Source organism: Bos indicus x Bos taurus, chromosome X (assembly GCF_003369695.1).
Source record: "Bos indicus x Bos taurus breed Angus x Brahman F1 hybrid chromosome X, Bos_hybrid_MaternalHap_v2.0, whole genome shotgun sequence".
Lineage (NCBI taxonomy): Eukaryota > Metazoa > Chordata > Mammalia > Artiodactyla > Bovidae > Bos > Bos indicus x Bos taurus.
In genome coordinates this window covers 114208885-114266985 of record NC_040105.1, presented here as the reverse complement: position 1 = coordinate 114266985, position 58101 = coordinate 114208885, and the positions used below count along the sequence as shown (strand labels likewise).

Here is a 58101-nt window from a genome sequence, read left to right as displayed (position 1 = left end):
TGGGTACTGGGTTTCCTTCCAGGATGGTAAAAGTGTTCTAGAACTAGACAGAGGCAGTGGTTATACAACAGTTGTGAATGCACTAGACTGTTTACTTTAAAATGGTTAATTTCACATTATATGAATTTATCTCAATTTTTAAAAAGTAAAAACAAACAAAACAGGAGGGGACCTACAATGGCTTAAAAATTTCACCAAGTTTCTAAAAGCTGCCACAATGGAGACTAATTAAGCCACAGCCTAGAATACCTACAAAGGGATTTCAACAAATGAGGAACAAACTTAGCCTAGTCAGTCTCCCGACTCCAAGAGAGCAGGTATGATACTGGGCAAGGTAAGACACGGGACATAAACCAGAGATTAATTGAAGGTTTCTATATGGATGGTAACCTCCCTCAGAAAGCCCCCAGATCAGTCTTTAACCCAAGCATAAAAAAAGAAGGGCTCTTCTCTAAAGAAATTTAATAAATTGTCTGGGGCAAAGCTAGGAAAGCTGGAATGAGTGTTGAAACCACCACCACAAAAAAAATCTCTCCATAATATGACATTTTGAGGACACAACAAAAAGTTTGAATTGTTCTACATTCAGCACACTGCCTCTTCATGTTAAAACAAAGCCTGCAAATGAATAGTTCCCACGCTGTACACAGAGTTTCCAGCCATCCTCATTCTTCATTGTAATCAAGTGACAAAGAGAGGTCAAACATTTGAGGATGGAATACAAGGTGACAGAGAAATACCAAGAACAAACGACAAAGCTGGCCCTAAAAGACTAAGACACAGAAAATAATTTATTTGTTTTTTGTTTATTTATTTGTTTGTTTTTTATTTTTTTAATTTATTTGTTTTTTGGCCATGCCGTGCAGCATGTAGGATCTTAGTTTTCTGACCAGGGATTGAACTCAAGCCCCTGCAGTGAAAGTGTGATGTCTTAACCACTGGACCACCAGGAAAGTCCCTCCAAGTATAATTTTGAAAGGACAAACAAAAATACCTTTTATAAACATCATCAGAAAGATTTAAGAAGCAATTGAATATATGGAACAAGAATACATTGCTATGGAAAAATTCCAACAGAACATGAAAGAACACTTGGAAATTAAAACTATAGTTGCAAAATTCAACATTCAATAAAAGAATTGAAAAGTCAAGTTGAGAAAAACTTTTACAATGTTGAGCAGAAATACAGTAAAGGACACCATCAAGGGCTGGCAAGAACGTAGAGCAGTTCAAACTTTCACATTGATTGTAAGAGTGTTCATTGATACAGCCATTTTGGAAAACTCTGTGGCAGAATTTACCAAAAGCTAAAGTTAAACGTATGCCTATCTCATGAACTGGCAACTCTACTCCAAAGCGTATGCCCAACAGATGTGAGACTTCTGGCCACCAAAAGACACAGAGAAAAATGTTCAAAGTATTATTCAGAACAGCCTTCAACTGGAAGCAACCCAGAGGTCCTTTGATTGTAGCCAATAATTTGGGTAGACAAACCGATATCATCACAAAATGAAATACAATGCAGTAATAAAAAGAAAAAAAAAAAACTACTGATACATGCAAAACATAATTAAATTCCAAAAACATAACATTGATTGCAAGAAACCAGACATCAAAGAGTATATAGTGTTCAATGACATTTATAGGAAGTTCTGGAACAGCAAAACAGATCTGTGGTGATAAGGTCAGAATAGTGGTTATCTTTGGAGGAAGGTCGAAGAAGGCAATGGCACCCCACTCCAGTACTCTTGCCTGGAAAATCCCAGGGATGGAGGAGCCTGGTAGGCTGCAGTCCATGGGGTCGCTAGGAGTCGGACACGACTGAGCAACTTCACTTTCACTTTTCACTTTCATGCATTGGAGAAGGAAATGGCAACCCACTCCAGTGTTCATGCCTGGAGAATCCCAGGGACAGGGGAGCCTGGTGGGCTGCCATCTCTGGGGTCGCACAGAGTCGGACACGACTGAAGCAACTTAGCAGCAGCAGCAGCAGTTGGAGGAAGGTATGGAACAGGAGTGGGCCATGAGGAAGTCTTCACGAGTGATGGAAATGTTCTAGTATATTATCTGATTAGTGATTATATGGGTGAGTACATATGAAAAAAATTAAGCTCTACACCTAAGATTTGTGCACTTTACTGTATGTAAGTTATGCCTCAATAACATAGGCAAACAAAATCTAGGGAGTGTGCAATAAAATATGAGATATTTAAGAAGAGCAAGATCTTACTAAGTTATAGAAATGGAAAAAAAAAAAAACTAAGGGGGAGGAAATTAAAGGCATATTAGAAAAATAACTTTTGGTTCAGTTCAGTTCAGTCACTCAGTTGTGTCCGACTCTTTGCAACCCCATGAATTGCAGCACGCCAGGCCTCCCTCTCCATCACCAACTCCCAGAGTTCACTCAGACTCATGTCCATCGAGTTGGTGATGCCATCCAGCCATCTCATCCTCTGTTGTCCCCTTCTTCTCCTGCCCCCAATCCCTCCCAGCATCAGGGTCTTTTCCAATGAGTCAACTCTTTGCATGAGGTGGCCAAAGTATTGGAGTTTCAGCTTCAGCATCAGTCCTTCCAATGAACACCCAGGACTGATCTCCTTTAGGATGAACTGGTTGGATCTCCTTGCAATCCAAGGGACTCTCAAGAGTCTTCTCCAACACCACAGTTCAAAAGCATCAATTCTTCGGTGCTCAGTCTTCTTCACAGTCCAACTCTCACATCCATATATGACCACTGGAAAAACCATAGCCTTGACTAGACGGACCTTTTTTGGCAAAGTAATGTCTCTGCTTTTGAGTATGCTATCTAGGTTGGTCATAACTTTCCTTCCAAGGAGTAAGCGTCTTTTAATTTCATAGCTGCAGTCACCATCTGCAGTGATTTTGGAGCCCAAAAAAATAAAGGTTTTCACTGTTTCCATTGTTTCCCATGTATTTGCCATGAAGTGATGGGACCGAATACCATGATCTTAGTTTTCTGAATGTGGAGTTTTAAACCAACATTTTCAGTCTCCTCTTTCACTTTCATCAAGAGGCTTTTTAGTTCTTCTTCACTTTCTGCCATAAGGGTGGTGTCATCTGCATATCTGAGGTTATTGATATTTCTCCCGGCAATCTTGACTTTAGAGCTAAAGAAAAACCAGTTCATACTGAAAAGGTTTATTAAGTATCTAGCACAATGAATGAACACACACCCAAGTTTATGCATAGTTTGTGAAAGTTCAGAACACCAAGGATAGGAAAAGATTCTAAAAGCTTGTACAGATTTAAAAAAAAAAAAAAAGTGTACAAAGTTTCAGCGTGAAGTTTTATATACAGCCAAACTGTCAAGTACGAGAATTGAATAAAGTTTTTCAGACATACAAGAATTCAAAAAATTATCTCCTGCTTGATCCTTTAGTAAGAGGTTACTTAAGGGTGCCTTCTAGCAACCAAAGGCAGTATGGAGGAACTTGGTCAACATCCCCAAATATCCTGCCACAGCAGAAGGATGAGGATTCAGGGAGAATTTAAGGCTTGTTTCAAACAGATCTGGGGTCCTCAGATGGGTACTCCTCAAAGTCAGCCTCTGCCCCTTACACTCACTGCTGTATGCACAGTGAGTGTATACACACTGTGTATGTGCACAGGGTATGCACATGGCTGGCACAATTTGTTGGATTTCAAGGAATCACTGGGATGAGCAGCACAATCAGAAGTACTTGAGTGAGAAGGCAGAGCAGCCAAGATTGTGCTCAGCGCGCTGCCAGTGAGGGCTCTCACCCTGCACAGAGCAGCAGGCAGCACCCTTGTCTCTGGGCATGTGAACTGAATCTGAGGAGCCCGATGTGGACTGCAATTGCTACCACAAGTGCTGGGCACCAAGGGCCCCGTTCCAGGCAGTGACTGTCTCAGGATGTGCTAGACGAGTCTCTAACTGCCTGGGGAGTGGCTGGTGCACGGATCTGGATCTGGGCTGCCAGGAGGTGGATGATACAGCAGGACTAGCCTGGTTTCTGCAGCTTCCCAGGTGGCACTAGTGGTGAAGAACCCGCCTGCCAACGCAGGAGACATGAGAGACGCAGGTTTGATCCCTGGGTCAGGAAGATCCCCCATCATAGGAAACGGCAACTCACTCCAGTGTTCTTGCCTGGGGAATCCCATGGACAGCGGAACCTGGTGGGCTATATAGTCCATGGGGTCGAAAACAGTAGGCAGGACTGTAGTGGCTTAGCATGCACGCAGCCTGGTTTCTAGCTGCAGACTCCTGGAGGGAGTGAAAATGAATTGAATTACAACCAGAACCTGATACTGCTGAAGTAAAACCCAGTGGAACATGAGGGCACAGAAGAAGGACTGGGCACCACTGCAGCCTTGACATTTGCTGAGCTCCAGGCTTCCCTGGTAGTGCAGCTGGTAAGGAATCCGCCTGCAGTGTGGGAGACCTGGGTTCGATCCCTGGATTGGGAAGAACCCCTGGAGAAGGGAATGGCTACCCACTCCAGTATTCTGGCCTGGAAAATTCCATGGACTGTATACTGTATAGTTCACAGGGTCGCAAAGAGTCGGACATGACTGAGCGACTTTCATTGCCCTAAGTCACATGCTCCACCAAGGCCTATATAAGGGGAGATGATCAGCTCATCACGGAACAAGTTGGTCCCAGTCCCGTTTGTCTCTGAACACCTTGCATCATCCTGAACGAATTTTCTCTTCCCTTCCATTCTCTCCCCTTCCTCTCCTCTCTTCTTCCTTCCTTTCTGCTCAAGCCCAGACCTTTTAATGCTGCCATTCATTGATTTGGCCAGCTCAGTTCTGGATGCGCAGACAGGCTTGGAGCAGGCCACCCTAGTACTGTCAGTCAGGAAGTGGAGAATTTTTAAAAGCCTCCACCAGGGGCTGCCCAAGCGCTGGCTTCAATGGTGATTCACTTCCGTACAACAACATAAAGACCAGGGGTCCCCAACCTTGGGATCTAATGCCTGATGATCTGAGGTGGAGCTGATGTAATAGTAATAATAGAAATAAAGTGCACAGTACATGTAATGTGCTTGAATCATCCTGAAATCATCACTTCCCCCACCTCCCACTCCACACCCCCCACCATCGGTGGAAAAACTGTCTCCCACAAAACCGGTCCCTGGTGCCAAAAAATTTGGGGACTGCTGATTACAGATGAAGGCACACACTTCAGACAAAACAGAAAAGCCTAATCACGTATTGCACGGAGTGAGGTATGACTGCTTTTCCCCCACATTTGCCCTGCATGCATGGGAACATGGAGGTTCTATTTGGTCACCCCCTTCCTCCTGGTTTTCCTCATTCCTCTTCCATCTAGGGAGGATTTCTACATATTCCCTCAGATAGAGCTTTACAAAGAGCCTCAGGGAAGGGAAATAAGGAGGCCTCAAGGAGGGAGGATTCTCACAGTTGGGGGTGGGGGGCTTCCTGCTTGAAGGGAAGGGCTGTAAGGCAGCCCCAGGACAGTCTAGGGGCATTGCACGCCTGCACTGTCAGCCGCTGACATTTGGGTGTTTCTTGCAAAGGGGATCCCACAGCAGGATGGCCATGGCAACCCCCACTCCTTCTGCACCTCTCCAATAAAAGTGGAACTGGGAAGCAGCATGAGGCCTGAGTTGACATTCCTTTGGGGCCCCTCTCATAGGTGTGCCACGCAACACACCTCAGGTGCAAATGGGTCCATCCACAGAAGGAACAGCTAAAGACAGCTTGAAATGGGGCACTTTTCAGGGGAAAAACTGAAGTGTGGAAGAACTCTTCAGCCATACAGCAAATTATCATGTGTCTCGTCAACCGGGTGTCCTCCTGTGGTTAGTAGTTTATGCCAGAAAGGTAGCAAGGGGAACAACTGGCTTGGTGAGAAAAAGAAAGCCCTCATTTTCTATGGCAGTACAAATACTAAAAATATCAAGAATTTAAATTGTCTTCACCAGGACATAATTTCCTTGTATACTGTATGCTGTTATCTGCATTTTACTTGAAGAAATGGGACACTGGGGAAGCAGCCGACATTATCCCCTGTGTAAGCGGTGCAACATGACATTTCTGCAACATCATTTAAAAGTCTATCAATACTGGAAACTTCTCTAAGAATCTCTAAGGGACCAAAAAACAAAGACACAAAAAAAGCACTTGGGTGGAAGGCATACCAGAGAGGATTCTCACTAAAGGGCATGTGTGTTCACAGGCAAAATGCAGCTTGCAAAAGTTCTCAAAGCTGACATTTCTCTCTGTTGAATTTTGGAGGCCAAGTGTTGCCTTTGAACCCCAGACAGGAGCAAAAAGTTGAAATTCCCAGTCCTAGCCTTGACCTTTTGCCCTGGGCAGAAACCACCCACTGATAAATGTGACTGTCCCTGATTGCCTGTTTGCCTCCAGCTGGTTGCCTGTACCCCACCTCTCTGATTGATGGCACATGGGGTGGGCACTGATGGGGCAATGATTGTGGGCTCTGCCTTCAAACAGATGTGATTTCAATCTTAGTTCCCCAGGGTGATCCTGACCCACTGCTAAACTTCCCTTGCTGCATCAGGAAATGTGAATTCCCACAAAGAGATGACCTAAGGGTCTGCTCCCAGCATCCAACAGGTAATCAATAAGCAGGGACTGTGGGGAGCAGGCTCTGTTCATCTGAGCAGACTCTAGCCAGTGGAGTTCCAGACTCTGACCAACCCGAGCTCCAGCCTCCCTGGGGCACAGCTGCAGCGATGGTGCCAGCTGGGCCAGTGAAATGTTTCTGGTTCTGAAGCCACAGCCTGTACCATGGGGAGCATCTGACTATGAGCAGAGGAACTCTGGTTTCCCATTTCCAATGTCACTTGTCTTCTATGCTGGTCAGTTCAGCTGCTCAGTCATGTCCAACTCTTTGCGACCCCATGGACTGCAGCACATCAGGCTTCCCTGTCCATCACCAACTCCTGGAGCTTGCTCAAACTCATGTCCGTTGAGTCGATGCCACCCAACCATCTCATCCTCTGTCACCCACTTCTCCTCCTGCCTTCAATCTTTCACAGCATGAGGGTCTTTTCCAATGAGTCAGTTCTTCGCGTCAGGTGGCCAAAGTATTGGAGTTTCAACTTCTGCATCAGTCCTTCCAGTGAATATTCAGACTGATTTCCTTTAGGATTGACTGGTTTGATCTCCTTGCAGTCCAGGGGACTCTAAAGAATCTTCTCCAACATCACAGTTCGAAAGCATCAATTCTTTGGTGCTCAGCTTTCTTTATGGTCCGACTCTCACATCCATACATGACTACTGGAAAAACCATAGCTTTGACTAGACAGACCTTTTTCAGCAAAGTAATGTCTGCTTTTTAATATGCTGTCTAGGTTGGTCATAGCTTTTCTTCCAATGAGCAAGTGTCTTTTAATTTCTTGGCTGCAGTCACCATCTGCAGTGATTTTGGAGCCCCGCCCCAAGATAAAATCTGTCACTGTTTCCATTGTTTACCCATTTATTTGCCATGAAATGATGGGACCAGATGCCATGATCTCAGTTTTTTGAATGTTGACTTTTAAGCCAGCTTTTTCACTCTTCTCTTTCACTTTCATCAAGAGGCTCCACAGTTCCTCTTCACTTTCTGCCAGAAGGGTGGTGTCATCTGCATATCTGAGGTTACTGTTATTTCTCCTGGCAATGTTGCTATGTAAACAGCAAGCTCCTTAAAAACAGTCCCCAGAACTCCAGAGGGACAGGATAGCAGGCTGGATGCAAGGTGGCATGGAACACTTTTTTTTGCCCTTGTCAGCCAGTAGTAGGTACCGAAAGCAGATGAAAGACCCTGGCATAATTTTTCTGTTTCTCTTCCCCATAACATCTTTGCACACCAAGTTTATCCCAGCCTTTCAACTCATAGAACCCTCCCTGTTGTCCTAGCAACTGTGCACTGTTACTATACCGAGCATAGAGATGTGAAAACTGAGGCTGGAAAACAGTCATCACTGGCTCAAGATCTTAAACCCTGGCCTCTGAGCCATAACCCCACAATGCCAAGGACAAACCCAGGCAAGGACACTGATCTGGGCTGCTCAGCCCTGCGCTGTGAGGCTGATGGCCATACACCCTCACTGGTAACCGGGGTACCTGAAGGGTGACCAGGGCACAGAAGCCAGGCTGGTTGAGCAAGAGACAGCTTCCAGATCATGGGCTGACGGAAAACCACAATTTTGCTCAGGGAAAACATGGTCTTTGCAATTTTGGGTCCAGGTTAATCCTAAGAATATTATTAGCTACCAAGCATGTTGCAAGTGAGGCCCGGGTGCCACTCCCTGAAGGCAACTTTCCATCCTGTCCAAAGTTAATGCACAGGCTTTTCTGAGACAGAGGGGGCTGCCCAGCAGGGCAAGCAGCACAAGCAGCAGCACAATGCCATTTACGCCATCTCTACCTGCACTTCCTATCAGCACTTGAGGAGTGTGCTATGAAAGCAAGTCAACGAGGTGAGCTTAATGCTGCTGAGCTTCTGGTGTCATTGCCTGTATCTCAAAACCAGAGACTCCTGAATCACGTTAACACCCCAGAATTGTGTGGGTGGACCCAGGTTTTGTGGAGCTGTAGTGGGAGACCTCACATGGCTCCAGATGTCCTGAAACAAGACAGTGGACAGGTTCCAGAATTACAAACTAGTGAATACACGTGCTTGCCAAGGGTCCCTCCTCTTTCAGCTCTCGGTTCCTCCCATTCCTACCACAGAAGACCACAGTTGGCACCAAAAGATTTCATATCCTGAGGCAGTTTGGCAGATGGTAGGGTGTGTAGTCACTCAGGTTGACCTGGGGCTGGCCCTCAGTCCTGCCTGTCCCAGGAAGGGCATCCCTGCAGGCTGAAGCCTGGAGGAAGGTAACACATGCAGTAGCCCTGGGCCTCTGTCAGTCCTCTGAAAGTGTTGGCTCTTACTGTGGCTAGGATCACTTGTACCTAATGCTTTGTCCAAAAGCCTTGGGGGCCACAAGAGTTGACGGATTTAGAAATCATTAATAGGGACACAGAGATCATCAACACCCAGGCAGGGGCTGGCAAACACACTGACATGGCTGCAGTGAACCATGAGACTGTTAATACCAAGTGGGATACATGGAGAAAATTCAGGATACTATAAATGGCTTCTTGGTATCATCCATTTTTGGTTTTACTACCAAAAGGGTTTTGGTCAAGCTGGTGAAAACACTTGGCTGCTGAAGTGTTCTGGGTGATGGAATGGTGGACAGCAGATCATGGACCTGAAGCAGCAGGCAGATGTTGACTCCTGCACAGTTCAAGGAAGAGGCTTCCAGCTTTATGGATTCCTGGTCCTCCTACAACCCCTAGTTCACAAAGCCTGTCAGTTTGACTCAGCTCATACTGCCTTCTGACCCCAGGGGCCACTATATACATCTTTACTCAAAATCCACCAATGGCCCTCAAGTCCCAACCACATCCTATAGGACCTTTGGGACTGGGGGCTGATGGTGGCCATGTTCTCCTCCTTTCTGAGTTGGAGGCTCTTCACTGTCTGCCTGTCTCCCAGCTGCAGGTTTCAAGGCACAAGCCTGCATTCCCACTCATTCTGGGGAAAGTTCTCTTGGGAAAAGAGATGCCTCTTCAACCGCTATTCGTAGTAGGTGCTTTCTGGTTTATAGATTGCTTTCATGTGCTTTCATCTTGTGACCTCCTCTCTCCTATCAGATGCACCGACAAATAGGATTACTCCTAATGGGGACATTTCACACTGTGCTCATCCTTCAGATAAAGAAAGGGAGACTCAGAGAGGGAGTGATTTGCTGAGACTCACACTCCAGCAGTGGTGGTGCTGGGGACAAATCCAGGTTTGAGATGGCAGAACGGAGTGTCTGCTTCCTCCCACACTGCCTCTGTGGAGGACCAGAGCCTGCCCAGCCTACCTGGCTAGTGCTGCACATACCAGCACGCAGCCTTGCCTCTGCAGGCAATGGATGCAATTTCACAGCACATCAGAGTCTCTAGAAATCCTTTGCCAAAAATCCCTTGCGGGACCTAAACTGATGGTGTCAGGCTGGGGGCCCTCCACAAACTCGCCTGCTCCAGCCACACACCTGGGCTCAATTCCGTCCATGGGTCTGACACTTCTGGGGGCCCTTCTTCATTTCCCAGCCAACGAGACCCTCTTCACTAAAAGACCCAGATCAGATGGTCCTCCCATCTAAAAAGTCCACCATGGTCCTCTGATATGAGTCAGTGGTTGGTTCCCACTTTTCATCCTCCCCAAACTCTGGCCTTCACAGGTCTGCCTGGAAGATGTGCTCCAGGCTCCCCACCCCCTAGGCCTGAGTGATGCAGGGGTGAGTGGACACCTGATGCCCTGCACAGTGGAGGAGCCTCTTGCAGGACGGGTGTCCTTGGACTTGAATGCACTTTGCCTTGTAAGGTCTGGCACCCAGACCTGCCCTCTCCCATCACGCTGTGCTTACACCAGAGCTAGCAGATGGCTGGATGGCCAGTGCACTGGAAAGAGTTCTCTTCCCCAACCCAGCAGTTGTCTGCTGCAAAAGATGCCAAGAGCCCCTCCCACCAGGCTGCGTGCAGGGCAGAGCGTGGCGCCACCCAGGCAAAGCACTTAGCGTCCTGTGTGTACACACAGCCACCGCTCAGGCACCAATTCCTTTTGTCAGTTCTCCTGCTCGGTCAGTAGTGATCATGAGGCCTCAGGCACTGTGAGGGCCCGACCACCGGGGCCCACTGTGGACACTTCCAATACCTGTCTGTGCTCTGCACCTCCTGACGGGCTGGCAGGAACAGTCAGGTCACCATCACAGGTAAAGGGATGCCCTGCCCAACCCTGCCTGCTCCCTGTCCCCTTGGTGGTGAGTCCCCAGCCAGCCTCCAGCACCAACTCCCCCCCACCCCACCCCCGGGAATAGCCTCATGAAGGACCCATCCCCAGAAGGCTGGTCCTGGAGTGGTCTGAGGAGACGTGGCGAGATGGGGCCTTGGTACCGGGTTGACATCCCCTGCCCCACTGATTATGAGGACCCATCCTGTGCCCTCAGCCCTGGGCTCAAGGCCACAGCCCAGCTGCTAGAACCTGTGCTGGGCTGGCAGGGGGAGAGGAATTCCCTGGCAGGTGAGAAGATCCAGGTGTGTGGAACATGGGGGCAATAGAGGGAAGTGACTTCTTTGCTTTGCTGCCCGCAGGAGGATGAGCAGCTCAGGGTGAAGAACAGTGAGAACAAAGGTGGGGCCCAGGGTCTCCCCGGTAGCTGACAAAACCTCGGGCGGTGGACAAACATCGGCCCAGGATTCAACAGGAGTGGCTGAACCTCAAAGACACTGAACGTTCCGCCAAATATGGCCTGACCCGCTGGCATCAGAGGTCCTCTTGGGAAAACTTGAATCCCTGACACGAGGGCCAGGGAGACTGGGAGGCAGGCCCTTGAAGACTGGGACTCCCCGGCCGTCTCTGAACTTCTAAGCCTAAGGCAGCAGCCCATCCCCCCACCCCCATAAAGAGCTGGTGACCCCCCACCTCCACCCCCAAGGGAGCAAATGGCACTGGAGCCCTCCCTCAAAGGTGCCCTCTGTCCCAGGAAGCAGGGGATCTAGCCACCCCTGATCTGCTGTGGGATGCACAGCACTACCAGCAGGAGAGCCCAGGAACCATGGGGAGAGCTGGTCACCTACTGCCTGGCTACCAAGGAGAGCAAAGTCACCACACAACACAGGCTGGGATCACTGGGCCTGGTGATCAAGGAGATAGACAACACCCCTCCCTCCATCTCTGCTGCCCAGGAACTGCAGCAGAGATCGCGGGCTTGCACTGAGCGGCCAGGAGCCAGGGGCCATGATGAGCGCTGCCACCGCCCAGGAGGCCAAACCCACAGAGTGGGGCAGGTGGTCAGTACAACATGGCCTCCTGGGGGTTCAATGGATGTGCAACAGACCAAGGCACAGTCCAAAATGACAGTGAGACCAAGGGCAACCACCCCAGTAAATGGGTCAAGGTCCCTCTCCCAGGTTCAGCCCCCAAGCCAGTTCTCAGACCTGGAACTGAGGAACAGGGGTGGGCTGGGTCCCCAGGGGAAGGACAGTGCCACACCACAGCAGACAGACACAGAAATGACCCCAGTCCCTCCCAAAGGGACCTCGGGCTCTGCATTGGTGATCCCACATGGGGGAGGTGGGACCACCAGAGGGGTAGAGGTTGCTAAACACAGGGTCAACTTGACGCTGATGTGAGAGACCCAGTTAAATCTGACTCTGCAGCCACTTTGGGAAGACCCCCTGGGCTGGGGTTTCTGACCAGAGGGGATCAAGGGGCAAGGGACACAGGGCTAGTCCTGAGGATTTGTGAGTCGATCTTAACCTGGGAGAGCCTGGAATGCAGTATCTCCCAGAGCCAGTTGCAGGGCTTAGTGAGACGTCTGTCGAGGACTCCTTCAGAATCTGTGGGCACATGTGATGTGAGGGAAAGACAGTAAGGCCAAACAGAAACCCTGTGTGAACTCCAGTGAGTAAAAGAGAAAAAGAGAAAATAGAGGGGATCCACGTCCCACTCATGAACTGCAGAACCTTCTCACCTCTGGTGGCGCCTCATGGGCATCCTCTGCTTCTGACTCCTCACACCCTCTCTGTACTTGGCCAAGTCACCACGGTGGGCATGCAAGTACTCAAAGGGTAGCTGGACAGGCTCCCGCCCAGAACATAAGTCCACTCACTGAAGTCCTCTCACCTTGGGTATGGGATGGCAATGCACACTCCAGATCGCCCTCCTTTCTCCTCAATCTCGCAAATTAAACAGTTGGACCTGTTCAGTGGGCCGCAGCCTGCTGTCCGGAAGCCCCCTCCAGTGCTGGGGGGCCTGGCACCCGGGTCGTGGCCAACCTGCACAGACAGAAGACAGTAAAGAGCACATAGACCCCAGAGCTCGGGAGTGATGGAGATGCACAAACCAGCATCTCCAGCTCCCGGGTCAGATGTGATATAAAGGCCTGTGATATGAATGCAAGTGGGGCAGTACCAGAGGCTCACAGAAGCTCCCGAGGTCCCTCTGGGCGGGACCCCATCCCCTGGGCAGTCAGCACCTGAGCAGCGGCAGCAGAGTGGCCACCCATGTCTGCAGGTCCCATATGTGCCATGTCCTCTCAAAGAACTGCAGTAGAACTAAGATGAAATCAGATGAAATTAGAAACACATCCAGTTCTCAGTCTGGCCCCTCCATCTGGGCCATATGGAGAGGGGTGCGGTCAACGGGAGCTGCCCTGGGGAGAGGGGAAGTAAGTCTGGCTGACTTCCCAGAGCTACACGGCCACCCCTGGGCTTGTCCAGTGTGCAGGAGTCCAAGGCCCAGAACTAAAGCTAGGCAGGGACCGAGGGACTGACACGGACATGAAGGAGCCCTCTCGTGGACACCAAGGAAGTGTCTCCTTGAGGACTGCTCAGCCCAGGTGCCAAGCCTGGGGGTGAATGGCAGCCCCCAGCGGGAGGGTCTGAGGGACACGCACCGACCTCTGGGGCACTTACAGCTCCAAGAGACCAGGCTAATACTGAGTCTGTCTCTAGCCTGCAAACAGAAGAGGACGAATCTGAAACAAAACCAACCAGGGCAGGATGAGCACAGACCCAAAAGAAGTGCCCACAACTCAGCACACAGAGGACACACAGCTCAGTGGAGAGATGGGCAACAGGCATTTCAGAGACCACATTGGCCAAGGAGGACATGCGGGAACCCGAGAATCTGGGTCGAGCCTGTTCCAGGTCAGTGCTGCCCTCAGACACACAGCAGGAGCAACGTGGAACCCTCACCAAGCCTCAGAGACCCAGGTGGGGTGGGAGGCAGCACTCCCTGTGGCTCAGTCCCCACATCTGGGCACGTGAGGAGAGCTGGGGCCAGCAGCAGGGAAGGGATGGGTGCAGAGAAACACCATGGAGCAGGTCCTCACAGCTGCTCCCATCAGCAGCCACACATCATAGGTCTCCAGTTCACTGGGCAAGGTCTCGTTCAAAACCAGGATTTGGAGGAACAGCAGCAGCCCACAATCTGTTCACAGGACCCTCCCTCATGATCTGAAACCACTACCAGGAGGTTCTGGGGTTTCTGAAGGCAGCTAGTAACCACTCTTCAGGTGAGGAGTGGGATACCAGCACGAGGGAGTTGGGTGTGGTGATCGCTCAGGTCCCCGCAGTGCTGAGGCCTCAAATCCAGGAGGCAGCCTCTTCCCCTCAACTCATGTCCGGAAGGCTTTTGCAAGGAGAGAGCAGGCTGCATGCTGGAAGAGAAAGCACTGCTCCGACTCAACATTCCCATGGCAACAGCTGTGTGAGTACCCGGCTAACAGGAAACAGTGAGACACCAACCTTGCCTTCATGATACTTGGTGACCCTTGGGGGTCCAGACTTGCATACAGCAGCCACAGCCTTGGAGGAAGAAGGGGAGAAAGGAGACAGCAGGAAGATGCAGGGTGCCCCAGAGCTCCCAGATGAAAGCACCTAATACTCGGGCAGACGGAGAAAGGGATATTACAGTCGTGCCTGGAAGGAGAACAGTAGGTTGTCAGGGAAAAAGGAGCCAGTGGTCTAGGGGCAGAACTGCTCTGCCCTGGGCTGTGACCTCACACAAGCCCCACCTGCCCCCTGCGAGCCACCCCCACCAGGCCCTGACCTTGCAGGGTTTGGCTGCTTGTTCGTGGTTCCCCTCCCGGTGGGGCCCAACCACAAGTTCATGGAGAGCAACTGACTGACTGTGGTGGTCCCTGGATCCTTCCAGAGTGGCAGTGTGAGGGGAGGAGTCATTTTTTCTTGTTCCCTGTGGTGTCTCCTGGGCTGTAAATCACTATCACCCCTGGGGGATGGGTTTCTGTGCTGTGCGCTGAGGCATCATGGAGTCCCTGTCCCAGCCCCGTGAGGACAGGCCAGCTGCTGTGATGACCAGAACCCACCCTGAGGGAACCTGCATGTGTGTTTCACATCAGTTGGGCCCTCCTGGATCCCTGTGGTCTCAGGTGCCTGCCTAGGAGAAGACTGTGGTGACTTGGTGTCCAAAACATTGGAAGCAGGACACAGGTGCTTTTGTCCCTGTTCCTCTCCTCCTTGTGCAGGTTAAGACACCCAGACAAGCAGGAAGAAGAGTGTTTTCTCCTCTGGCCACCAAGCAGGCACTCTCTGCTTTGGTAGGTAGGAATGCTTGCAGCCCCTTCTTGCTCAGGGATCCCACCCACACAGCTGAGACTCAGTGGCACCCAGGAGGAAGGGGTTGGGTTGGCTGAGAAACCGAATGGCAGAAATTGGGATCCAGTCACATACCCCAGTAGAAGACATAGTAGTGGCCAAGCCCCAGGGGTACCAGGCTCCCTGGTAACAGACCCAGACCCAGTGAATAAGGTGACCCTTTGTCACCCAGCAGGTGGGGAAAGGTTCAGTGGGATGATGATGCTCTCGGCCAGCCAGTGCGTGAGGACATGGAACCCTTGCCTGTGGTTGGGGGAGTGGACACGGGGAAGCCTTTGCAGAAGGCCGTTTGCTGGCATGTGTTAGCACCTCGGGTGTGTGCCCTGTGCCCCAGGCCTCCTCCTTCATGGCCCTTCAGTCAGTGAGTGTGTGGTCACATCGAGTAGTTGTATTGGCAGAATTTTTCCCTTCCCTTCTATCAGGAGGGAAGTATAAGTAACTTGTGGGACCCCCGACACTGGGAGGTATAAACAGCCACCGTGTAAGGTTGAAAACAGACACATGAAGTTGTGCAGACGTGGAGGAGTGTGCCCGAGGTGCTGGGAGTGTAAAAGTCATCCCCCCACTCCCTTCTTTGCACTGCCGACAGATGTCTGGACAGAGCTGACCCTCTGTCTTCATTTTCCGGCAGTTGTGTCAGGATCGCACAGGCCAGGTGGCTCAAACTATGAACCATGTTGGTTCAGGAGACCGGCAGCTGAAGCTGAGGTGTCAACTGACATTGGCTCTCGTGAGGGCTGTGGTGAGAGTCTGTCCCATCTCTCCCCCATCACTTCCGGGAGCATTGCTGGCCAAGGTGGGTGTGTCTGGGCTGGAAGAGCTCCACCTTCCTCTTCACCCCAGTTCTCCTGTGTGCCTGTCTGTCTCTAAATGTGTCCTTTGTATGGGGACAGCCATCTTGTTAGAGGAGGGTCCATCCTAATGAGATCACTTGACCTCCATCAGCTCTGTGAAGACCTTTCCTTTGTCTATAAGGTCACACCGAAGTACTTGGGATTGAGACTCCAGCACCTGAATCTGAGGGGATGCAATGTTTTCCTCACACCCTACAAAGGCTCTGAAGTAGGAACACACTGGAATGTTCCAAGGATGGAAGGATGGCCTTTATAGCTACTGGGGATGAATCCAGGGGCGAGGAGAGCAGGCCGCCAGGGCAGGAGCCAGATCACATGGGGCTTCGTGGGCCTGTGAGAACTGTGGCTCTGCTGTGCTTGGGGAAGGGAAGGCCCAGGAGGCTCTAGGCTGGGTTCCTCTGGGACTTTCCCCCGTCCTCACAGCCACATGGAAATGGAGGCTCCCTGCGAAGTGATGAAACCCTGCTGAGGTTCAGGCCTGTGGCTCTGCTCCTCTGCCTGCCCCTTGTCCAGTAAACAGTGACCCTCCTCTAGGTACAGGGATAGAAGTGAGGATGGAGGTGCATGTGGTCAGATCCCCTGCATTCACAGGCTATCTCTCTGTCCCTTGGGCCTCCTCAGCCATTGAACAAGGTGACTGTAACCTAGCAGGTTATTTGAGGTTTGAATTCTGTGACCCCTGCATGGCACTGTCCCAGGCCCTGGCAAGGACATGGAGCGTGCCTGTCCCATTAGTTCCTGCTCTCCTTCATTCTTTCTCTAGCTCTGGGCAGGGGCCGGGGCATCTGCTGACAGTGGAGGCCATGGTGTGGGAAAGGCTGGGAGGAAGATGGCTCCCAGAGGTGTGGGGAAGACACGTGGCAGGGCCATCTGAGGTCCAGGGCGGACCCAGGGCCAAGGCCAGACTGGTTAACATGGATCTGTGTTCAGTAGCCCTGGGCTGAGTGGGATATCTGCAGTGCGTGGGCAGGGTTGGGGGCTGGGGAGCTGAGGGGTGAGGTGGGGGCTGGGAGTGAGGGAAGCCAAGCTCAGGACTGTGCCTCTCTGTGCTGGAAGAGGACCAGAGCCTGGCCACTGGGCTGTGAAGCCAGGGGACCCACCCTCCCTCCTCAGTGCTCCCAGGGTTTTGAGTCCCTCTGTCTTGGAACTCACCTTGTGCCTCTCTCCCACTGTCCTGCCCTCCTTTCTGACCTCCCAACAGACTGCATGTGATGGATGGGTCCTCTGGGTCACCACCCACTGTCAGCAGACCATGTGGAGATGGATCGAAGGAGCCAGCCCTCTGTGACCCTCTCCTCTGTGTCAGCAGGCTTGGAGGATGCTCGGACACATGAGGCTGATGTCTGGCCCAGGGCTCTGAGCTTGGAGGCCTGTGTGTCAGGCTCCTGGCCTTTGTGGTTCTATGTTTCCACAGCCACATGAGGCTGTGGGAGCCTGGGGAGATGAAGTTCAGCTGTCTGTCCTTCCGACAGCCTTCCGCAGGTTTCGTCTTAAACAGTGTCAAGATCCTGGAGATGTGTTGGCAGCCCACGCTATGCGGCCACCGACACTGTACCCTGGCAGTCCACATCGCACACCGGGACTGGGAGGATGCATCCTGGCGGGAGCTGCTGGAGCAGAGGCTGGGGATGAGCCCCACCCAGATCCAGGCCTTGCTGCTGGATGGGGACAAGTTTGGCCATGGAGTGATCACGGGCAACTGATTCCCTGTCCCGTGCTGCCTGCATGGCCCCTGGTGCTGCCCTGGATCTCAGCTGGGTTGTGCTTGTTTGTTTTCTGTTGAACCGTTTGGTGGGGGGGTGGGGGGGTGGAGAGGTGGGGGATGGGGCTGGGGTTTCTTCAGAGGGGCAGCAAGGGTTCCTGGGCTGGGAAATAGTGGCCCCAGGTGCCTGACCACCACTCTGGTCCTCAATCTCCATTTGTGCTCTGAGAGGCAGAGGTGGGTCCAGGTCTGCACATGGCACTCATCTCTGTGAATATACGTATGTCTGTGTGTGTTCCCATGTGTATCTGTGTGCCCAGCAGAGACCATAAGAGGCACCATAGCACCCAGCCTGGGTTCCCCAACCCCACTGCCTGCAGCCAGGCCTGAGCAGGTCCCCTGACTCCCCAGGGGTGAGGCCGCACAGCAACACCTGTCTGTTGGTGAATCGCTTGGGGACCTGATGTCCACAGGCTCCCCACTGGGGCCCTTCTGCTCTGTCCCTGCAGCCTGCAGTGGGCAGACTGAGAGTTGCCCATGTCCTGGTGGGTTCGTGGAGCACTCTCCATTTCATTTGGCTGTCTCTCTCACTTGGCCTCACCCCAAATTCCCTTTGCTGAGCTGATCCCATCTGAAATGCTTAGCCAGAGGACCCAGTTCACCCTGGTTCCTCTCTGTGATATGGTCTTACTCTCTAGCAGGCATGACTTTGAATCACCTTGTTGTCTTTCTGTGTCCTGTCTTTGCACACAGTTCTGGTGGACATTAGGGACACTTTGCTGTGCCCAGAAAACATAGGTCATGACGAGGTGAAGGAGCTGGAGAATCAAGCCCTGCTACCAGCCCTGGGACAGAAGTACCTGACTGTGCTCACCAACCCCCACTGGCTGCTGCAGCCCATCCCGGGGTGGGCCGGAAAGGACATCTTCCAGGTGTACATCCCCAAGCACCTGATCCCCTTTGGTCAGGAGGCCTGTCCAGACTGGGCTCTTGAGAGGAAGGAGACCAGCTCATGGTGACACCATCCAGTCGCCACCAGGCCCTGGACGTGCCCATCTGGTTCAGTCTGAATCAGCCCCACCCTGGGTTGCACTGCCCACTTGGTGTGGGGTCTGGGGCCAGGACTTCCCTCATGCTGTGCTGCTCTGGACTCAGTGAGAGCCTCCAGGGCTTTGAGCTTTACGAAAAGATGACGTTGCCACTCGTTTTGGCCCTGCTGGGTCTGGGCATTTGAGAGAAATGTGTTGTTAGGAAACCGGTTAGTGTTTTTCCCTGTCTGTTTTGTTTCAAACAGTGTCCAGGGGTGATGGGGGAAGGCTGGGGGCTGGGCTGAGCATCAACAGCTGGCGAGGCCTCTGTCAGGCAGAGAGGCCCACAGGCCCAGAAACAAGCCGTAGTTTGTCCTTGCAGGTGACCCTTGCCCTGCTGTAAAGTGTCCCTTGGCTAACAAAGTGTATGTGTTGAACACAGTGCCTGGCCGCTCTGTGTCCAAAGATAGGCTCCTAAATACACCTGTGAGGGCAGAGCGATAAGGGCTGGTGTTCACCTTGGGGAAACCTTGTACTTGTCTTTGGGGTCATGTGTTTGCAAGGCCCTTGGCAGGTGAGGTGACCCTGCTTTCCAGTGAGCCACCCTTGGATCGGGAGCTGGAGATGCTCAGCTGCTGATCAGAAACTTGTGGCATCATCAGGGAACCCAGGAGGAGCCCCTTCTTCTTCAGGTGCATGACTCATAGAAGGTGACACCCCCAAGGTCAGGAGCCTGGTTGAGCCCCCTGCTGAGGGGCACCCAAGGCCCAAGGACAAGCCTGAGCTGGGCTGGCCTCATCGCTCATGAGCTGCATGCACCCTTGGCTGTGTGTGAAATGCTGCTGCTCCAGATGAAAAGGGACCACATGGACTGGACCAAAGCCTGCCTGGGGAGTGGGCTTCCAGCCTCATCTGGCTCATCCAGTGCCGTGTGGAATAGCATGGACAAACTGAAAGAACACAGCCTTGCAGCTCTCTTTCAATTCTTTATTTACTCCCGTGAAGTTTTGCTGTACCTTATTAGAGCCAGAAATAGATTTTTTATTACGAGAGTGCTTTTGTGTGTCCCTAGGGACCTGGCAGCTCAGGGATTGGGATTGTCCTTGAACTGCTCACAGACGGCACACTTGTAATCTGAGGACTCTTCCTGCTTCTCCGCCACCTCAAGGGCCTCATTTGGGGCCATGACTAAAAGGGCCGCCATCAGGATGGGGTAACAGGTGTTGTACAGAGTCATCACCGAACCATAACCTGGATACTCTGGGGAGCTCTTGGGCAGTTCCCCTATGCTGTCCCTTCCAGCAGTAGCCAGGAGTACAGACGTGCCATTGCTGGATGTACCCTCTCCACTGGGGCCGCCCTGTTCACTGGGGAGATGGTTTGCCTCAGCCCACCCGGCTACACTGCCCATAGACCAAAGGCCAGAGAACACATGTGAGTGCTGGCTGGGGCTTCCATGAGCAGTTGGGGTTCCATTCTGAACTTTCTTATCAGCCTCTTGTGTGGACTCATTGTGATGGAATGGAGGGGAGCGTCTGGTCACCATCGCTCACTTCTTTCTCTTTGGGGTGGTTGTTGCTCCATTGGCGGGCTGAGCAGTTGTTCTGGGGTCGACTTTCTTCTGGATGTTCTACAGGAGGAGAGGCTTGTCTCTTTGAAAGTTGGGGTTGCAATGAATCTGAAAGGAAAGATTTTAGCCATCGTGTGGGAGAAGAGCCCTTCCCCGCCGCCCTCCACTCTACCTCCATCCCAGCCTTGCCTAACCATAGAGACAAAGTCTCTTCATTCCTGGCAGGTTATGAGGCCCTAGCATGTGTGCTCTCCACAGCTTCCTTGGGGCTGGCCTCGCTTGAGGTGTTACTGGCCCTCCCTGACATCAAGTGGCCCCTCGGGACCTGGTGTCACACCTGTGGATCCTGTCTAAGTGGATAATGGAATAAGACAGGCCCTGCTTTCTCCTCTTTGTTTAACCACCCTCTCACTAGAAAAACCTTCTCCTGGGAAGTGAAACCCATCCAGCGCTCAGCTCGTCTAGTCTAGTCTCCCCAGAAGGGCTTTCTACATCATGATCATCCTGTTCTTCCCTGCAGAGCGACCCAAAAGGTGGATTTTACTGAACCCATACAGGTTCAGTTCACAGATGATACTCTTGATGCTGTCTGTGTTGAAGATCCTGTCCGTGCCTCTGTACTGGAGGACCTCCGTGTGGAAGAGATCTGTCTCGATGACCACCATGTCTCCCTCATCATTCCAGCGCCCAGAGGTGAAGGCCGCATCCCCCATGATCCTCCAGAGCTTCCTGGGGGAGGACAGCCCAAGGACGGTGTTGTTCTCTTCCTCATTGGCTGTTTCTGGGTTCGGGCCCTGTGGGGTCAGGTTGTCTTGGGAGCCCGGATTTGGGCTCTCAGTTTGGTCACCCTGCTTCACCAAGACCTCCCCTGACTCCACATTTGCATCCAGGGAGGAATCAGGGAGGTCCCCTGCTGTGGGCTCCCCATCAGTTGATGGGGCCACTGGAGCTGCACGTGCCTCGTCTGAACTCTGACTAGCCACGGAGACAGTCTAGCTCAGGAACATTCACTGCAATACCAAAGCAGTGAACGCTCAGGGCAGAAGGGCCTCAGACCAGGGTTGCGGTGCCCAATAAATACTGTTTGGAGATTCTAGAATCTGTATTGTGGGCCAGGCAGCCAATTAAATGGTCGGCTTCCTTAATTTTTCATGATGTCACAGAGGTGATGTGGAGAGGCAGCCCTGGCCCAGTGTGGGGGAGGGGGGGACGGGGATGGAGATGTGATTCCCAGCTTGTCTCTTGTCTGAAAGTACGGAAAAGTATGTTTCAGGTTGCCTACAAAGGCTCCCATCTGTGGCCAGGCCCTGGATGGGTTGGCAAACGTGCTCTTGGCTCCATTCCCCTCACTAGCAAGGTACAGGCCTGTGGATGGCTTCTGCTAAAGTTCTGGCGAGTTCTAGGTCAGCTTCCACCAAAAGAGACCCCAGGGGTCAGATGGGCCCCTGGCGACTGTCCCTCCCAGAAGATGGGGTCCATAGTGGGCTGATTGGCCTAGCCTGAGTTGGTGGCCCCCCATCCTTCCCCCTTTTCTGGCTTTGGTCTCTTCTGGCTGGTGCTGCTGGTTGGTAGGCCCCACTCAGATGGCCCCAAAGTCAGAGTTATATTGTCCTGCCCCCACTGCCACCCAGGTAGAGCTCTCCCCAGTGCAGGGCTGTGCCCAAGCACAGTGGAAACGACCTCATGTTCCACTTGACTTTCCCCCAAGCACCTGAGTCACAGACTTTTCAGGACGCCGTGTGGGAGGGTACTCTGGCGCTCTGCTGAGCTTGCACCCTTCTGAGTTCTGCCCAACCCCAGACCTCATCCCACTGCAGATCACAGGCTGTTGTCTTCAGTTTCCATTTCTTCCCATAGAGACCACTCTCGTAGCCCTAGAGTGCTCACTTTGGGAACGCCTGTATGTGCTTCTCCCATCCCCTTCCCAGAGCCTCAGATTCAGCCTCCCTGGAGACTTCCTCAAAAGTCATGTTTTCTTTTGTCAGTGGGGTAGTTGGGCTTCTGCTACCCCTGGTCCTGGCCTCCCACGTCCAACTTGGGTATCTGTGGGTACTTGCCCTTTGAAGGACTTGATTGGGGGCTCAACATATAGCCTGTTCTGTTGTAAACAAGAACTTCACTGGTCTTCTTCGAGGCCAGCTCTGATCTTCTCCACCCCTGCCCCTGTCCCCACCATCACTATGGACCCGTTCTCCCTTACCCAGATGGCAGGTACAATGAATGATTTTGTTGGCTGACAGGTTAGGCACTTTTGAAGGGGCCTCCTTTATCCATACTCACTCCCAGGGACAAGTCTGACTTGTTGAGCTAGATGTGACCAAAGGAAACCCCCAATTACCTGTATTTGAAAATGGATGAGAGTCGGGGTGTGGGACTGGATGAAACCTGAATAAGAGTCACCGGTCTTCACTGCACATGGACAGTAGAGCAGTGGGTTTAGAGGTGCATGCTCTCTGGCCTTTGTGGGCCACTGTTCTTCAAAATCACCATGTAGGGATCAGACCAGCACCTTGGAAAGGCCCATGTGCAAGGACCATAGGGCACTATCTCCCAGTTCTGCCACTAGCAGGGCCACTGCCTGGTGTCTGAAAGGGGAGAGCTAAGAGAGTGTGAAAGAAGCTCTCCCAGGGGCCTTTCTGCCTAAGGACTGGTGGCCTGGATGAGCTTCAGGCCTCGACTCGGGCTTCTCCATGGCCTTTCTTCTTCTAAATAGGTTGACAAAGCATTCCTTCAGGTTGATTCCTCGGATTAGGACACAACCCTGGAGGCTGTGAACATCGGTGGGGCCCACTGGTGGCTCCTCTGAAAGGGGACCGAAGGCCGTGGCATCTGTGGGCAGCCTGGCTAGGTGGCCTTTCCTGACCCCACTACCCCAATTCAGGGTCCCTCCTCACCCCCTGGGTCCTGAGGGAGCTCCCTTTTCTGGTTCCCCTCCTCCAGGCACCACCCAGGCCCTGGCAGTGGGTTTGCATGGCACCAAGGCGCCTTTGTCAGCTGTGGCTCAGGACACTTGTGTTATGCACACACAAGCCCTCATGACGTCTAAGGCCTGCCTTTCTCAGCCTGGCTTTCCTGCCCCTGTGCTTGGCGTCCCCAGCCCAAAGGCCCTCCAGATGTTCCCCTCCCTCACTGCGGCTGGGGAGACCTGGAGCCTCAGGGGTCTGCCTGTGTTACCTTCCTTCCCATATCAGAGGACGCTCTTGTAGGGGCCTTATCCCATTGGGCACTGGGACCATACAGTCAGGCCCTCCTCCCTCCTGCTCAGTGAGGAGCTGGTCACCCTGGCAGGTTCAGTTGGGCAGGAGGCCCCATGGCAGCAGCAGGGACAGGGCGCTGCCCTCACGTGGGAGGTGCTGGGACTGGACAGAGACACAGGCCCCTGGCAGAGTCAGTTCTCAGCAAACCCCAGAGCAGCCCCACAGTGCTTCTGATTTGCCTCATCCCCTTCCTTCCGCAGGCTGCTTTTTGTCACCTCAGAGGCATCATGTAGCACTGAGAAGAGGAAGGCAGGAGAAGTGGGAAGGTCGGGCCGTGGACTGGGGTGGACGGGAAGGGCGGGGGCTCCAGAGGAATTGAGACTAGGGTTCTGAGCCCACCCCAACCCTCACTAGCATGTGGTCCTGGGAAGATGCCCAAGGCCCGTGGCCTCAGTTCTTCATCTGGGAGGCGAGTGGGTGTGAAGAGCCCTGTGTGTTGGGCTGCAGCATGGGCCTGAGAGACAGGACAGAGCTCGCAGGGCCTGGCAGCTGTTTGCACTATGATGGCAGGGCAGGAATCTCTCACATTGTTGCCCCCAGACACTCTTCCACTCTCCACTGTGGGATGTGGTTGACTGCTTTGTGGTCCAGGGCATGTCAGAGGATAGGTACCTCAATAGGATGTGGAATAGCTAATCAGCCAAACAGTATGATTTATAAATAAAACACAGTAATTTTTCCAGCTAGACCATAATGGACCATAGTGTTAGTTGCTCAGTTCTGTCTGACTCTGCAACTCCAGTGACTGTAGGTTTCCAGGCTCCTCTGTCTATGGGGATTCTCCAGACAAGAATACTGGAGTGAGTTGCCATGCCCTTCTCCAGGGGGATCTTTCCTACCCAGGGATCGAACCCAGGTCTCTGCCAATGCAAGAAGATTCTTCATCATTTGAGCAAGTCCCATTTCCAGTTGGAGGACCTGTTAAATTTGGGTGTGGAGGAGTGTTCCAGCATGATACAAGCTGCTCCAGGAAATGGAAGCAAGAACCACTCTTTGCCTGTGTCCCAGCTGGTCTTAACCCAAACCCCTACTTTCCATCACTGCAGCCCCAACAATGGTAGAATCTTTTATTATGATGGCCAATTACAATCAAGATAATTAAAAGCTAATTAACACCTTGCGTTCTGGATCCCCAGGACCAGGAAAGAAAGGGTCAGCCCATGGATTTCTGGGCATCACTTCAAGGGAGTGTGACCGGAGTTCTGTATGATTCCTAGCAGATATAGGGGGTACTTCTACTACTCCGTCCCTGTGGTCAGCAGCAGTGCAACAAGAGCCAGACCCCTTCCATCCTGCCTCAGAAACAGATCTCTCTGGGGTTAATCCAAGATCCAAAAGGACACCTCACAGTAATGTCCCATTTCAGAGTTTCCCCTCACCCCCATGACATACTTCACGTGACTGTGGCTCCTAGACCATCGCTCCAGGTGTGGGGCTGTCCTGCTTCTCCCAGTGTCCCCACTGCTAACATAGGGCCTTTCACGGAGCAGAGACTCCATAAAGGTCTTCAGAATAAACGAACCAATGAGGAGGGGGCTGCTTAACTCAGATTAATTGCTACTTCCTAAAGCGCAGGCGGCTGCGACGGGCGCGCTAACCGAGGTCAGGGGCAGAAGCTGGGAGGACCCCATGCCCGAAGGGTGGCGGCCAAGAGGAGTTACCCTGCGTCCGAGGTCAGGGGCGGCGGCCAGGAGGAGATACCCCACGGCCCTAAGCCTGAGGCCAGGGGCAGCGGCCAGGAGGAGCAACCCTACGCCTGTGGCCAGGGGCAGTGGCCAGGAGGACCAACCCCACGTCCAAGGAGCCGTGGCTGCGTGGGCACAGGAGGGCCTAGAGGAGCTATCCCACGTTGAAGGTCAGGAAGGGCGGCGGTAAGGAGATACCCCTCGTCCAAGGTAAGAAGCAATGGCTGCGCTTTGCTGGAGCAGCAGTGAAGAGATACCCCACACCCAAGGTAAGAGAAACCCAAGTAAGACAGTAGGTGTTGCAAGAGGGCATCAGAGGGCAGACACACTGAAACCATACTCACAGAAAACTAGTCAATATAATCACACTAGGACCACAGCCTTGTCTAACTCAATGAAACTAAGCCATGCCCGTGGGGCAACCCAAGATGGGCCGGTCATGGTGGAGAGATCTGACAGAATGTGGTCCACTGGAGAAGGGAATGGCAAACCACTTCAGTATTCTTGCCTTGAGAACCCCATGAACAGCATGAAAAGGCAAAATGATAGGATACTGAAGCTTGGAGGGATTGGGGACAAGAGGAGAAGGGGACGACAGAGGATGAGATGGCTGGATGGCATCACTGAATCGATGGACGTGAGTCTCAGTGAACTCCGGGAGTTGGTGATGGACAGGGAGGTCTGGCGTGCTGTGATTCATGGGGTCACAAAGAGTCGGACACGACTGAGCGACTGATCTGATCTGATCTAGATAACCCAGGTAAATCCAAATAAACAGAGATCCCTTAGCTGTACAAAATGACACACAAAAAGTATAAGCAGCAAGAATTCACTACTATCCCTTTTTATTTTCTAAATCTTCCACTAACTATATCACTGCTAAATAAGTTCAGATTTCCAAAATCATTCTAATTCCATATCATCTTGCGCAGGACTATGAAATAAAATGGAAGCGTTCCCAATCTCTTTTACAAAACAGCAAAACTTTTGTTCTTGAACTGGCTAAGTACAAGCACACTGTGATCTACATCACTGACACAGTTACATACTGGGATGCATTGTCTTCTATTAAAAAGGAATAACATTTGAAAAATTCCTAAAGAAAAGAGAGATGCGTCTCCATGTCATTGTAGAGAACAGGAACACAAAGATGCCACATACTGGGTTCTCCCAAAGGGCCCGGCTCTCACTGCTGAGAAGGCTGACCGCTCCCTCTTCAATCACAGAGGGAAGGATCAGCCTCCTTTCCTGCCCCCTAGGACAAGGTGTTGGACGTGGGCCCGGAGGAGCCTGGTTGCCCCTCTGGCTCAGAGTCCCCTTTCTTCCTCCCTTGTAGCCTCTGAAGAGAGGGTGAAAGGAGCTGGGACCCCTTCAACAGACTTTATCCAGATACTACAGGACTTTAAACTTACTGATCTCTGAGTAGGCCCAGGGACCCCACAGGAACTCATAGCAACCAGGGTTGCCATCAGGCACCTGCTGGTACTCCAGGTACCCCTCCCGCACCCACACTTGTGTCAGCAGTTCCCTAGGGTCCGCAAAGATGTAGTGCTCCCTCCGGGGACACACCCCCATCCTCCTGAGTGTTCTCCATATCTCCTCAGGGGCATGGTCGTCCTCCACAGCGATCAAGCACAGGATCGCCACCAGAAGGCCGGGTTTGGGCAACCCCTGCCCATCCCTCGGCATCTCATTGAGGGTGAGGCTCAGGGTGGGGACCAGGATATAGGTGTGCTCACTGGGGTCCACCTCCTTCACCTCCAAACCAAAGACCAGCTGCAAGTACTCTGCAGCTTGACCAAGGACCACCAGGAAGGGGTCTTGGTAATCTCTGAGGACACTACTCAGCACTTCTGCCCTTTGTGATTGGCTCCTTCATGAGATACCTGCTAGGCAGGAATTTCACCAACTCATTCTTCTTCACCCGTAGTGCATCTGGGAGCAAAGACTTGGCATCTTCGTGGTCATGCGAGGTGCTTGGTATTTCTTCTTGCCTGCTGAGGCCATGGTCTTCAGATTGGCTCCCCAGAGTGGCAGCCATTGCAGTGGGAGAGGGGCAGACACCCAGAGGGCTCTGCGGGAAACTGACTGTGGCAGCAGCAGCCACCTCCTCCAGGGTTCCCCAGACTGGGAGACAGGAGGAGGAGTAAGCTGCATCTCCTTTCTTCCCCTGCTCCTCCATCTGCTCCACCTTCATCTCCTCTTCCTCCTCACCCCAAATGCACTGTGCCTCCATCAGACCCTCATTCTCTCTTGGATCCTGAAAATCTCTCTCAGGCTGGCGGAGTTCATGCATTCTAGGCATGATGACTGGAGTCAAACCACAGACAGGAGTGAGGCAGGGGGACAGAGGCAGACCACGAGACTGCAGGAGAGGCTGGTTGTGAGCAGCCTCGGCTGAGAAACCCCCCCTGGGTGGCCTGACTCAGGCCACTTACAGGTCTCCTCTTAAGGGGTGCTCTCGGGCCTCATAGAGGAGCTCCTCCTGAGTGGCCTGACCCATGGCTACCCAAAGGAGGATGTGAGGTGTCTCCCCAGGGTGCAGCCAGCCAAGCTTGAGGTTCCAGGGCTGACACGGTGGGGGGATTAGGGCCTTGTGGGCTCCCCTCTGTGCTGGGATGGGGAGCCCCTGGTGCACACTCAGGGCACCCTCCTCACCTTGACTCCTGGCACTGCCTGGACCTCCTCTTTTCTCTGACCTGTGGACATGGGCCATAGACCTCAGCCTTCACCTCCTGGTTCCTGGAGTTCCTGTGACAGAAATGGAGGGAGCACCTCAAGGGTAGACTGTGGCACAGACTTGCGCCTTCTGTGCTGGTAGGAGGGGTGGACTCTGTGAGGTCCCTCCAGATCTCGGGTGGGTCGCCCCATTGGGGCTTACGTATAGTGCTCACTTTTCTCCTGGCACGGCCTGGTGCCTCCCCTTTGGGGGCCTGCAGGGAAACTCAGAACAAGACCCAAGCCTGGACAGAAAGTGCTGAGGGGCCCCACATGTGGTGTCACCTGCCCGCGGGTCCTAGGCTGGGGAGATGCTCGGTCCTCACCTCCCGCCTGGCCTGCTAACACTGACCACAGAGGTGGGGATCTGCTCAGTCCTGTCTTGGGATCTCTGGAGTTCATCCTTGAGGATCTGAAGCCTCCACCCTCCACCTAACACCTCACCTCCCGAGGCCCCTAAGCCAGAGGTGAATAGACTGCACACCCTGCTCTGGGGCCTCCAAGACCCACTACAAGGGCCAGGATCCCTCCCTGCCCTGGGGTCTAACAGCCTCAGTCCTTCCTCACATGGAGCCTGGACTACAGGCAGGACCCGAGATTGGCCTATCCGCCCTTTTGAGGCCCCACTGTTCTCACAAGGTCCCCTCTCTGAGACCCGGATGTCAGAAAGTGAGGACAGGCCTAGAGTGCTAATTCCACACCGAGACCTCCCAGGGCTGAATGTAGGAGTGAGGATCTGTGGGGTCCCCTCAGATTGGGGTCTAGGGTCCCCTGAGCCCTCCGTCAATGTATTCCCTTTGACTTCTTGGAGGAACTGGACCCTCCCCTCTGCCCACATGTGATCCCACCCCTATCCTAGGTCCCCAGTCTCTTTGAGACCCTGATGTGGAAGTCAGGACACCCTGTGAAGTGCTCATCCCACCACCAGGGACGCCCAGGGCTGGCAGTAGAGGCGTGGAACTGTGGGGTCACCTGTGTTCTCCCTCTGGGTCCTCATCCTGAGCCCCAGCAGGTCCTGGGATGCCGAAGTCCTCAGCAGAGACCAGACCCCCACACCAAGGTACTCATTGACCTAAGGCCCCAGGAGGAGTCTGTGGACATTACATCAAGGCTCCAAGCCCATGGCTTCTTAGTGGCTGAGGATGCCATGGGCTGAGGTGATGTCCTGGGAGTCCCTCAGCTTTCCCTGTGCTCTTCGCCTTGACTCTCAGCTAGTCTGGGCACTGCCCTCTACCCACCTGATTTTGCTTCCCTTAGAGACCCAGGCCATCTTGAGCCAGGACACCTGAGAGGGAAACCAGAGTTAGGGGCTCATTCCCACAACCCTACCAGGGTCTCCCAGGGCTAAAAGCAGTGACGACCTGGATGTCTTGGGGCCCCAGAGCTCTGCTCAGGGTTCTACATTGACTCCTAGCACAGCTGGGCTCCTTCACTCTGCTGACCTGAACCCGAGCTCTTTGACCCAGCCCCTCACTTCCCCAACTCCCAGTGGTATCAGTGATGTCACATCTGGATCCTATGCCTCCTGGTCCCCCAGGGCTGTCAGGAGGGCCACTCATGCATCCCCTGGGAACCCTCAGTCTTCTCTGGTCCTCACTTGGAGTCTCTGCAGGATGTGGGCCGCTCCCTCTATCCACATGAGACTTGTCAACAGACCAAGATTCTGACTCCCTGAGTTCACTGAGGAAGCCAGGCAGGGGGACTCAGTCTGACAGGCTGGCCCCGGGTCCCCAGGAGTCCCAGTAGATGTGAAGTTGTATTCTATTGGACCCTCTGTTCTGGGGTGACTGGACCCCCTTGTCCTCACTGGAGGGTCCTCCTTGACCCTTTACAGAAGGCTGTGGTCCCAACAAAGATGATTGATGGGGGGCTGTGGCACCCATGACCATGGGGGAGCACAGGGAACCACACATCTTCTCATGGGGGTCCCCTCAACAGTCACCATATTTCAGGAAACCTTTTGTAGAAAAGATGTTTTAGCAGAAGAGAGGGTGAACAACAGCAGGTGAGTTAGGGGAACCCTTGGTTTGATGATTAGATAATATTACCAACTGGAGTACCATGATTTTCACTGTTTAATCCTCATTCATAGAGAGAAATACATTTCACATGTCTGTATGGTGTGTTTCTGACATATATGTAAAATGTCTGGAGATTACATGAGCTTATATATGGACATACCAGGTATATGTACAGAACATGTCCTGTGTGCTCCAGTACCTAGATGGAGGTGTGTCCACACGGCCCTGAAGGGCATAGATACTCACTCCCCTGTGGATGCAGTGAGTCCACCAGACCCATGATCACTGTGCTTCCCCCTGCCTGACATCCAGTCTGCAGGAGAAGTTGGAATCCCCAGGAGCTTGGAGAGAAGGGAGGAGAGGGGGCAGTGGAATGAGAGAGCAGAGCTGTAGCCTGAACATAAGAGCCGTCTTCAGTGGGCTGTGCCTCCAACCCCCACATCCAGGAGCCTTCTCTATCCTCACACTCTCAGTCCTACACCCTATCCCTCCTCCATGGCCCTTGTGTCCATTTCAGGTGGGATGGTGACCTGATGGTGCTGGGGAGGCCACGTGGGCAGAATCCTGTATCAATCTCTCATGGGCAATGATGCCTGGCTTCCCTGTGTTTTCTCCATTATGTGATCTGAGGCATCAGGTGGGAGGACAGCTGGATCCCCCTTGACTGTCAAGGAGACAATTCAGGCCCCTAGGGAGACGGGGCTTCGCACCCACATGAAGCTCAGTTTGAATACGTATCCTGCTACTGATAACCCAATGAAATCATGGGCAGTCAAAGTTTGGATTTCTCCACCTATAAAATGGGCCTCATAACAGTACATGGTGAATGCACTGGTGTGAGTTCCCATTTGATGTGACCTGTCTGTAAAAAGCTTGGTCAGTGGATGTAGCTATTGTAACTGAAGGTCTGAAATGTACCTTCCCCAACATTGTGAAGGTTCTGAACCAGTACATATCTTTTGAACCTCATGCACATTGATTGATGTAGTTTTCCTTTTCTCCCTGAAAATCTTTTATGGAGAATGGTACATCTCACATGGCAGAACTGTTAAATATTGCATAACCTGTCTAGATCAAGCAAGGGTGATGGTTATGGTCCTGGCACAGGGCAGGGCAAACACTCTGGGCTGTGGGAAATGGTCAGGGGGAGGAGCATAAAGACCTACTCCAGGTGGACCATCCTGATCCAAACCCCCTCCACAAGGCTCTGAGAAAGAGGGTCCTCCTGGGGGACCCACTGGATGTCTAGAGAACATTTCTGCCTTGGACCTACTGCCTCTTCTCCCAAGTGCTAGTTTCCTTGGGTGTGGAACCTCGTTCAAAATCTCCTCTGCACAGCCTGGAAAAGCAGGGTCTCCTCTCCACCCTGTTACTTCGAAACCATTCTTCCTCACACAAAGTCTTTCAATGTGTAAAATACTCTGAGTTACCAATTTCTGATCCTAACGTGCTGTTTTCTGTAATATTTTCAATTTCGTTTTCTGTTTTTCCTTCTAGAAAGCAGTCAGAATAGAAATTATGTCCAGAGAATGTGAAGCTGCTCACATAATGTGCCCAAAGCTGTCTCCTGATGGTTTGGGTAGGACTCTAAAATGCTTTACTCTGGCTGTGCCTTTCCCAGCTTGATCCCTAGTGATCAGTTGGCCTGAGATATCGCTTGATGATGTCACACACCCAGAAACACACAGAGCATCCACACACCTATTAGAACAGCCAAACTCTGCTCCTGGGACAATATCACACTGTTGAGGATTTGGACCATCAAGAACTCAAATTCACTGTTGGTGGGAATACAAAATGGCACAGGCACATTGGAAGACAGCTTGGCAGTTTCTTATAAAACTAAACATGCTCTTACTGTATGATCCAGCAACCATATGTGTCTTTACCCAAAAGACTTGAGAACTTATGTCCACACAGAAACCTACACATGAATGTTTTTAGCAACTTTACTTATTATTGTCAAAACATGGATGCAAACCAGACATCCTTGAGTCAGTGAAAGGATACACTTTAGTACATCTAGAAAGTGGAATTTCATTTACAATTGTCCAAACCAATAGAATATACAATGCCAAGAGGGAATCCTTGTGTAAACTATAATCTCTGGATGATTATGACATATCAGTGTAAGTTCCTCAGTTATAATGAATGTACCAGTCTGGTGGGGTTCTTAATAACAGAGGAGGCTATGTTTGTTTGGAGCCAGGAAGTAAATGGAAAATTGCTGTACCATCTCTCTATTTTTGTGTTCATAGAAAAGTGTTCTAAAAAAAGTCTTGGGCTTTCCTTGTGGCTCAATGGTAAAGAATCTGCCTGCCAATGCAGGAGATACGGGTTTGATCCCTGATCCGGGACAATTTCACATGCTGTGGAGTTACTAAGCCAGTGTGCTGCAACTATTGAGCCTGTGCCTTAGATCCCATGGGAAAATGGATAGGCTAACCACTCCAGTATTCTCGGGCTTCCCTTGTGGCTCAGCTGGTAAAGAATCTGGGTTTGATTCCTGGGTTGAGAAGATCCCCTGGAGAAGGGCAAGGTTACCTATTCCAGTATTCTGGCTGGAGAATTCCATGGGCTGTATAACTGATGGGGTCACAAAGAGTCAGACAAGACTGAGCAACTTTTATAGAGCCCATGAGCCTCAGCTACTGAAGCACAAGTGCCTAGAGCCCAAGTTCCGCAACAAGAGAAGCCACTGCAATAAGAAGCTCTCGCACCGCAACAAGACAGTAGCACCTGCTCTCCACAACTAGAGGAAAGCCCGGGCAGCAACAAAGACCCAGAATAGCCAAAAATAAATAAAAATAAAATTACATTTTAAAAGTATTTTGTAAAACATAGTCATAAACAATATCTAAACAACATAACATGGGAAAGCTCTGGGGAAGAGTGAAGACTGTGCAGAGCTGGTTCTTGTGTTTGGGGAGGGGATGGGAAGCAGAGGGGAAGTTAGGGAGAAGCTCTGGGCTGCATAGGTGCAGAGAGTGGGATGGCTAAGAAGACAAGATTTTAAACTTTGGATCCATTTCATTGCACAAAGTTGAGGTGGCCCCAGACCATAGGTATAAATACCCTGGGGTAACACCAGGACAGCCACAAAGGCAGATTAATTGAAGCAACTGAGAGCAGAGACATCACTTTGCCAACAAAGGTCCGTCTAGTCAAAGCTATGGCTTTTCCAGCACTCGTGTATGGATGTGAGAGTTGGAGTATAAAGAAAGCTGAGCACTGATGAATTGATGCTTTCTAACTGTGGTGTTGGAGAAGACTCTTGAGAGGCCCTTGGACAGCAAGGAGATAAAATCAGTCAATCCTAAAGGAAATCAACCCTGAATATTCATTGGAAGGACTGATGCTGAAGTTGAAGCTCCAATACGTTGGCCACTTGATGCGAAGAGCCAACTCATTGGAAAAGACTCTGATGCTGGGAACGATTGAAGGCAGGAGGAGAAGGGGATGACAGAGGATGAGATGGTTGGATGGCATCACCAATTCAATGGGCATGAGTTTGATCAAGCTCTGGGAAATAGTGAAGGACAGGGAAGCCTGGCATGCTGTAATCCATGGGATCGCAAAGAGTCGGACACGATTGAGTGAATGAACAACAACCAACAGGTAATATTATCTAATCATCAAACCAAGGAATATGCTAAATCACCTAAATCACTCAGCCTATTCACCTAAAATCAAATATTTTATGCAAAATGTTTTTGAAGTATGGTGACAGCTGAGGGGCCCCCATGGGAAGATGTGTGGTTTCCTGTGCTCCCCCATTGTCACAGGCACAGGAACACCCCATCCAGCATCTGTCCTGGGACTGCAGCCTTCTCTCAAGTATTAAGGAGTCCCCCTCCTGAATGAGGATGAAGGGGTCCAGTCACCCCGGAACAAAGGTTCTCATAGAATACAATTCCACTCCTACTGGGACTCCTGGAGACCCCAGTCTGGGCTGTCAGGCCAAGCCACCCCTCTTCCACCACTTCCTCAGTGACTCAGGGAGTCAGAGTTGGTCTGAGGGCACAGTCTCATGTGGACAGAGGGAGGGGCCCACGTCCTGGAGAGACTCAAGGTGAGGACAGAGGGTCCCCAAGGGATGCATGTTTGGCCCTCCTGACAGCCGTGGAGGACCATGGGGTGTGGCATCCAGATGTGATGTCACCGACCCCGCTGGGAGGAGAGAAACGAGGGCCTGGGTCACAGAGCTTTGGTTTAGGTCAGCAGAGTGAAGGAGCCCAGCTGTGCTAGGAGTCAAGGTAGAACTATGAGGGGGGCCGTGGGAGCGCAGGACATACAGGTCGTCACTGCTTTTAGCCCTGGGAGACCTCCACAGGCTTGTGGGAACGAGCCCCCTCTCCTGCTTGCCTTTCAGGGGTCCTGGCTTGGGGGGATGCTGGCTCTAAGGCGAGCAAAGTTGGCAGCTGAGGGTGGTGCCTAGGTGAGCTGGGAGTCAAGGTGACAAAGAGAAAGAGGGTTGAGGAACCCCTGTGGGATCATCTCAGCTTTGGGAAGCCCTGGGCTTGGAGCCGTGATATCATGTCCACAGTCTCCTCCCAGGGTTTCAGGGCAGTGAAGGCCTTGATGTGAGTGTCCTGCTTCGGGTCAACATAGGGACATCCCTGGACCTGCCAGGGCTCAAGATGAGGGCCTTGAGGGAGGACACAGGTAACCCCACAGGTCCTGGCACCTGCTGTCAGCCCTGGGAGACCCTGGTGGTGGCATGAGCATAAGGTCGCAGAGACACTGGAGACTTGATATAAAGGAGGGACCTCAGAGGGTGAAGGGGAGGATCTTAGGTTCTGAAAGAATCTGGGTGAGGACCCTGAGGGAGGTCTGTGGGGACCATGGCCCTGGGATAGGTTGAGCCCAACATGCTCGGTCTCACTTCCTGATATCCGGGTCTCAGCCTGGGGTCCTGAAACGAGGGGCAGACTTCTGGAGTTGAGCTGTAGGAGTTGCTTGTATATTTTTGAGATTAGTTGTTTGTCGGTTGTTTCATTTGCTATTATTTTCTCCCATTCTGAAGGCTGTCTTTTCACCTTGCTGATAGTTTCCTTTGATGTGCAGAAGCTTTTAAGGTTAATTAGGTCCCATTTGTTTATTTTTGCTTTTATTTCCAATATGCTGGGAGGTGGGTCATAGAGGATCCTACTGTGATGTATGTCGGAGAGTGTTTTGCCTATGTTCTCCTCTAGGAGTTTTATAGTTTCTGGTCTTACGTTTAGATCTTTAATCCATTTTGAGTTTATTTTTGTGTATGGTGTTAGAAAGTGATAGACAAGCAACTCCTACAGCTCAACTCCAGAAAAATAAATGACCCAATCAAAAAATGGGCCAAAGAACTAAATAGACATTTCTCCAAAGAAGACATACAGATGGCTAACAAACACATGAAAAGATGCTCAACATCACTCATTATCAGAGAAATGCAAATCAAAACCACTATGAGGTACCATTTCACACCAGTCAGAATGGCTGTGATCCAAAAGTCTACAAATAATAAATGCTGGAGAGGGTGTGGAGAAAAGGGAACCCTCTTACACTGTTGGTGGGAATGCAAACTAGTACAGCCACTATGGAGAACAGTGTGGAGATTCCTTAAAAAACTGGAAATAGAACTGCCTTATGATCCAGCAATCCCACTGCTAGGCATACACACTGAGGAAACCAGAAGGGAAAGAGACACGTGTACCCCAATGTTCATCGCAGCACTGTTTATAATAGCCAGGACATGGAAGCAACCTAGATGTCCATCAGCAGATGAATGGATAAGAAAGCTGTGGTACATATACACAATGGAGTATTACTCAGCCATTAAAAAGAATACATTTGAATCAGTTCTAATGAGGTGGATGAAACTGGAGCCTATTATACAGAGTGAAGTAAGCCAGAAGGAAAAACATAAATACAGTATACTAACGCATATATATGGAATTTAGAAAGATGGTAACAATAACCTGGTGTACGAGACAGCAAAAGAGACACTGATGTATAGAATAGTCTTATGGACTCTGGGAGAGGGAGAGGGTGGGAAGATTTGGGAGAATGGCATTGAAGCATGTAAAATATCATGTAAGAAACGAGTTGCCAGTCCAGGTTCGATGCACGATACTGGATGCTTGGGGCTAGTGCACTGGGACGACCCAGAGGGATGGTATGGGGAGGGAGGAGGGAGGAGGGTTCAGGATGGGGAACACATGTATACCTGTGGTGGATTCATTTTGATATTTGGCAAAACTAATACAATTATGTAAAGTTTAAAAATAAAATAAAATTAGGGAAAAAAAAAGGGGGGGGGGCAGACTTCCTGACATCCGGGTCTCAGACTGGGGACTTCGCATATGGGGCCGAGACTCAGGTGAGCCAATTCCCAGGTCCTGTGGTGTGTCAAGTTGAGGACACTGAGGGAGGAATAGGGTATCGTGGACCACAATCAGAGGAGACCTCAGAGTGCTAAGCCCGTCTCTGTTATCAGTCCAGGGTGTCTGTGGGATAGAATGAGCGAAACAGGCATGGTCTGACTTCCTGACATCCGGGTCTTGGAGAGGCGGGCCCTGGTATAAGGGGCCGGGGCTTCCGTTGGGGAGAGGCGAGAATCCCAGGTCCTGACTGGACGCAAGGTGAGGTGCCTGAAGGAGGACTGAGGGGGTCCCTGCGTGAGGACCGACGGAAACCCACAGAATCCCGCCCCGGTAGTTGGCCTTGGGAGCCCTTGTGGTGAGAAGAGCACACTAAGCCTGTCACACATGCAGGTCTCAGAGAAACTGGGGACTTGGTGTGAGGAGCCGGGCCTCAGGTAGGGAGAGGACAGAGCCCAGGTCCGACCGGGAGTCAAGGTGAGGACACTGAGGGAGGAATAGGGTATCGTGGACCACAATCAGAGGAGACCTCAGAGTAGTCCGTCTTTATTATCAGTCCAGGGTGTCCGTGGGATAGAATGAGCGAAACAGGCATGGTCTGACTTCCTGACATCCGGGTCTTGGAGAGACGGGCCCTGGTATAAGGGGCCGGGGCTTCCGTTGGGGAGAGGCGAGAATCCCAGGTCCTGACTGGACGCAAGGTGAGGTGCCTGAAGGAGGACTGAGGGGTCCCTGCGTGAGGACCGACGGAAACCCACAGAATCCCACCCCGGTAGTTGGCCCTGGGAGCCCTTGTGGTGAGAAGAGCACACTAAACCTGTCTGACTTCCTGACATGCGGGTATCAGAGAGACTGGGGACTTGGTGAATGTGGCAGGGTTCCAACATGGCGGACGGGACAATCGCGGGTTCTGTCTGGAGTCTAGGCTCCATGCGGGGAAGGACTGAGGCTGTTAGCACCTAAGGTAGGGAGGATCCTTGCTCTTGCCCGGGGTGTGTGGAGGCGGTGGTGCGGCGGCTGGGCTTAGAGGCCCCAGAGCAGGGTGAGCAGCTTATTCACCTCTTTCTTAGGGGCCTTAAGGTGAGGTGTTCTGGTGGAGGGCGGAGGGCGGAGCCTTCAGGTATTCAGAGGCTGGACTCCCTGGATACCGAGGGAGGACTCAGCAGATGCCCACCCCTCTGTTCAGTGCTGGGAGGCCAGGTAGGACGTGAAGAGCGGTGACCCAGCATCTTCCCAGCCGAGGACCTGCAGGAGGCCCTAGGCAGGTGTGGCCACATATGAGGCCCCCCGAAACTTTGTCCAGATGTGGCTCTTGTTCTGAGTTTCTTTGCAGGCCCCCAAAGGGGGAAGGTCCAGGCCATTCCAGTGGAAAAGTGAGCACTACACGTGAGCCCCAATGGGAATAGCCACCCCAGTTCTGGGGGGACCTCACAGAGTCAACCCCTCCTACCAGCACAGAAGGCCTAGATCTGTGCCACAATCTACCCCCGAGGTGCCACCTCCGTTTGTCTCACAGGGGCTCCAGGAACCAGGAGGAGAAGACTGAGGTCTGAGGTCTGTGTTCTGAGGTCACAGGAGTGCCAGCAGTCAAGGTGAGGTGGGTGTCCTGAGTGTGCACAGGGGCTCCCCATCCCAGAACAGAGGGGACCTCAAAAGGCCCTAATTCCCCCACCTTGTCAGCCCCAGAAGCTCAGGCTGTACTGGCTGAATCCTGAGCCAGAATTTCTCTTCCTCACTTAACAGAGGACTGATCACCAAGGAGGAGCGCCCCTGTAACGCTCAAGAGCAGCCCTCAAGGAAGACCAGTAAGTGGACTCAGTCAGAGCCACCCGTGGCGCATTTCAAAACAGTGACCATTTACACTCTCTCTCTTTCCCAGGTCAGTGGTCTCCATTTTCCCCCTGCCACACCCACACTGGGCACAAGACCCCAGTCATCATGCCTGTGGTCCCGACAAATGAGCTCTGCACTTCTGAGGAAGACCTTCAGGGCCAAATCCAGGCCGAGGGCCCAGTGGAGGCGCAGCTCCTGGGGGCTGAGGCAGAGGATGCCTCAACCCCTCTGGCCTCCTTCCCTCCAGTCTCATCTTCCTCTGCCATTGGAGATGCGGAGTTCTTGTTTATGCAGGCTCTGAATGGGATGACGACTCAACTACTGGAGTTCCTGATCCTCAAGTATGGCACCAAGGAGCCGATTTTCCAGGCTGAAATGCTGAATACAGTCCTCAGGGATAACCAGGCCCACTTCCAAGTGATCTTCCGTAAAGCCACACACTGCCTGCAGCTCTCCTTTGGCCTGGATATGAAAGAGGTGGACCACAGAGAGCACATCTATGTCATGGTCCCCGTCCTGGGCCTCACCCTCAATGAGATGCAGAGGGATGAGCAGAGCATACCAAAGGCTGGCCTCCTGGTGGCAGCCCTGAGCCTGATTATCCTAGCAGGGGACCGGATCAGTGAGGAGAAGGTCTGGGGAGCACTTAGCAAGATGGAGGTATTTCCTGGGATACAGCACTGCATCTATGGGGAGCCCAAGGAGCTGCTGACCCAAGTGTGGGTGCGGGCGGGGTACCTGAAGTACCGGCAGGTGCGTTACAGCCACCCTGCTCGTTACGAGTTCCTGTGGGGTCCCCGGGCCTATGCAGAGACCAGCAAGCAGAAAGTCAAGGACTATCTGCGCAAGATCAATGGAAGGGGTCCCAGGTTCTTCCCACCCCGGTGGGCATAGGTGTGAGGGAGGGGGAAGAGGGGCCCTGAGCCAGAGCAGCAGCCAGGCTCCTTTCAGGCCCACATCCAGCAGCTTGTCCTGGGGATAGGAAGGGAGGCTGATCCTTCCCTCTGTGTTTGAAGAGGGAGCATTCAGCCTTCTCAGTCGTGATGGCTGGGAGAGTTGGGGGAACTGGTGTGTAGCATCTTTGGTTCCTGTTCGCTACAATGACATGGAGATCCACTTCTGTTTCCTTTAGAAATTTTTCAAATGTTATTCCTTGTAATAGAAGGCCTAACGAGCTTCAGTGTCCAACTATGTCAGTAGCGTTGATCACAGTGTGTTTGTGCTCACAGTTCAAGAACATGAGTTTTGCTGTTTTGTAAAAGTGATTGTGAACTCTTTATTTTATTTTGTGATCCAGAACAAGATTACATGGACTTGGAATATAACTATTTTGGAAATATGATACTACTTAGTAAGAATTAAGAAATAAAATGTATTTGAGGTGAGTTCCTCTGTACTTCTTGTCTGTCATTTTATACAGCTAAACTATCTCTGTTCGATTGGAGTTTTTCAAGTAATTATATAAGAAAGCACAAAAAGCCTGATTTGACTTAATAAGTGCCCCGCTCAGGCTCATTTATTTCACAGACCTTCATGGAGCCTGTGCTCTGTGGAAGGCCCTGTGTTCGCAGTGGGGACACTAGAAGCAGGACACCCCAACACCTAGAGCGATGATCTAAGAGCTGCAGTCACATGAGGACGGTGGACAGACATCCCCTATTTCCACAGAACAGGGCAACCAGGAGCAGGGTCCAGGAGGAGCACTTGAGTGTCGGTGCCTGGGCCAGGGTGGTTTGGGGCTTTGGGAAGCTGGGTTCATTCTGTGGGAGGTGATTGTGATGAGGGTGGATGGTGGCAGCAGCCAGAGTTATACACAGTGTCTTATGGGTGAGAAGAAAATCTGAAATGGGACATACACACTAGAAGATCCTCTTCTGTCCTAGATAAATTTCCTGGGGCAGGAGGGGAAGTTACACTATGGTCAGGAACAGTTAGACACGTATTTATGCTACTTGATCTAAGTACACCAAAATTGTTCAAAGTGGGGAGGGGTGAGTGGACTTTGGTTTGCTGCACAATCTACTCAGTCTTGGAGAATATAGTTGAAGACGTCCTGCTAAGCACCCACAAACTTTTGGTAGGCTTTTAATGGAGTGTCTTCTTTGAAACTGGTGGCTGTGCACTTAACCTAATAGATGAACTTATCCAGGTGGTCAGGCCCTAAAGCCATAGATGAGGAGGGGTTATGGAAACCACAGTGGCACAATCTGCACTGAACTTGAATTCACACACCTCAGAATTCTCCTTGGAGGTGAAAAGTGCGGCATTGTGCGTATCCTAGCTAGATTTTATGAATAAAACTCCCACTGTTCTTGTCCTCTCACTGTCGCTTGCCTGATACCTGCCCTCATGAAGCTCATGGCTGTCTCGGAGCCTAAGGGCACCTTGCAGGTGCTCAGGCAAGTCCCATCGTGTGGAGGCAGCCGGGCCTCCTGGGGGAGACTGTGTCTGGCATCAGGAGGCAGGGGCACATCCTCAGCTCGCTGAGACTGTGGGCAGCATCACTGCAGAGGGAAGGGCAGAAAGAGCACTGGAGGGAGCTGGGGGGACCCTTCCCTGACGTTCACAAGAGTCTTGGAAACTAAATCAGATCTTGCATTTGAAAGTGCCAGCACAGAGGGGTGACTAGAAACAGTTGGAGGTTCAAGGCACCTTTGGCTTTCTCAAAAACTCCTCAACACACGAAGGGAATCATTTTCATCACAAGCTACACCTACCGGCTGCTGTCTGTTGAGCACCGAGCACAATGCAGGGCAGGCGAGAGACTCCAGGTCCTTGTTCACGTCTCTTCTCCCTCTGTTTCCTGGAAGCTGCCTGCAGGGAACATGGGATCCTAGGTAAACCTCCAACAGTTTGGGAATAAATACATGATCAACTCACCAATTTAAATACAAAGACAGAAAAAAAAAAAACTTTTCATATAAATAACAATAGTACGTTTTGGGGGAAAAAGCATCCCATTTGTGTTGATATCTGGGGTGCAGTGGAAAGATATTCTGGAGGAAGGTGGTGCCACATCCATGGGGCTGAGGTCCCAAGAAGCAGGAAAGGGTCCTTCCTGAGTGACTGATGGAAGCTCTGTCCAGGAGCCGTCCATTCAGGGCCAAGGTGAGGACTTGGGCTCCTCCCAGTGGCACTGATCTCGTGAGGCAGCAGTGAGAGGTTGAGTGAAGTGACGTCTTAATTCCCTGCCCAGGAATTGAACCTGGGTAGCCTGGATGAGAGCCCGGAATCCTAGCCACCAGACTAGCAAGAGCTAGAGGCCAAAAGCTATTGTTTCATGGATCATTGCCTCCAGTGAAAAATGCATTTATCACAGAGGCAGAAACTGTAAATGCAGGCACAAAGTTTATTATTAGAAACATAGCACGACAAGTGGGAGAGCACATAAAGAAATGGCTTAGTTGAGACAGAAGCAAGGCAGAGATGCAATCCTGGAGAGAAAGAGTGTGGATGTCACACCTGGTGAGCAGGAGCACAGTCAAGAGGCGGTAAAACCATTTATATGAGGCAGTCCTGGATTTTTGTCTCCCTTCAGGCCTATCATCTGGTTTCTTTCTCTACACCTGACCTCCCTGGGACACTCCCCTGCATTCGTACACACCCCTCAGCCAAGATGAACCTCGAAGTGAAGGTTTCCATGAGGAGCAAGACTCATTATGGTCTGGCATTATCCCTTGACTTTTGAGCCACAAGGAGCCTTGCTTCACATGTCTGGTGTCTCCCTTGTCCCAAAAGATGGGGGAGTGGAGATCCCTTTGTCCTTTACTCAAACAAGGTTTTGCCCCTCTTTGTCCTTGCCATGACTGTTGCATTTAGGTATTTATAAGAGACAAACACTGGCTATTTACGCTGTCTGTATTGTTTTATTCATTTCAGAAAGCAAACAGGAGGCTGATTGTAAGTGCCTCAACTGTAGCTGACCTATCCCTTGTCACAGGGGATACTAACATTTGTAGGTACCCAGCCTGGAGCCCCTTCCTTGTGCCCCATGAAATGCAAACAGGAGGACCGTTGAAAACATCTAACTTGGAGTCCATCCATCCATACTCCTCTGCCTTACTGTGTGATGTATAAATACTTTAACCATAATAGTAGTGGTTGCTGCTGCTGCTGCTGCTAAGTCACTTCAGTCATGTCCAACTCTGTGCAACTCCGTGGATGGCAGCCCACCAGGCTCCCCCGTCCCTGGGATTCTCCAGGCAAGAACACTGGAGTGGGGTGCCATTGCCTTCTCCAATAGCAGTGGTAAATGGTTACTAATTCTGTTCCATTTATTCGCTGGGACAAGAAGATGATCTGACTTGCCAAAATAACCGTCAGGGCACAGAAGCCTTGAGATATAGCTTTGTGATTGAGTCCAACACAAATACATGGGAGTCATACTCCTGGAATTTTCTGACAGGGCACAGAGATTGCCCCTGCCCGTGACTTCAACCTCCAAAGGCTAAGTCTCTGTGTCTAACTTGCATTTCATTCTGTTGTTCACTTCTGGTTCCATTTCAGAGCATGGTGGTCATACTAATTTTCAGAAAGCAGACATTAAAAGGGAAGACCCTGCAGAGATCAGCTTAATCCAGGCGAGGGGGTCAGGCCGCTGTATCCTCCCCACACTTATCCTGTGAGTAGTCTCTCACAATGAGCTGCCCCCAGGGAGGCAGCCCCTTCAGTGGAGGGCAATTCTGGAAAAGAATTTTGCTTTGAGTCCTCATCCACCAACTCCAGTGGCCCTGGGCAAATGAGTGGGCTAGTCACAAGGAGGAGATCTGGGTGGTACCACAGCATCCACTATAATCCACCCCTCCCAACACTGACATACACTCCCTTCATCTGGAGAGATCACCTCATCTGAGGACAGCTCCTTGAGGATTCTGGTTGGTTTCCTCTCCTCCTAAAGAAGCTCAGAGAGAAAGACTGGACAAATGCTGGGCCCTCACAGATGCAGCAGCTGCTGCACCACAACTGATGGTCACTCTCTCTTGCCCGAGATCCGTTCTAAATCCCCTGTACTCTCAGCCAGGACCTCGGCCATTTCCAGTGGCTTCCCTGGTGAGGTAATACAGATTTTGTCCCTCAGGGTTCTGAAGCCCTGGGCCCGATGCCCTTCTCAGACCCTTGCTCTTGGACTTGTCAGTTCAGCACTGAACTGGAGCGGGAACAAAGACACATCACCTGGCTATTAGAGATGTCTCCTCACTGTTCCCCCTGTGCCAGAGTAACCCGCACACTCCTTAGGATCATGGTCACCACTGCCTGCCAGGATGGGGACAATTCTCTGCATGTGCTGGTCCCCTAGCAGGAGGAGCCCAAGTGGAAACCACAGCTCATGGGTCAGTAGGACTGCTATCATGTCTCCTGGGGGAACCTTCTTGCTTTGGGAATAGCCTGTCGTGTGTCACCACCATCAATAGGATAACCAGTAGCCACATGAGGCTGGGTATTGTGAACTCAAATGTGCTTAGTGTGTCCCAGGGCCCAGCCTTCTACCTTAACATAATGTGAAGTCAAATGTAAATAGCTAGATGTGGCTAATGTGGACCGTCCTGCTCTGGAAATATAGAACCTACTCTTGGGAGACCGGAAGTACAAGCTCTCTGTGGGTCACTGGGAGTCGTTGTATGTGGCATCATGGGTCAGTGGGAGTGGTGATCAGTGGGGTCACTCTACCCTCTGGTTCAAGGACCATGTATGTTACCTCACGGCGGAACTAAGGATGACAGGTGTGGAGCATGTCCAGTCCCTGGAGGGTGACACCCCAGCACCATGGGCTCTCATATCTCAGTGAGCACATCACGTGTGCTTTGTAGAGGTCATTCCATTGCTCCAGAAGACCAGCAGCTTCCAGAAGGTAGAGGCTGAGATGGTGACTTTGGATCTCATGGCCACTTGCCCTCTCAGCCCCTGGTGTGCTATTAGGGGATTACTTGGTCCTGGATGGTTTTGTGAAATATTCTGTGTCACTCAGTCCTGCATTCTGTGAGTCATCAAATAGTGGCACCAGACAATGCGATGCAAGCAGGAAAGCGAAATCCACATTGAGAATGTGTACCTATAAATTTCAGCAAAGATAGTCCTCTCCTCCTTCAAGGATGGAAGTGAGATATTGTGATCAACTCACCATTAATAGCTCAATGGTCTTCTTGAGGGACAGTATGACACTGAGGATTCAGCAGTAGTCTGTGATGAAATTTATATAGAAATATAAATATATAATTTAATATGTCTAGAATTATATATTTATACACATACACATATTTATATATATACTATAGAAAGGCAACCACATCAGAATGGGTAAGCTGGGCAGACTCATGGTATAGTCAAGAGCCATACCCTAAGTGGGCAATGCACACACAGTAGGATAATCACCACTGCAGATGTTCTTCCCAGGAAGTGAGGGGTCCGAGCCCCACGCTGGGCACCTAGCCTGTAGGTCAGGCACCAGAACAATAGGCCCACAAAACATTGGTTTGAAGGGAAGCGCGTCTTACTCTAAGGAGAGCTAGGCAGCTTTAGCAGCTAGAGACTCCGCTCTTCAAGTACATGCAGAAAATCTCACCCACTCCTAGACTCTGTGTGGATGCAGAAATTTGAAAAAGCCTGTGTGAGACCTACCTGCTCATCTCTGAGAGCTCCTGGAGAGGCAGTAGGTAAATGGAGCTCACCCTGGGGCAGAGCTACTGGTGGCAGCCACTTGAGGGCGCTCGTTCTACCAAAGGACACGGGTGCTGGCAAGTGCCATTTTGAAGTCCTCCCTCTCACTTATTAGCAAGACGTCTCAGCCCCACCAGGCAGCTTGTTGGCATCAGTACTGGGAAGACTCAGACCAAACAGATATGTGAGGATGGCCACAGCTCCACCCATCAGCACGCCAGTTGCATTAGGATCCTTGGAGTCCCCTGCCCACACAGGACCTGGCCCTGCCACCAGGGTGCCCAGGATGGTGCTCCACCCACCAGTGCCCACACAAGCCCAGGGACCCTCCGCTCTGCAGCCAGAGGCCCAAGCCCTGCCCCATCCACCAGTGGGCTGGCACCAACTTCAGCAAACCAAGGCGGGCAGTCAGAAACCCTGGGACCAGCTCTGCCTACCAGATGGCTGGCACCCATTCCAGGAACACATGCTCTGTAGCCGGGGTCCCCAGGGTTGGGCTGCACCCAACAGTGAAAAAGCAGCAGCCCCAGGTCCACTGTAGCCCTACAGCCTGCCATGTCAGGTCCAAGCCCACCCGCTAGCAGGCAAGCAGCAGACCCGGGACCCCATAGGAGCTGGATTTCTAGATAAGAAGGAGGATACTTGATTCAGGACACCCTGCACCCTGAAACCAGCTGTGTCAGGAATGAGCCCCACACAACAGCAGGCTAGCACTAGATCTGGGAACCCTTGGCTGTGTAACCCTCCACCCCAGAACACTGCTCCACCCACCAGTGGGCTGGCACTAGGCCTGGGACCACCCAGGTCTCAGCAGCCAGACACCTCATGAGCCAACCGCACCCACCAGTGATCATCAGCCTCTGCACAAGGCAAGGCCTGGCAACCAAGCAGACCAGGGGTCAGCCATGCCTACCAGGCTGCCCAAACCAGTCAGCCTGCCTCAAGAGAGGGGACCATGTAGTCCTCACAGGGGCAACACTAGAGCATATATCTCTGGTGACAAGAGGGCAGGGGACTGCTGGGATACATAGGCTGTCTCCTTCTAAAGACCACTACTCCAAGATCAAGAAATAAAACCAACCTGCCAAAGATACAGAAATAAAAATAGCCAATGAGGAAAAATGAGGGAACAGAAGAATATGTTCCAATTGAAGGAATGAGATAAAACCCCAGGAGAAAAACTAAGTGAGATGGAGAAAACAATTTAACAAATAAAGAGTTCACGGTAATGATCATAAAGATGCTGAAAGAATTTGAGAGAAGAACAGATGTACATAGTGAGAAGTTACATAGTGAAAGTAGGGAAAACCACCAGACCACTGAGGTATGACCTAAATCTAATCCCTTACAATTATACAGTGGAAGTGACAAATAGATTTAAGGGATTAGATCTGATAGACAGAGTGCCTGAAGAACTATGGACAGAGGTTTGTGACATTGTAAAGGAGGCAGTGATCAAGACCATCCCCAAGAAAAAAGAAATGCTAATGGGCAAAATGGTTGTCTGAGGAGGCCTTACAAATAGCTGAGAAAAGAAGCAAAAGGCAAAGGAGAAAAGAAAAGATATACCCATCTGAATGCAGAGTTCCAAAGAATAGCAAGGAGAGATAAGAAAGCCTCCTCAGTGATCAATGCCAAGAAATAGAGGAAAACAATAGAATGGGAAAGACTAGAGATCTCTTCAAGAAAATTAGAGATACTAAGGGAATATTTCATGCAAAGATGGGCACAATAAAGGACAGCAACAGAATGGACCTAACAGAAGCAGAAGATATTAAGAAGAGGTGTCAAGAAAACACAGAATAACTATACAAAAAAGATCTTTATGACCCAGATAAGCACAATGGTGTGATCACTCACCTAGAGCCAGACATCTTGGAATGGGAAGTCAAGTGGGCCTTAGGAAGCATCACTATGAACAAAGCTAGTGCAGGTAATGGGATTCTAGTTGAGTTATTTCAAATCCTAAAAGATGATGCTATGAAAGTGCTGCACTCAATATGCCAGCAAATTTGGAAAACTCAGCAGTGGCCACAGGACTGGAAAAAGTCAGTTTTCATTCCAATCCCAAAGAAAGGCAATACCAAAGAATGTTCAAACTACCACACAATTGCACTCATCTCACAGGCCAGCAAAGTAATGCTCAAAATTCTCCAAGCCAGGCTCCAATAGTATGTGAACTGTGAACTTCCAGATGTTCAATCTGGATTTAGAAAAGGCAGAGAACCAGAGATCAAATTGCTAACATCCGTTGAATCATCGAAAAAGCAGAATTCCAGAAAAACATCTACTTCTGCTTTGTTGACTACACTAAAGCCGTTGACCGTGTGGATCACAACACAGTCTCTTGAAGTGGAAAATTTTTAAAGAGATTGGAATACCAGACCACCTGACCTGCCTCCTGAGCAATCTGTATGCAAGTCAAGAAGCAACAGTTAGAACTGGACATGGAACAACAGACTGGTTCCAAATTGGAAAAGGAGTACTCAAGGCTGTATATTCCACCCTGTGTATTTAAATTATATGCAGAGTACATCATGAGAAATGCCAGGCTGAATGAAGCACAAGCTGGAATCAAGATTGCTGGGAGAAATATCAATAATTTCAGATATGCAGATGACACCATCCTTATGGCAGAAAGCGAAGAACTAAAGAGCCTCTTGATGAAAATGAAAGAGGAGAGTGAAATAGTTTAAGACTCAACTTTCAGAAAACTAAGATCATGGCATCTGGTCACATCACTTCATGGCAAATAGATGGTAAAACAATGGAAACAGTGACATATTTTATTTTCTTGAGCTCAAAAATCACTGCAGATGGTGACTGCAGCCATGAAATTAAAAGATGCTTGCTCTGTGGAAGGAAAGCTATGATCAACCTCTAGGTGCTACCTGAGCATAACCTCTACAGCATATTAAAAAGCAGAGACATTACTTTGCACACAAAGATACATCTATTCAAAGCTAATGTTTTTCCAGTAGTCATGTATGGATGTGAGAGTTGGAGTATAAAGAAAGCTGAGCACCGAAGAATTGATGCTTTTGAACTGTGATGTTGGAGAAGACTCTTGGGAGTCCCTTGGACTGCAAGGAGCTCCAACCAGTTATTCCTAAAGGAAATCTCTCCTGAATATTCATTGGAAGGACTGATGCTGAAGCTAAAGCTCCAATACTTTGGCCACCTGATGTGAAGAATTGACTCATTGGAAAAGACCCTGATGCTGGGAAAGATTGAAGGTGGGAGGAGAAGGGGACGACACAGGATGGGATGGTTGGATGGCATCACTGACTCGATGGACATGAGTTTGAGCAAGCTCTGGGAGTTGGTGATGGACAGGGAAGCCTGGCGTGCTGCAGTCCATGGGGTTCCAAAGTGTCAGACACAAATGACTGACTAAACTATATCACATGTATAGCAACCGATTTTGCATTTTCTGTGCCTTGAGCTTATACCAGGAGCCCAGGCATTGGCACAGAAGCCCATTATTTGTATCCTACAGGTCCATGAAGGTGAATGGCTCCCTTTTTGAGTGCTTGTATGTCCATGTAGCTCATAGGCAGGGCCAATGCATGGGGCACACAGAAAGTGAAAGTCACTCAGTCATGTACGACTCTTTGTGACCCCATGGACAGTACAGTCCATGGAATTTTCCAGGCCAGAATATTGGAGTGGGTAGTCTTTTCCTTCTCCAGGAGATCTTCCCAACACGTCTCCCACGTTGCAGGCAGATTCTTTACCAACTGAGCTATCAGGGGCACACAGAGGGGCCCTGGGTTTGGACATCAGCTCTTCTTTTGCTGTGAAGCTTTGGCACTTACCATATCTGGGTGTCTCTCTCCTCTTTTAAAAACCAGGTAGCACAAAACTCTGCTCATATCACAGGGCTTTTCCAGGGCACAGCCTTGGACGTCATGTTGTCTCCCACTGGGGCTCAGGGTCTGTCAGTGCTCTGAACTGTGAAAAGCTAGAAAACTTGATTCAAAAGACCCCCCAGACGGTGCTGCTCAGCCTCTTCCGTGCAGAGAAGGACTCTTAGAACAAAGGAAGTCTGGCTGCGGGCAGGGTGGCAATACTGGAAGGTGTGCTTTCTCGGGGACCCTCCTCTGCAGTCAGGGGCGCTGCAGCCTCCACCTAGCTTCCAGTCTGGGATGCAGAGTCACTCTGTGCTTGGGGTGCAGCTGGACAGAGTCACAGACCCGAATGGGAGGGAGCCTGTTGCAGCCAGCATTTCCTCAAGGTCTCCCAAGTGACGACCCTCAGGAGTGAGTTCTGGGGAGGGGGCATCTGCCCTGGGGTTCCAGAGAATCCAGCTCCACTCCCAGCTCAGCCCTGGCAGTCCCTGAGCCATGGGTCCCAATGTGATGTCACCCAACTTCTGTCCACCTCAGAGGTCTGAGAAAGTGCGGGCCTGGGTCTGGGAGGAGGGTCCAGTCTGGCAAAGAGGAAGCCAGCCCTATGGGGGGGGTCACAGGAAGAGCCTGAGAGAGGACTAAGACCCCACAGGATCCGTGTCCTCCCTGGGAGACCCTGAGCAGGCGCTTCAGAATTCAGACCAGATGGGGAGGACCTGGTCTCAGCGCAGAAAATTCAAGTGGGCAGAGGGAGGAGCCCAGGTCCTGAAGGGAGCCAAGATGAGGAGCAGAGGCAGGAGTGAAGGGCTCTTGGAGCCCTGAAAAGTGGGGCAGTAGGAAAGTGGGGTGTCCAGGGAAGCCCACCCCTGCCGTCAGGCCTGGGAGGCCCCAGGTGGATGGGCACGTGGCAGGGTGTCCTGACATTCACATCAGGTCTCAGCCAGACTGGGACTTGTTGCAATGGGGGTGGGAGTGGGGGCTCAGGTGGGCAGATGAGAAGCCTAGGGACTACTGGGACAGAAAGTGAGGACCCTGAGGGTGCACTGAGAGGACCCTGGACTCCAGAATATGGGTGAGGGTGGAGTATCCCAGAGAAACTGGCCCTGCGCTCAGCTGTGGGAGGCCCAGCACGAGATAAGCAGCCTGTGCTGACTTCTTCATCTGGGTCCCAGAGAAACTGGGAGCCTGGGATAGGGGTGGGCACTCAGGTGGGCAGAGGGGAGGGTTACATGGGACCCAAGTGAAAGTGAGGATGCTGAGGGGGGATTTAGGGGGCCCTGGGCCCCAGAACAGAGGCGACCCCAGCAAAACCCGCCCCTGCCTCCAGGCATGGGAGACCCCCAGGTGAGAGGAGCAAATGTGGTGTGTCCCAACTTCCGCATCTGGGTCTTAGAGAGGCTGGGGTCCTGGTGTGAGGAGTGGGCTGTCTGCATGAAGATGGGCCACCCAGGACCTGCAGGGACACTAGGTGGAGACCCTGAGGGAGAGTCGGCCCTGGACCCCAGAACCCAGCGTCCCCCTCTCTGCCTCTGCTGTCACCCTGGAGCCTGGGCGTGTGGCTCCAGGTGCTGCCCCCTGAGGGCAGCCTCTCCATTTGGACCAGCTGCAGGTCTGGGTTGAGGGGTCAGGAGGCTGCAGGTGGGCAGAGGGAGGGGCCCGGGCTCCATCAGACAGTGAGGGAGGACCTGGAGGAGGTCACCTAAGAAGGTCCTTAGGACCTGGAGGAGGTCACCTAAGAAGGTCCTTAGGAAACATCCCCCTCCCACCTCGGGGTTCGGGGGGATGCGGCTGAGTTTGAGGGGCCCCAGGGTGAGCCTGGGCAGGAAAGGCCTGAGGCTGCCCTTGGGGAGGACTGCCGTGTCCTCTGCTCAGAAAGAAGGGAATCCACCTGCAGGGCGGTCCTCTGTACCCCCGCGGGAGCCCAGCACGGAGGCCAGGGTGATGCACTCTTCCTGCCAAGGTGCTTGAGGTGGAGCTTGGTGGTGGGCGGCGGGGTGGGGGGGCTCTGGAGGGCTCAGGCTTCGGGGGGAATCAATCAGCATGGGTCAGACCAAGCTGCACGGCAATCAGAGCAAAGGTCCTGAGGATGGACTGAGGATCAGCTTCCCCAAGAACAGTGGGGACCCCGTGTGGTGGGGGTGGGGGAGCGCCTGTGGTGGAGGCGGACCCAGAGGGGGAAGACTGTGCTGGGGCAGCCATCTGTGGAGCATGTCTGCTCGGCAGCAGGAGGAGTCCCAGAGTCACCAGGAGTCAAGGTGAGGACCCTGAGGAGAAGTGGGGAACCCCAACTCCCAGCACAAAGAGGGGGCCACAGAAATCCCTCCTTCATGCCCTAGAAACCATCGGAACCCTGAGGCCCACCTTCTCAGCCAGATGGTTGGTCAAGGCCAGGGGGCCTTCCTCTGAGGGTCTGGACTCCGGCCCTCGCAGAGGTCAGGGGGAGCACTGGGGAGACCCCCTCCTCACACACAGTACTTGGAGCCCAGCCTGCCGTGCCCCTTTGGTGACACTGGGGTCGCCCAGAATAGGTGGGTGCATTGGTGCTCTCACTTGCGGTGTCATGCATGTTAAGGCCTTTGCTTATGGAGATGGGTCACAGTCAACAGAGGGCACTGCCCCCGTCCTTCCAGGGTGTCAAGGAGGAGACTGAGCCACCTGCCCGTCATCCCAGCAGAGGGACTCCATAGAGCTTGGCCGCCCCTTGTTGTCCCTTGTGAGCCCTGTTAGCCCTGGGCAGGCGTGCAGTATTCAGGGCCCCTCTCTCATCTCATACTGAAATTTCCTTTCAGTACAGGGAATTTGTCTTGAGAATGTTGCCTTAGGACCACAGACAGGAGGGCCCAGACACTGCCAGGAGGAAGTGGAGGGCCCTCTGTAAGCACAGGGGGAACCACTGACCTCAGGACAAGCGGAACCTCACCGAGTACAGCCCAGGCCTCCGTCAGCACCAAGGGCCCCAGTGCCATGCCACAGTCTACGGCCGAGGTGCCCCCTTGTTTCCTCTCACAGGGGCTCCAGGAACCCAGAGGTGAAAGCACAGGTCTGAAGCTCGTGTCCACAGGTTGCAGAGCAGAGGCGGTCCAGGCAGTGCCAGGAGTCTAGGTGAGGTGGGTGCCCTGAGTGTGCATCAGAGGTTCCCCATCCTAGAACAGACGGGACCTCACAAGGCCCAATTCCCCCCACCATATCAGCCCCGGAACCTCAGTCTGTGCTGACTGCACCCCTGGGTGCCACCTCACTTCCTCCTTTGGGTTAGCAGAAGACAGCCTGCCCAGGAGGAGCGTCCCTGTGAGGCCCGAGAGCACCCCTCAAGAGGAGACCTGTCAGTGGCCTGTGTCAGTCCACCCAGGGTGGACTGAAACCCTGGATTCAAACCCTGGACTCAAACTCAAACAGCCAAGGCGGCTCAAACCCCCTCTCTCCCGCAGGCCCGTGGTCCCCATCTGTCCCCCTGCCTCACTTCTGTCTGTGGTTTGATGCCTGGGATGAGCGAGCTCCATGAGGAGAGTGAGACCAACCTTCAGGACCCAAGGGAGGCTGAGAGCCCAGTGGAGGGACTGTTTATTTAGGGGGAGGAGGAGGAGGAGGAGGAGGAGGAGGTTGCATACGTTTCTCCCTCCTCCTCGCTTTCCTCCTCCTCCTCTGTCCTGTTCCTGGGCACCCGGCAGGAGCTGGAGCTGGCTGATGCTGAAGCCCCCATCCCCCCTGACCTCGAGCCCTCAAGGTGCCTTTCTCTCCCCAGTGCCATGGCTGCCGCTCCATGGAGCCAATCCAAAGATGAGGCCTCCAGCAGCCAAGACTAGGTGGGGCCGAGAGCACCCAGTGGGAAGGTGCCACGTCCACGCACCCAGACCCACTGCACTGCTGGTGGTGGAGCTCATGCACTTCCTGCTCCTCAAGTGTCACAGCAAGGAGCCAACCACGAAGGAAGAAATCCTGAACATGGTCCTCAGAGAGGACGGGCACCACTTCCCTGAGGCCCTCCGCCAAGCCTCGGAGTGCCTGCAGCTGGTTTTCGGCGTGGATGTGAGGGAGGTGGACCACACGAAGCACACCTACATGCTAGTGAGCGATGGGCACAGCATGCCCAAGGCCGGCCTCCTGGTGGTGCTTCTAGGCGTGACCCTCCTGGAGGGCAACTGCGCCCACGAGGAGGAGATCTGGGAAACCCTGAACGACATGGGCGTATACACCTGGAGGGAGCACTACATATATAGGGACCCCAGGGAGTGCTGACCCAAGTGGGTTCAGGAGGGGTTCCTGGAATATCAGTAGGTGCCCCGCGGTGACCCTGCTCGCTACCAGTTCCTGTGGGGTCCCCAGGCCTATGTGGAGAGCAGCAAGCGGCACGTCCTAGAGCATCTGCTCAACATCAATCCAGGGGCTTCCAGGTCCTTCCCACTCCCACCTGCAGAGGCTGAGAGGGAGGAGGAAGAGGGGCCCTGAGCCAGAGCAGCAGCCAGACTCCTTCCAGGTCCACGTCCAACAGCGTGTCCTGGGGGCAGGAAGGGGGGCTGATCCTTCCCTCCGTGACTGAAGAGGGAGCGGTCAGCCTTCTCAGTCTTGAGGGCCTGGGCCAGTAGCGGGGACTCGGTGTGTAGCATCTTTGGGTTCCTTCTTTCCACAGTGACTTGGAGATTCATCTCTGCTTTCTTTACGAATTTTTCAAATGTTTTTTTCAGCTGAAGGCTTAATAAACTTCAGTATCTAACTTTGTGAATGACAATGGTCACACACGTATAGGTACTTACCAAGTTTAAGGACAGGAGTTTTGCTGTTCCGTAAAAGAGCCTGGGAACTCTCCTATTTTATTTTGTGACCCTGAGGAAGCTAACATTTCATTGGAATAGGAATTTTCTTGGAAATGGGAAAGAACAATAAAATTGATGGAGTCAAGAAATAGAGAAATTGGGAATTCTCTGACAGTGCAGTGGTTAGGACTCAGTACTTTCATTGCTGGGGCCCAGGTTCAATCCCTGGTTGGGGAACTAAGATCCCCAAAATTGCTGGGCATGGGGAAAAAAATAAAAGGAAATAGAGAATAAAAAATAAAAGTTCTAAAGCCTTTTGTCATCTGTTAATCTATAAAACTAAAAGATCTATGTTTATTTGGATTTGCATTAGTTATTAAAGACAGTAGGGTAAAATTGGTCAGAGTTAATATGTACCTTGTTCACTGGCTTATTCTCAGCCAGAGTCTCACGGAGCCTCTGCTCTGCGAAGGCCGTGTTAGCAGAGGGTTCAGTAGAAGAAGCAGAACACCCCCACGCCTAGAGCGATGGTGTAGGAGCTGCAGTCACATGAGGACCGTGCAGAGATGTCCCCTAGTCCCACACAACAAGGCAACACAGTGTGAGGTGGTGGGGCTCCAGAAGGAGCACTCGGTGCCTGAGGCAGGGTGGTTTGGGGCTTTGGGCAGCTGGGTTCCTTCTGTGGGAGATGATTGTGATGAGGCTGGGTGGTAGTGTTGCAGTGAAGATGAAAACAAGAAGAATGAGTTGTTGTTGTTGTTTTTTTCCCCCTTTCCTGAGAAGAAAGAATGTAAAAAGAACAGTGAGCCCGCCTGAACATTCGTTGGTTTTTTGTTTTTGTTTTTTAAATTTAACTGCTCCTAACTCTGCATATCTGTAACTAAGGTTTGCCTTTCTGCGCCCTAACTGTACAGGAGCTATGAAAGTGTTAAAGTCATAGATGGTAAAGTCCATGGAATTCTCCAGGCCAGAGTACTGGAGAGGCTAGCCGTTCCCTTCTCCAGGGGAGCTTCAGGGTCTCCCGCGTTGCAGGTGGATTCTTAACCAGCTGAGCCACAAGGGAAGCCCAAGAATACTGGAGTGGGTAGCCTATCCCTTCTCCAGTGGGTCTTCCCAACCCAGGAATTGAAGTGCAGTCTCCTGCATTGCATGTGGATTCTTTACCAGCAGAGCTACCAGGGAAGCCCACAGGAGCTATACTTCACATCTGTTTTTCTTTGACTCTATGCTAAATACATCGTGTAGCAGGTGTTTACCCCTTACAACACCCTTCCCCTTGTAGTTACATATCAGAAAATAGGCCAGAGAGTCACCAAACTGCCAGGATCAATTACTGGGTTATTGGCACCAGTCTATGACTGACTTTGAAACAATGCAAGACGAAGAAATCAAGATCCTAACACCTTTGTTCCTCATCACTGACTCCTGACTGGGAGCCCTCATCTTATATCAGCCCCTAGATTCCTCATGGACAGGGGGCTCAGTTTTTGAGGCATGAGCCTACTTTGTTCCCCTCTCTGCTGGCTGAGAATTAAAGCCACCTGTCTGTTGCCTCCACACTTTGTCTCCATGTTTTTTATTTGTCTTCAGTGGACAGAGAAAGCCAAGGTTTTGGCCAGCTACAGTGGCAGCCCTCACACCTGCAGACGGTGTGTCTCAGGGATGAGGGAAAATCTGAAAGGGGACATTGCTGAGCAGCATCCTTTTGGATCCTGGGTAAAGCTAGAGAGTTCTCTTCCTGGGGAAAGAAAGGAAGTCATCGTGGGTGCCTGTCGCATTGCATTTGAGTGGGGTAGGGAGCTAGGTGTTCTATACCCACATCTCCAAGTGTTTCCTCAGAGGAAGAGTGACTCTCCCCTGATGTGAGGCCCAGAACCTGCTGGAAGAAGGTCTTCTTCCATGTCTCAGAGAGCCCAGGGTCGACTCCAGGAAATTGACCAGAGAGTTGTTACCTTGAGTGTTACTTGAAAATAGTGAAAATAGTTATTTGGATGGAAGAGGAGCTGCCAAAGAGGGAAGTTGATTAAAAAAATCTGAGTGGAAAGAAGCCCTGTTCAACTTCATTGAAGTGTAATTTGCATACCATGGAATTCACCCATGGAAAAGGTACAATTCAGTGATTGCTAGTCAGTTTCCTAAGTCATGTAGCCTTCATCACAGTCCAGTTTTGGGACATTTCCATCACTCAGGAAGATTACCTCTGCCCACCTACAGTTAATCCCTGATTGCCCAGCCCACTCTCATGCAGTCATTGCTCTTCTTCCCATCTCTATTGATTTGCCTTTCCTGGAAATTGCATAGAAAAGGAGTCACATGACTTATTTCCTTGATCCATACTATACCACAGATTTGTCGTTCTTTTCTGTTTATTCCTAACCAGAATTCCATTGCAAGGATATGTGAAAACAGTTTTAATTTTCGATTAATTACACTGTATTGATTTTTGTTTTCCTTTCACGGTTTGGGCTTTAGTGTTATATTTGGGAAAATATCGTCGAAAGGTAAAGTCATGAACATTATCTTGGATGACTTAGTTTTTGTGTATGTTCTGAGGAAGTGGTGTAAACTCACATTTTTTGCAGGTGGATCTCCCACTTGTTGAAAAGTGGATTTATCCTTTCCATGTGGATTTAGCACCTTGAAAAACTAATCCATGAACCATAAATAAATGAGCTTATTTATGAACTCTCAATTCTGTCCCTTTGAGCTCTACATCTACAATTACAACAAAACTGTATTGTCATGATGTCTCTATCATAACTCTGGGTTTTGAAATCACGAAGGGCAAGTAAGTCTTCCATCGTTCCCCCACCCCCCACCACATTTTGTGTCTATTCTGGGTCTTTTGCATCGTCATTTTTTAATCAGCTTATCCATTTTTACAGAAAAGTCTCTGGGCATTTGGGGAAGGACTGAAGAGAATCACATCACACTGGAAGGAACCACCATCTGACAGCATCGCACCTCCTGACTCATGAACAGAGAGACCCTCTCTCTTACAGATGTTTGTAAACTCCACTCAGCAAAGTTTTGTACTTTTCAGTGTGCAAGTCACATACGTCTTTTGTTTGTCTATTAGTCTTATTCTGAAGAATTTCCTTCCTTTGGATGCTATGCTGAACAGAATTGTTCTCTTGATTTCACTTTGGGATGATTCATTGCTGCTATACAGAAATGTAATCGGGTTTTTAAAACATTGATCTCATATCCTGCGTACTGGCTGAACTCATTAACTGGTTCTTATATGTTTTATTTATTTATTTATTTTTGGTGGGTTCACTAGAATTTTTGCTATGCAAGTTCATATTGTCTCTCAGTAATACCAGTTTTCCTGTTTCCTTAGGAATAGTGTAAAGAGTAAAAGTTAAATTTCACCAGTTTCTCTCAGTCCTCCCTGATATGGAATCACCATCCTCTTAAAGTCACGACAGGGTTGATTGGTCGAAATCCCCAAGCTGCCTCATGCGTGTTCACAACTAGTGCCCGAGTGACATTTGGTTTGTCAGACCCTGGAAAGCCAAAGGAGGACAGTGCCCACAGCAGTCCCTGTGGGCAGAAAATTCTGGCATTATTCCTGTGCAGGTGTCGACTCCAGAGACAGTGTTTCTTGTAATTCTACACACACACACACACACAAAAACCTGGAAGTTTTGGATCACATCCCCTTCAATTCAGCAGGTGGCACTTAAATTTCAAAAGGAATGTGGTCTCTATTATTGTAAAAGCAGCAAAACTGATGTGGCAGAAAGAGGCTATGATCTGCAAAGGGGTATAGAGCTTGCTAACAGGACACGGTGTTCTTAGGGTCAAGAGAGATGGGCTGTCCACAAATCCATGACTTAATTAGCATAAGTGAAAATGTTCATCGCTCAGTCATATCTGACTCTTTGTGACCTCATTAACTGTAGCCCACCAGGCTCCTCTGTCCATGGAATTCTCCAGGCAAGAATAGTGGAGTGGGTTGCCATTTCCTTCTCCAGAGGATCTTCCCCACCCAGGGATCAAACCCAGGTCTCCTGCATTACAGGCAGATTCCTTACTGTCTGATAGACAACAAAGTTGAGTGAGCAGGAGAATGCAGGGGAGTGCTCCAAAAGAGTCATGACGTCTTCCCCAGTTCCCAGACCTGAGTCAATTGTCAGACACAGAATCCATTGACCAAAGGAAGGAGGGATCCTCATGTGTAAAGACTCTGCAACACCCTGGCAGATGTATGCAGCCATCATTCCCCAAATCTGTCCCGCAAAGAGACCCACATCGTTCACCTTGGTGACTGGACATGGGAGAGAGAGGAAAGACGCAAACATTGTAAGGACATCTAGAAGCAGGATGCTGTGGGAAGTGATAGTCAGGCCTTCACTCCGTCAGTGTCCGCAGTGGAGGGGGAGCATGTGTGCACCAGGAACATATGGAGGTCTGGCCTAGATCTGACCCAGAGAGCTCCTGCCTGCCACCTCCAAATGATGATGGGCACAAGCCCTGAATGCACACAAGCCCATTAGTATAGAAGCTATCAGAGCGGGGAGACCAAGTGCACTCCCTGCACCTTGACTGTGACAGTAAATACAAACCAAGATTCCCTCTGGTTTGGGAGATGTGAAACATTAATGACACCCTTAACACCAAAAGGATGCAGGGAGG

The 58101-nt window shown here is 51.4% G+C and overlaps 3 protein-coding genes across 3 annotated transcripts; all 3 read left to right on the top strand.

The window, feature by feature from the left end:
- The first annotated feature begins 17473 nt into the window (after window positions 1-17473).
- LOC113888170 (protein CXorf40A-like) lies at window positions 17474-18967 on the top strand. The gene is made up of 3 exons (XM_027535462.1): window positions 17474-17726; window positions 18487-18748; window positions 18889-18967. The coding sequence occupies exons 1-3, from the start codon at window positions 17474-17476 to the stop codon at window positions 18965-18967; spliced, it is 594 nt and encodes a 197-aa protein (XP_027391263.1).
- A 10044-nt stretch (window positions 18968-29011) lies between these two features.
- Window positions 29012-39098, top strand: LOC113888169 (melanoma-associated antigen 9-like). The gene is made up of 5 exons (XM_027535461.1): window positions 29012-29051; window positions 34570-34677; window positions 37442-37451; window positions 38115-38176; window positions 38251-39098. The coding sequence occupies exons 1-5, from the start codon at window positions 29012-29014 to the stop codon at window positions 39096-39098; spliced, it is 1068 nt and encodes a 355-aa protein (XP_027391262.1).
- An 11651-nt stretch (window positions 39099-50749) lies between these two features.
- On the top strand, window positions 50750-53155 carry LOC113888167 (melanoma-associated antigen 9-like). The gene is made up of 5 exons (XM_027535460.1): window positions 50750-50964; window positions 51969-52044; window positions 52279-52433; window positions 52561-52894; window positions 53033-53155. Exons 1-5 carry the CDS (start codon window positions 50750-50752, stop codon window positions 53153-53155), a joined length of 903 nt encoding a protein of 300 aa, XP_027391261.1.
- The last annotated feature ends 4946 nt before the right edge of the window (window positions 53156-58101 follow it).

Coding starts and splice junctions, on each gene's coding strand:
- LOC113888170 (XM_027535462.1), top strand. CDS start 17,474: ATGAAGTTCAGCTGTCTGTCCTTCCGACAGCCTTCCGCAGGTTTCGTC. Junction 17,727..18,486: donor TGGCCATGGAGTGATCACGG/GCAACTGATTCC, acceptor CTTTGCACACAG/TTCTGGTGGACATTAGGGAC. Junction 18,749..18,888: donor AGGAAGGAGACCAGCTCATG/GTGACACCATCC, acceptor CTCTGGACTCAG/TGAGAGCCTCCAGGGCTTTG.
- LOC113888169 (XM_027535461.1), top strand. CDS start 29,012: ATGCCGAAGTCCTCAGCAGAGACCAGACCCCCACACCAAG. Junction 29,052..34,569: donor GACCAGACCCCCACACCAAG/GTACTCATTGAC, acceptor GTCTCCTCCCAG/GGTTTCAGGGCAGTGAAGGC. Junction 38,177..38,250: donor GCAGCCCTCAAGGAAGACCA/GTAAGTGGACTC, acceptor TCTCTTTCCCAG/GTCAGTGGTCTCCATTTTCC.
- LOC113888167 (XM_027535460.1), top strand. CDS start 50,750: ATGGGTCAGACCAAGCTGCACGGCAATCAGAGCAAAGGTCCTGAGGAT. Junction 52,045..52,278: donor GAGACCTGTCAGTGGCCTGT/GTCAGTCCACCC, acceptor CTGTTTATTTAG/GGGGAGGAGGAGGAGGAGGA. Junction 52,895..53,032: donor AAACCCTGAACGACATGGGC/GTATACACCTGG, acceptor TGGGGTCCCCAG/GCCTATGTGGAGAGCAGCAA.